This window comes from Triturus cristatus, chromosome 9 (genome assembly GCF_964204655.1).
Source record: "Triturus cristatus chromosome 9, aTriCri1.1, whole genome shotgun sequence".
NCBI classification, from domain to species: Eukaryota; Metazoa; Chordata; class Amphibia; order Caudata; family Salamandridae; genus Triturus; species Triturus cristatus.
This window is the reverse complement of record NC_140592.1, coordinates 1,084,765,202-1,084,837,290: the sequence shown is the minus strand read 5'-3', so window position 1 is coordinate 1,084,837,290 and position 72,089 is coordinate 1,084,765,202. Positions and strand designations below refer to the sequence as shown.

The 72,089-nt window shown below is 44.2% G+C and overlaps 1 protein-coding gene across 1 annotated transcript; it reads right to left on the bottom strand.

Annotated features, from left to right (window-relative positions):
* Nucleotides 1–16,681: 16,681 nt before the first annotated feature.
* LOC146799399 (uncharacterized) lies at nucleotides 16,682–49,821 on the bottom strand. Its single transcript, XM_085627872.1, has 5 exons — nucleotides 49,562–49,821; nucleotides 35,872–35,930; nucleotides 34,855–34,938; nucleotides 22,888–23,009; nucleotides 16,682–17,674 (listed from the first exon to the last, which is right to left on the bottom strand). The coding sequence occupies exons 1-5, from the start codon at nucleotides 49,819–49,821 to the stop codon at nucleotides 16,847–16,849; spliced, it is 1,353 nt and encodes a 450-aa protein (XP_085483998.1). The 3' UTR covers nucleotides 16,682–16,846.
* Nucleotides 49,822–72,089: the final 22,268 nt, after the last annotated feature.

Here is a 72,089-nt window from a genome sequence, read left to right as displayed (position 1 = left end):
CAATAATCCACTTACCTCCATAATCTGCGTTGTGCAGTCTGTGTGCAAGAGCTGACTGATGGTAGGTGAAGCTGTCCTTTTTGTCTCCAGAAAAGGCCACGGATATATATTTGAAAACGCCTCTGGCAGCACAGGTGGCCTGTATGTTGATGGAGTGCGAGCAATGTCAATTGAGATAATGATAGGTTGTATGACATGGTAGATGAAATGTCATTTATGCATAGTTTCTGGCTAAGCCCTGTGTAAAATGGACAATAGCATTGAACTGCTCTGACACCCACTACATAGCCTGCAGTGAGTATGGCATAATGATGTTCTGCTATATTTAACTGATGGCACAAATTGGTGCAAGTTGCAAGTACTGGGGGTTACTTCCTTGTGAGATGGCAGCCATGACCCATATGGGTTGTACGTAAATAAATATATTGGTTGAAATATCCAACTATAAAAATATTGCAGTCGCTATATTGTCTATTGCTATATTGTCAAGGTATGTATGCATAGTTACATTGAAACTTAACAATAACTTCACTTACAATTACCTTAATGAAACAGTGGTAGTCAGCATAATGGATGCAATATGTTTGCAGGTTCAAATTACGACTAAGATATAGTAACAAAACACCTTAAAGTGCTGTCGTAAACTATCAAGTGACAGAAAGTCAAATGCAGGCTACACCTTGAGACAGGAAGGTGTGGCATGGGAGCGGGTTGTTGGTGAAGTTATCTCATATTACCACTCTAAAACCATGTCCAGAACCACTTCTGTGGAGAAGCATTATATTTCCTGTACTTTCCTGAGAGAGTGATTGTTCATTTGTACTCCCTCTCTCTACTGCTTTGTAGTTGTTCTTCAGGATCAAGGTCAGTATAACAAACATTGATGTTGACACTGTGGAAAGACTGCTGTGCCATGGCTGATTTACTTATGGTACTGAACTTCTGTGTGAATGTTGAAAGGATGATTCATTGCAGCTGGGGTCGTATATGGTGCCAGTAATCCCCAAAACTGCCACCCCTTTTTGCATCAGCAATATGTGTAATTGAATTCAATGCACATGTTATGCTAAATTTTTGATTTGTTTCAATATGGGTTTATGTCTGATGTATCATTTCTGTGTATGCATTCATGTGGCAAGTTACTTGTCTTTTATTGTGAATACCAGTATAATCATTTTCTATGGGCCTGATTCACAAAGGTAAAATAAGACGAAAGTCTAACTTTACGACTTTCGGTATTCACAAAGGGCATTTACTACTCGTAAATGTCCTTTGTGAATACTGAAAGTCGTAAAGTTAGACTTTCGTCTAACTTTACCTGGTGAATTGGGCTCTTTGTATTTAGATTTTTTTGCATTTTCATTCTTATTCAATTGCTACATTATACCTCATTTGTAAATGGTAATTCTGACTGTGAATAATGTTTAGCTATTAACGTTGAATTTCATTTGTTCTTTCTTTTTTCATGTTAGTGTTTCCCCCATGTGATTTTGTAGCTAATTTGTTTTATGAGCAGCCTCTCTGTGACGGTGTCTCCATTCAAGGCTAAACCGGTAGTGCTACTTGTGTAGTTATGGGTGTCTTCTTTAGTGGGTTGACCTGCAATCAGCCTGTATTACACTTTGGTATGTGTGCCAGGTGATATGCAGTGTCCTCCCTGTGCCACTCCTCCATTTTCCCTTTTCACCCCACTTTAGAAGAAGAAAATCATCATTTTTTGTCTATCCCCAAGTTCATACCCTCACTTAGCTTTTGACAGTACATTTTTGACAATGAACAATTGCATGCGGCAGACACTTACATATCACTAGTTAGACTACTACTTCAATTAAAAAAGAAAAAATATTTTCAGTTTAAGAATAGTGTGTGCATAAATATACTGCACAACTCGGCATTGTCACAAATTGATTTGCGAATCAAGCCCTTTGTGTTGTGGCAGCTCCACTTCAAAATCACAAAACATAGCCATCAAAGTCGCTCCTCAACCTGACAGCTTTAGAATATTGTTATGTATGGCTCTCATAAGAGCCTCTTCTCATTTATTTCAGTTTCTGAATCTCATACCCACTGCTATGACATAACTGTTGATAATAAAACTGATTAACCACTGTTATGATGTCATAAAGGCCTTCCAGACCAGGCTGACAGGGCTCTCAGAGAGGCTGTCACCGCAGTGCTGCTTGTCTGCATTGACTGAAAGCAGAAAGTGCTGCTGCAGGAGCAGGAAGGAAGGCGGGGAAGGTGGTGAAAATTAGTCAAGGGTGGCAGGTAAATTTGTTTTTTTGGGGACATCAATACATAACAGAGACCATATAAAGTATGGTTCCCCCTTTACTCCTCTAATACTGTGTAGCAGATGAAAGCAGGAGCAGAAGTTTTTGGAGGCCTTACATATAATACAATTATAGATGGCTAAAAGTAATTTAAAGGGATGTTTTTCACTTCCGGCTTCGCTCTCATTGTCTATTTGATGACACTCAGAACCCCTTGATACACAACATCCCCCTAATTCACTATTGTCCATCTAAATTCTATGTTACCTTCAACAAATGTTTGAAGATCACCGTAAAATGCTGTTACTAATAACTAATTATTAATTAATAATTAGTGATCAGCCCTTGAAAAAAACATTTTTCATTGGAGTCGAAAATGTCTCTAACAAGCAGGGAAACACACATTTCAAGTGCTGGAGAATTTTATTATTTAATATTCCAGGTGAAATAAGCAGATTACGCAGCAGAAAAGGCAGGCGTGTATCACGTAGAGACCTGGACCATTTTGCTTGTGATCTTAAGGGACTCTAGCTGGATATTTGATAATAATTGGACATTTACTATGACTGCCATGGTCTAGAAAAATGGGCCTCTTTTCAGATAAGAGGTATCCTGATTGGGGCAAGTGTCTATTAGAAGAAATTATCAGGTTTATCAGCCTGTCCGCAGGTTTATTATATCTTAGAAAAATTCAATAACTTGTTTAGAGAGTAGTGCACTCAAATCACTCGACCACAGCAATAATATTTCTGGCACCTAGATTCGCAATAATCCCATGTTTGAGCTGTTTTTGATGGATGTGCTTCTGTTTTTTGCTCAGTGACCGGCTTTTAGATTTGACCACATCTAATTTGGGCACAATTATGAGGACAGACAGTCATGGACATCAGCGGGGCGACACAACTCAGAACTGCATTTAGCTACCAGCTAAATGTGGCTTATAATGGTATAAGTGTGAAAAACAAGAAAGTCATGCATAAACATTGTACAGCAGAATTGTGTAAAATGATCTAGGTAATAATGAACGAGAAAGAGAAATATAAAAGTTTAACACACTAACACAACCATTTTATGATGATATGAGTGACAATGAAATTCATAGCTTAATGGAATGGGAGCAGAGAACGGGTACGTTTATACACATTATTATAACAATAATTGCTAATATTTATGCATCTATGGAGAAACAGTTCTGTTAATTAGATGTATTGCAGTTTGACAGTAAAGGTCTCTGTCTCAATTTCTTCAGAATAGGAGATTTATTGTTTGTCATATGCTCATCATATTTTGAGATCATTCTTCATCTCTAAGAGCTACACTAGACATATTCGTTTATCAAATAGCAATTTCAGAATGTGATGAAAAGCAAGTTTCCAGATGTATGCAGATTTTCTTTATGTACTAAACCTACAGGTTTCCAATCATTATGTACTGAGGAGGTTGAACCATGGCAGGCTGCTTCCGGTAATGGCGCTTTACAAGTTGAGGGTCTTGGTCTAGGATTAAATGTGAGGAGAATTATCCCTTTCAGAAGACCGCTGTATTTCCTGCTCTTTTTAGCCATTCATTGAATGGGGTAAGGCTGGATAAAATTGTCTAATATTTCGGAAAATGTCACCATACAGATCATTGTTATTAAAAGTTCATAATTCTTTGAAGTTTACCTGGTGACATACACCAGATGAGAGAATCCTTCTGCAAGGGCACTGGAATGTTCTTATCATCACGCTCCGGTTACTAGACCATTGCTAGACCATTGTAGTTGCCTGAGAGGTAAAAGTGAGTCAAAATGCATTCAGATTTTAATTAACAGTGTAATCCTTTTGACTACACAATGAAGGTCTACCTCGATAAGTAAGGTTAAAAGATTGTATTACAAACTCAAAGCTAGACTGATATCCATGAGTTGCAGAAACATATTGTAGATATACAGAGCCACTAATGGGCATCGGAATAGTCGGAATAAAATTCAACCTTAATAATACGACTCACACAAGAAGTTCAGTAGCAGAAATACTGAACATGAGGAGATGAATCTGATAATTGGATTGCAGGTTACAATCCTCCTGCCCATACATGAGGATTTCTAAAGTCATCTAATTAATCCAATTATTAGCTGGGAATCGGGGAAACCCTAATCAAATCATGGAAGTAAGAAAAGGTCTCAGCATGGCAGAGACTTCACTAAAAGTTCTCCATGCAAGAAATGCGTAGCATAAACCCACATAATGGGAAATATAACAAGAGGTCTGTATCTCTCAGAGTCCAAAGAGTATGTGCTGCCTAACTAACACTTTAAGCCCTAGTTAACACACAAAAACGACATAATGTTTTTCCAGTACAATTCCATCTTCTCACAGTAGAAATTGGCTACATCCATCATTTCTCCCACCTTCCAGTTGGCACATCAGGGCAACCTTGAGTGTCCTTTCGGCAATAGGAGTCTGTCACCAATTTCATTAACAGATCTTCCTGCCAGATGTTTCCTCCCATACCTCACTTTCTCTTCAGCACACAATATGCCTTTCACTAACTAGCAAAGCTAACTAGCAAAGCTTTGCGACAGCACATGCAGATGTGACAATATGCAAAGCAAGCAAAACTTTCACATTGAAGGTGAAACGTTGAAGACCAAAACCTTAAGGTTTTTAGTCAAGCTAACTTTAGTAAAACAAAATGTGCACCCAATATTCAGATATATGTGCACAAATAGTCACATAATCAATGCAATTATATGAAGTTAACTTTAAGTAAGCAAAATCATTGTTACATAAGTAATACATAAGTAATGCAATTTCAAATATGGTGCACAACTTAAACATGCTTGTAACTATATATGGGAACTAGAATGTCTTTGCTAACCTGAACAATAATATGCACACATTTAGATATCTCTATCACTCTACAATGAAGCATTTTAGAAGTACAGTTGAATACTCCACTTTCGTTAGTGACGTTAGGGCACACTAAACATATGGAAGTATAATTTGTTACTGTGACACGTAAGGGTGAAGCTAAAATTATGATGCTCCACTTCCACACAACCGACTTGCTATGTCAAACTGGAGTCTTCTTATACCAATTCGACCTGGGACTCCACATCTTGCTGCTCACAGAATTTTTTTACCTTTTCTAAATGTTTTTCATGAATACCCATTATGCCTTCTTCATGACAAACCTGTAACTTGCTCCTTCTTGATCGAACTGAAGAGGAGATATAGCATATTGTCATATCCTGTTTATTATTTTATTACCTCTTTTAAGAGAAACATTCTTCCGTAGTCTAACCTTCTATCAGATGCTGGATTGGTCTCCTTTCAGCGTGCTAAGGTTTCTTCACTTTGTCTTTCCAACATGGCTCCCTGCTGTACGTTTTTCTACCTCTAGAAACTTTAATTGAACGCACTATTAGATTGAGCTGAATTGAAATTTGTCTAGCACTTACATGCAAAAGTGCCTGGCAATGTAGGATTCCGAAAGGTTATTGACAAGTCTCTTATAGAAGGGTGAGTTTGGAAGGAGTACACTATTGCTTCATCAAAATTAATATTATATTTGACCGCAACTAATGGTCCTCAACAATGCCGTATTTTAGAAACTCGCTCATTAATGAATCACGAATTATGTGCAGATTATAACATACTTAATTATCTTTTGTTGTTTTAATTGATGAATACAATCTTTCTGGAATGACTGTTCAAAATAAGTTTTATCACAATTTACTAAAAGGAAAGTGTGACTACTTGGACTTAAGATTTACTAACATTGACTGTGGGTAACTTAATGAGAAAGTTAATCAACTAGAGCTCGGATTTTGCACTTCATTTCTTATTTTATTGGGTGATAAAAATGTCGTTGGCTTCCTAATTGGACAATACAGTGTCCGCATCTGTGTACATGGATGAACTTACATGAGAAACTTAGAACGATTTTGTATGCAGAGTTGATGGATTTGAAAGCAGGCCACTTTTGGAGCACCCACTCGTCCAGTTTTTTGAAAGACTGTTTTACCATGGCTGAAACATATGAACACATAACTGTTAATTCTATGTATGCAATACATTATCAAACATTATCAGAAACCCTGAAAATCAATTATGAACTAGAATTGACAAATTCAATGAGACAAATATTCAGTCTGAATAGCTGTGCTAAAGAATGCAGTTGCAGAAAAAAGTTCAGCTGTTTTAGCTTATGGAGAAGTAAATAGGGGCATATGTACAAGCCCCTATCGCCACGGGAACGTCACTTTTTGTGACGTTCCCGTGGCAATAGAGTCCTTGCCTTATGTACAAGGCAGCGTTAAGCCACTCAACGTGGCTTAACGCTGCCTTGTACATAAGGCACGGCGTGCAGAGGGTGTTGCGGTGGGCGTTCCACCGCTACACCCATTGTAGTTGACGCTGCTGCCTATGTACAAGGGTGGCGCACATAGGAGGCAGTGCCACAATTAAGACCAGGAAAATCATGGTCTTAATTTGGCAAATTGTGTGCTGCTTGTATAATGATAAATTATTTATATATTTCTTACCTATTTTCAAAATTAGTCGCCTAATGTCTTTAAACTATGGGTTTTTAAGTTGACATCATGATGAATGTGATTCCACAAAAGCAGCATATTGCCAAGAGCACCTACATACAGGAGGTGAAAAGAAGAAAATATTCCGAGCAGCAATAAATCTGTGTCATGCTTCTTTTTAATAATGTATCAAGATTGGCATATTTATTAAACTGCACATCTAACCTCTGAGAGGACTTTATTTATTCAGTGTCAAACAAGCTTTGATGAAGATGAAAGGTTATTATCTCCTCCCACGTCCGGCTCACTAATTATTAGTCTGGAAAGCATCAAAAAGTTGGTAATTTGTTTCTCATATTTCATCAGAACACGATATTGCAGATGTACTAGCTAAGAACATCTTTAAAGAAACAGCAAGGGGTCAATATATACTGCGTGTGAAACCTGGCACACAATGTTCCTTCTAAATTAGGTTTTCTCTGTATGTTTTTGGTTAATATATTATACACTATTAAGAACTATTTTTGGTGAGAACTTTGTAAGACGGTATTTTTCGGATGCAATAATTATCGCCTATAGGAAGTTTTGGGGGAATAACATAAGAATTTTCTTGCTAACCTCATGAAAATCTGCAATAAATACTAGGCATTAAATACCAAGCATTTTCCCCAATATATATCAGCATCTTTGACCTGCTGATGTCCATTGCAGTCCTCATAAATCTGACATGAATGCCAAAGTGTCCGGAAGAGCCCATCTTGACTGCAGTAAACTCTGACCTGGGACTCATGACAACCCTCCTCTTCCTCACATCTGCCTTCCACTCGTGTATATAAAAGTGAGTAATATGTTGCACAAGCATTCACATGCACATTCCTGACAATTGACTGTTCAAATATAGGAGGCCATAGCACAATTGTGCACACGAAACAAGCTAATAAACAAGACTCCACATTACCACATGTGACAAGCACACAATAAATGCACAGTACAAATTCAACATACATCTGAATGCATTCAAAAACACAAACTTCTCACACATAGTGTCATGCTAAAAAGGACATTACCTGTCAGTAGAAAGAGCCAACACAGGACAAAGACTGTAGCCCTCAACAACCAATTAATGAGATCTGCACATCCAAAAACATCACATACCGATCTCAGCTGGACATCGGGGTGACTCACACCTGGTAAGGACAATGCAACATCCACTGACAGCACAGTAAGCAGTATGTGAACACCACTAAAACCTGTATCACACATATCTGATTTCACCACCATGAACTTCTAAATCATAAATCATCACATCACACAGATCACTTCAGACTCAGGATGGGTAGCAGTTACTCACTTTAGATATCACCTTATTCTGCACAACTCAGGCTAACACATATGCATTGAACCTGACTAGAGGACTGTGCTGGAACCTCATCTGTACTGTACATGAGCCACCATGACTAAAATCAAGTAGAATAAAATAGCACATAACACATTGGGAAACAGTGCTGAGGGGCATAATGGCTCTGGACACAGGTCATCCTCCCACAATATAGTTTCCCACTATGGAGTGGCAGGGAGGGTCAAACACTGGCAATAGTGGAACATATTAGACTGAAGTGGTGTATACATTAGTATTGGACAGGTGAGGAGTGTAAAGATCAAATTACATTGAGGAGTAACTGACAATGTGTAGGCATTAAATGGTCTTCTTGGGACTGGTATGACTCTGAATACCACATAGTGGAGTAAATAAAGTGCAAAGTGACATCAATGTGAAAAGTCCTTTCTAATGTTTGTTTGCCTGAGCCAGTCAGCACAGTGAAAACAACGGTAAGCAAGAGCCATGGATGATCCCAAAACTCACAACACAGACATTGCAGTGACACACTCTGCATACTCACAAATGATGTGGACAACTGGGTGTACCCTTGGACTGTATGTTTACACCAACACACTGCACATTGCTCCGAAAGCACCTCATACCTGTGCCCTAAATCGCCAGCAGGTGTCTGATCATGTTAACAAACAGGCACTCATCAACTGGATCATAAATGTGTGTAAGGGTCATGCTCAAGGGCACATACACATCAATACTTCAGCTAATGACAATAACACTGTCTGAGTACGCAAGTGCACACATTCAAATGTACCCTTGTGATTATGAATCCAGACCTGTACAGGATGACTACACATCTACACTGGTGTGTACACATCAAGATAGATTTCACAGATATGATGGACCCTGTCCAGCCCTCAAATCATCATGTTAATAGAATGTTATGCTGTTGTACTCCAACATCCAAATATGACGTGCACAAAACTGTAGACCACACAAAAGAATGATTAGGACAAGAATAGAGCATCACAGACAAGCATCATTGCACCCTCAAGCCTCTGAGTCAGTAAGCACAAAAGTTGCTGTAACCGCTGGCAACCTCTGCAAAAGCAAATCAAGTAGATGCCAATGTGAATGTAGCATACAGAGTATGGAACAGATGAACCTCAACACATACATTGCACTGCATCATTAGCAAGGGCAGTGACAAAGCTCAGATAATAAATAACATTTAATTACATAAACTCTGTTTTAGCATTAAAAGTGCAAAACATTAAGGCCAACGGACAGTTTAAATTTCAAGCCCGCACATGTGTGCATGAAAACGTGCGCAACAAACATGTAACACAGTCCACTGCCATGGGAATCACCCCAGGATAGGGGCCCGAAATGGGCAGTCCAGGCACCGCTCAGAGAGGACTGGGGTGTAAAGGAGGACTTGGGTTCAAAATTGTGTGGAAGTTTAACTGGGAGGGGGCTGACTGTCTGGGCTAATCGAACGACTGGACATGGGAGGGTCAGAACTGGCTGATGTAGAGGGATCCATGGATGTGGGAGCTTGATAGCAGGTTGGACCGGGTAGAGTCATGGCACATGCTGTGTGGGGGGCTCAGTGGCTGAATGAGGAGGGCTGGGTCTCAATTGTTTGGAGATCCAATATCCCCCAAGTCTCTTGCCACAAGTGAGAAGTGAGGTGGCCTCAATAGCCTCCCTCTTCCATGAAAGTGTAGCAGGTGGTGGTGGTGTATCTTTCCGTGGGGATTTGCTGGACCTGGTGATACGCTGGGGTGGGGGGTTCCCTTTTCCCCTGCCTCCCCTATTGTGGAGATACACTGCCCACTTTGCTCTCTTGTCCACGCTTCACAGGGGTGTGGACGTTTGGGCAAATCAACCTTCTGAATGGGTTTGGGGGCAGTGGTGGCAGGCACCAGGTCCGTGGCAGACAGGCCAAGTGTTTGTGTGGCTTTGGGATCAGGTGTGGGGATGGGAGAGCTAGGAATCTGAGGTATGCACTATGGATACTTGTTTTTTGACCTTATGTCTCTGAGTGTCCTATGATGGGCTTCTTGTGGTGCGGCCATGTGTGCTCTTTGTGTGCAGTGGTGATGGTGCATGGTGTCTAGTTCACTTTAAGTGCTGGTGTTGTGTGCTGCGTGGGGATGACTGGGTGCATGAGTACCCTGGTGTGTGTGTGCTCTGGTTAGGTGGGGGCACTGGGAGGGTGGTTGCGGAAGGAACAGGAGCCAGACTGGGAGCTTGTGACTGCTGAATGGCTGCCATCACTGTGGAAGACAAATACTGCACCACTCTGTTTAGGCCACCCTAGTCCGAATGGACGCAGCAAGCCTGGGACAACTTGTTGCCATGATCCTGGGGGGCATTCAGGAGCACAGTCTGAGCCTCACAGCGCTGCCGCAAAATGTCTATGGCCTCCACACTGAGGGCATCAGGGGACACGAGGGCAGGGGCAGCGGTGCTTGAGAGGGAGGCGACTCTACCCTTCTTAGGGTTGCGGCACAGATAGCACTTTAGGGAGCATCAGGGAGGGTGGACACAGAACGGGCTGTGATGAACGAAGATGAAGATCTTGAACTTCCTGTGCCCGCAAACACCAAGGAGTCACTGCTGGAGTTGGAAGATGTGGGGTTGGTGTTTCCAGACGGGAATACTCCAGGACACTCCTGTCCCCCTCCGAGGTGCTGGTCCCCTCAGTGACGCTGTACACCTTGGACCAGTTGTGCTATTAGCTTCCCCAACGGTGATCGGCCCCACTCCTTCCCTGCCCTCGGTAGATGCTGCAAGAGACAGATACATAGGTTTAGTAAAGTATCATGCTTACAAACATTATGTGCTCTACAAATAGAAATTATTAGACCGAAACTCCCACATTTAACTACTCCATGAACTGTCTGCATGTTCTAAATTCATGCAATCATCAGCTGATGCATGGAAGCACGCTTAGTCAATAGTCATGTTCCATGTTGCGTTGACACAGCCAAATTGCCATGCATGTATCTACTTTTCAACATCACATACAATTGTCTGTAAGCACACCTACATGCCTGCACGTAAGAGAGCTACACATCCAAATATGCTGTGTTTCTCACACTTGAAGTGTGAGTTAATTGAACCCCACAGATACAAAGTGAAACCTATCCATTGTCAAGTGATATTACCTCCTTAAATCCACTATGTTGGGCACTGAAGCACAACTACAGTTGTACATTGGTCTCAACTTTGTTGATGTATCAATTATATGGAAGTGCACAGCAAACACCTTCAAATCCACACTAACATGATGCACACTGCTGTTCACTGCCAGTTGATGTTTCTGAGACTCACACTGCTGCATGTCACATGGACACATATTTTTGGATGATGAAGTGCAAATAAGCCCCATGTACCAATGTAGTCAACTAGACAATGCACAATAGCATCATAAGGGCAATGTAATGCAAGGCCTTTATGTGTTGTGTCATGTCACATACCAATATCTTTCTAATTGCCTGACATGCCTTCAAGGCATGAGCGTGCCTTCTGTAGATGAAGTTGTGAGTAGGCTTCATTAGGAAAGCTAATGTGTGACAATACCTAGGGTCTGGCATATGACATTGCTACGCTATGCTGACTGATGATATCCATTCCACATCACTGTGCCAATAATTCACTCACTGATTAAAAGCAGTAGCCACAACTTCACCATGCACTGAGGAATATGGACACCCCTCTCCAATGCACACATACTGAGGGCTGACAATCTGAGTAACATTTGCTTTTGTCAATATAAAATTACAGTCCAACACCTCAGTCACATCACAATTTGTCATTCTCACTGATCACATCCAACCAAGTTAAGCCTTAGTGCCAAACCAATCTCACAATAGCCAGGTTTAGCTACATTGCATAGAAATTCCAGAGTCTAACCATCCCAGTCATTTTGTCATGTGCACAATTGGCAAATGCAAATCAGCCAATTCATCACTGTAATCATCACCATCTACCCCATCAGCACCTGTGTGCACTTGCTGTCACTGTGGCAACAAATTACATCATGTGATGCCATGCTGCTGATATTAGGCTAAATGTTTTGCAGTGATGCTGTCATCTGTATCATTCAGAAAAACACAACCCATGGGACAGGTGTAACCTCTGCCAACTCACTGCACCCTAAGTCCACATTTGTGCATGTCTTTAGCCACTTACACATCATCACATGAGCACACTATTGTGGGTACCCACACAGCACACACACGCCTGACAAGTGTACTGGGCCACACACTTCACACACAGTATTTTCCTGTGTAGGAAGGGTTCAGTTCAGACAACATTCACAAAATGGTAGATGAAAACATGTCAAGATGACTTGCTATAACACCTTTAATGATTTTGCCACATTAGAATTTAAAAGTTGTACACATGCTGAACCTCTGCACTCGCCACTGAGGCAACTTAGAATCAATGGCATCACACAAGAGACATCTCAGAGGTCCTGCCTTGCTCTGGTCTGGGATTCATGCAGTCACACATACCCAAAGTCACACTTTGCACAATACTAACCACCAACTTGCTGCTGTTGTGCCCTCAAGCCTCCATCCAGCTCTGGCTGTGTCACTGCTAGGATGCGGACCAAAAGTGGAGTCATGATCCTGCGCGTCAACCGGCCACTTCGAGGGACCAGCCCCAGCGTCATTTCTGTGATGTTTTGCTGAGGCAGCAGATGTCATCCCACCTCTTGTGGCAGTGTGTATGGCATTGGTTTGAGACCCCCAAGGACCACACCTTGCGGACAATGGCCCTCCATACGGCCTTATGCTGATGGACCTTGAGCTGTATGCATGTTAGACAAGAAGAGAATTATTTGCAACACTGTGTTGTGTACCACTGTGTGCCAGTCCAGGAGCATGTAAGCACATACCACACACATACATCAATGGACAGCAGAGGCCATAGACCACGTCACATAGTACAGATGGAGCAAGCGATCTGATTGCAATGTAAACATCGATGATGATGGAGAAACTACCTGCCCATCTCATGCACATGCAGAGGGACAGCACGGAAATCAAGGTGAAACTGTGCCTCATCTGTGATGCACTATGTGAGTGCAAAAACAACAGTTGATGGACAGAATGCAGAACAATGTCATACATTCACCCCAGTACAGAGATCTGGGCCTGAATCCATCATTTTTTTGTCTTTTGCACTATGTGAGTGAGCATGACAGCTGATATACTGTAAATGCTGTGTAGTGGTCAGACTCACTGTGTGTTAAACTACACACCCCTTAATGTCTTTGACCATTGCATAGCTACACATGTCATGGAGGTCAGAATTAGGTACCTGATCTTACTTACATTCTCATACTCTTGTCACAAGGTGTAGGCCTGTCTTGTGTACTTGTCATGACTATAATAGCTGCTTCAAAAATAGGATGGTGGACAACACATATGTTTTTCAAAGTCACTTTAGTGATGTGACCTTAAAACATTGCATTTACTAGCCAGGCATACGCGTGGTCCATTAGAGGAATCACATGAATATACAAAGAGAATGGCGACACAGTGCATACACATGTGAGACATCATGGAATCAAAAGAAGGATGCCATGTCCACTGTACATTTAGCAGATGTGTGAGAGGTGATTTGCCACCAATAGTGGTAGATGCATGCCTTGTACTCCTGTGCAGAATGGCCACATCTTCATAGGGTCAATATCAAAAACAGTACACACAATAATCAGTACCCCCTGGCCATTCTACATTATACACCTCACTAATGATCCTATGCACACTTAGTGAACTATGACATGGGAAGGGGAATGTGTGTTCAGAGTGACAGTTCCTCAAATTAGCATTGTAAATGTACAACTGCTAAACCACGTTATGTCCATAGCATCATTGCATGCAGTCAGGGATCTGGGGAATAAGGCTATGCACCACATTGAGGTGAAGTCATTAGGATAGGCAGTTTCCCTAACATTCACATGACCCATTCTCAGAACAGCATGTGTGGTGTTTGGCTTCAATAGAGCTACACCAGTGTCTATGTTGCCATCCTCCCTACATACTCAAGTGCAAAATGGTCTATGTCATGGATGGCCCATTCTGTCTGCAAAATCTGAGTACATTAACATTGGCTTGCACTCACAGGCACATACTAGTGCACAGTAACATAATGTGAGCATTTTGAGCACTCAAAAACGTTTACTCATACACTTACTTACCTCTGGAGCACCATACAGCCACCCGTACTGGCCAAGGACCTCATCCACCAGGACCTCAAGCTCCTCAGTGGTAAAGGGACCGGCCCTGATGTTCTCTGTACGAGCCATGACTGGTTCCAGAGTAGAGGTACAGCAGCAGTTGGTAGTGATGAATGGCAGGCAACAGCGTCTGAATGCAAGTGACAGGTGTGGCTCTCTCACAGACATTTATAGGCTTATGGAGTTGTTCCAGTGCTACTCTGCTGATGCAATTGGTCCACCTGGTTTGCATCTTTCAACTGTGGCCAATGCCTGTGACTACATTGGCGGAGCACGCCTACCGCGATGTTCAAAACTAAAAGGCACTACTAGGATGGCGGTTCCCATTGGCTGCAATGACATTCACATAGGCGGTGTCACACCGCGGAGGCCAGGTGGTCTCTACCTCAATCCTGCATCTTTCAATTGTGGCCAATGCCTGTGACCACAGTGGCAGAGCACACCTACCGCGATGTTTAAAACTGAAAGGCACCACAGCGATGGCGGTTCCTATAGGCTGCAATGACATTCGTATATGCGATGTCACACTGCATGGGCCAGGTGGTCTCTACTGCAATCCTGCATCTTTCAATTATGGCCAGTGCCTGTCACTACAGTGCAAAGCACGCCTACCGCACATGTAAACACATTGTGCATTAGCATTCTCACTTTGTAAATTGAATCACTGATCACAATCCATTTCCCCAAAAACATTTCAGCTTGTTGTAAAGTGAATTGAGATTGTGACATTTAACTTAAGTATGCCCACACATGTCATGTGAGTACACATGATCAAATTCTTTGATATGTCCTCACTCACATGTAAAATGTCCTCCATGTGGGCATGTATACAGATGTTTTGTAGAATTGCTTATCATTTTTGTGAACATGGCAATGTGTGGAATGCAAACTCATCCCACAGTCATGATGGACTGACCATGTATTGTGCATATATCTCTGTAGACAGTGCTGTAGTTATATTGGTAGTTGTCCAGTTTACACTCACTGGGCTCATTTTGTAGTGATGTTGTGCTTAGTGTGACTAAAGCTTAAGGTTGTATAGTGACAGCAGATACATCCAACTCAACATTAGTGCTGTTATCCACATGTGCTGTGCCAGCTACACACAGGGCTGGAGAAACATGACATAGCAGTGTTCCATTTACCATACACATAGTCTTATTTAGATGTGACAGCAGTTAGTATGTACATCCTGGCTACATGAATGACTACAGGAGATCAAGGTGTCTATGCATGTCACTTGTGCATTAAGCTGTTTTTACCGTCCTGTCAATGTTGGGGTTGTGTTAGTTATAAGATGTTACACTCATCTCCTCTCTGACATCTGTCCCCTGCCACAATACGTAGGAGATGCCCACCTGTGTATAGGCCTTTCCCAGACCTTGAGACAATGGAGGATACCAACATCATTAAGAAACTCCGTCTGAATTGCCTTACCCTTCAGGAGCTATGTGCTCAGTTAAAGAGTCATATTTGAGGCCTCACAGAACATATCCAATAGCTTTGACATGAACAGTAAAGGTGATTGCCGCCCTGCATGTCTTTGCCACTGATTCGTTTCAGTACATGGTGGCCATCGCAGGTGGGATGTCTCAACCTATGTTCAGCATGGTGTTGTGTGATTTCCTGTACGCATTGTTGACTTATAAGGACAGCTACATTCACTTTCTAAGGAGACATGAATTGGCAGATGTGAAGGAGGAATTGTATGATCTTGGTGACATACCTAATGTTGTTGGAGCCATTGACTGCACAAACGTTAGCCTAGTTCCACCACAGGCACGGGAACACTTCTACCATACAGGAAGCATTACCATTCAATTAATGTGCAAGAGGTATGCCAAGCAGATATGATTATCTCCCATGTATGTGTCAAATTTACAGGTTCTGCACATGACTCCTACATACTGCTTAACAGCATCATCACACAAATGATGGGAAATTTGCATCCGGAGCTTGCGTGACTTGTTGGTGAGTGAACTGTGTCAAGTATTGTGCTGTGTGTGTGACGTGAGTTGGTCAGTATTATGTGGGATGAATCTTCTACGGTGTTGACTAGTGTTGTGTTGTTGCTGTAATGTCATCTCATGACAACTCAATGTCATCATTTTGTGTCTTTCTAGGTTCCTCCGCCCCATCAGTGTCTCGTCACAATCAAAGCTTGTGGTACATTGGAATTAGAGTTGACATTAGACATACTGTGATAAACATGGAACTGACACCAAGGCATAGGTGTGTAAATATTGTTAATTTTTGATTAGATTCTGATAGATTTGAAGTGACAGAAAAGTTATTTGTGCATAGTGAGTGTATGAGTTGTCAGTATTGGTAGCAGAGACAAATAGAGTAGTCACAACAATGATGGAATTACACAGTCCAACAAACTCCTGTCATCAACATCACAATGTGGGATTGGATGATCAACAAAGTCAATTTTCAGTGCAACACTGGTGCCATCATGGCGGGCTCAGCGAATTGGCTTTGGTTGGTGCTTTGCCAAGTGATCCTCCCGTGGTTTTTCTCAGATGTCCCCTCTTGCGTTTGGTAGGAGGGGCCTCTGCTGCAGGCTTAAACATATCTGAGGAGTCATTGTCTTGCAGCTCATCCCTCTCTGTGGCTGCAGCTGAGGAGGTGGGATTATCAGCTGGAGGGGAGTGAGCCGTCATTTGAGCAGCATGTATGTCCCTCAGAACACCCACAAGCTGGCCCATGAGATCCACAAGTTGTCCCATTCGTGTGTCCATGGACCTCTCCAGCATGCAGAGCTCACACAGTTCTTCTACAACCTGGCCCATCTGTCCCTGGTTCTGTTGGTATGCAACAAGGACTCTTGCGATGGTGGCCAGAGCTTCTGTCTCAGTGTCCTCATGTGATTGTCCCCTAGTTGCCCTCCCACCTGCCCTGCTGACACGGACCTGTGGCATTGGTTCTCTATGCACTCGCACACTGTCCCTGGCATCCTCGGCTTGTTTGGTGGTGATGGTAACCACTGAGCCAGGGACAGTGTTGCAGGAAGGCATGGTGATAGTGGAGGTGGCTGCACCACAGGTCGTTGTAGCAGGAGTCAGCATAGTTGTTGTCGCTGCTGTGTTGATAGTTGTAGTGGTGGTGGTGGGGACAATGAGGCCCTGAGAAGGAGTTTGCCCAAACAGTCCTGAGGGGCCAGGTTGTTGCTCCTCATCAGAGAAACGTAGAGAATCATCATCAGAGAGTTCACGTTCCGGGGTGGGGGCCCTGTCTTTGCTGGTCGGTGGTGTTTTTGCCAGCTGTTGCTTGTGAATCTCCTGTTGAACAGAGGTTAGATTGTCAGTTAAGTACACTCCACAACCTTGGTGACACAGTTTTGGATGTTTCAGTTGATACGCCAAACATTTTACATTGCAATCACTTGGTGTGACATGTAAATAACAACCATTTGGCATCATCTACCAACTTGGTGCATATCCAATCTGGTTCATGCTTAGGTTTTGTTGACTTTTCTGAGAATCTGTTTCAGATATGCCAAAACATCCTGATTTCATTATTGAAAATGTATTTTAAATCTTGTGGTTTTGTTTGTTTGACAGATTGACCATGCATGTGTTGTGTTCATATGAGACCTTCATGCTTTTAAACAATGGCACTTACACATTGCATTGGTTGCTTTGCATGATTGGGCCCTGAATTTATTTAGCATGTGACTTTCTGATTCAAAGTGTAATTTATGTGACATGTACATGTGCCTAGCTGTGTGTGCACTGGATGTGACATTTGAATCTATACAGAGTTGGCTAACAAGTGAGGCATGTGGTGGTCATATGGCTCCATTCATTTTGATAAGGATGACAGGGTGCATGCGCTATCTACCTACCTGTTAGGTGGCATAGTGGAGGGAGATGGTGCCACATGGTTCTGGGTGGGGGGAGTGTTCCATCCTGCTCAGCCGGGAGACAAGAGTGCCTGATGGGAGTTGTATTGCTGGCTGCCTGTCCTCAACCCCCCTCAACCCCCCTCACTGGTGAGAAGGATACCTCACTGTGAGGTGGGGCAAAGCAAGGTAATAGGTTACACATGGCTCTGGGTTGGGGGAGTGTTCCATTCTGTTCAGGGGTGATGCAAGAGAGCATGAGATGGCTACCTAACTGTCAGGTGAAGCAGAGCAATGAAATGGCTGCCATGTGGCTCTGGGATGGGGGAGTGTTCCATCCTGTTCAGGGGTGATGCAAGAGAGCATGAGATGGCTACCTACCTGAAAGGTGAAGCAAAGCAATGAAATGGCTGCCACATGGTTCTGCGATGGGGGAGTGTTCCATCCTGTTCAGGGGTGATGCAAGAGAGTATGAGATGGCTACCTACCTGAAAGGTGAAACAGAGCAATGAAATGGCTTACACATGGCTCTGGGTTGGGTGGGTGTTCCATTCTGTTCAGTTGTATGACAAAGGAGCCTGGTGGGAGTTGTATTGCTGGCTTCCTGTACACATACCCTCATGAAAATATTGCTAGCTACCTTTGAGGTGGATCAGAAAAAGGAAATGGTAGATATGTGAGACATGGGTTGGAAATAGTGTGTTGTACATAAAAGCATTTAGGTGTAGAAAGTGTAGCTTTTTAATTGTGCAAGACAGTACATGGCAGTGTGATGGGATACATGTGTTGGTACTTATCAGCCTCCACTCCCCCATCTATTCCTGTGAGAGTCTCCGGATACAGTATGGCAAGCACCTTCTCTTCCCATTCAGTGAATGTTAGTGGTGGAATGAGAGTGCCACCGCCGGTCCTCTGAGCTGCCTCATGGTTCCTGTTGGCATGGTTTTTCACCATGGTCTTGAGGTCATGTCACCTCTTATTGAGGTCATGCAGTTTTCACAGGGTGGTCCGTACTGGATTGACTTTGTTGACTATCCGTTCCCACATTTGATTTTTTCTGACTAGTGGGGTCTGTTGGACCATGATTCCAAACAAATGTAGTTCTATTATTATTATCTCGCCTAACATCAATAACAACTCATTGTCTGTGAATCTTGGGATTTTTTTCTGTAACATGGTGTGTGATGTGCAAATAAGTGACAAGTACAGGTAGGAAGGTGGTGGTGGAAATGTGTGAGGTGTGTGTTTGAAGTGTTGGTGTGGGTGGTTGTGATGGGGTGATGAGTGATGATTTGCCTCTCCTTTCAGCTGTGGTCTATGGCCCTTCACTGCTGGAGTTGCGCAAAGGATGATGATCAAGGATGGGGTTGGTTTTACACTCAGCTATGTGAGTGTGTCAAAATGAGATATGCCTGTCACGTGAGTTTTCCGTGTTCACCTGGGATTTCATTGGTGTTCAATACCTTGGGGGTGTATCATTGGGGTGTGTCAGATGTGTTTGAGGGCAGTGGAGGGAACAGGTACACTTGGAGGCCTTGTTGTGTAGTTGTATGTGACCGCCATTCAGCTTTATGTGATACTGCAGCAGTCGTAACGCAATGATCGGTCCGCCTGCTTAGCCATCTCATCATAATTTCACTCGCGGTCATTGCATGAGGATCGGGCTTTTTAGTGCTTTCCGCATCATTTACGTCTGCAGTGGTTGGATTGACAGTTTTTCCGTATGTGGAGGATGACATATTGTGAAATCTGACCGCCGCGGTCGGATTTTACATTCATCGCATTGTAATGTCACAGCCGGTTTTGCCGCGGAACGTGCAGGCATTTTGTTTCCAGAAACACAGTGGTCAGAGGGCTTTTCCATTTGTCATTGTAATGAACCCCTAAGATAAGTTTGCATACCTAAAGTTATTGAAAACTTGTTTTAATGTAAATAAGTATGTGCCTTCAATAGTAGATAGACTGGGCTGTCCTGCTTTTTGTGTGTAAGCGCTAAAGCTCAGTGTTCATCTGGTCATGCAGAGGACTAATTCTCTGGACATTTGATTAATGTGTTCATGGACCTTAAGAACTGATGATCCTTTTTGTCTTTAAATAGCCTCAAATTAAAGCCACTACCATCATAATTCTGTATTTAGGGGACCCGTTCCTTGATAGCTCAACAAATGTTTTTTCTACATGCGCCTCATCTCAGTTAGATATTCAAGTATTTCACAAATCCATTTGGCCCAAGTGCAGACAAATATTTATTCAGATGAATTCATTGGACATCAACCAGTATCATTTCACGGGTTAGCCAGATGTAAAAAGGCTGCCACACCTGCACCTTTTCACATTTAAGCATCTCACATCTAATTCATAGATATATGATACAGAGTTCAAGCAATATGCCTATGACGGGGCTGTCTAAGAATCCGTTTTTTTTTACACATTTCTCTACTTGACAAAAGTATCAAATAAAAAAACATTTTACTTGATTTAATATATGCTCTCTACTGTCTTATTCGTCCAATGTCCCAAATATTATGATTGTGTATTTCAGTTGTAAAATTGCTGTTATTATCTTACCCACTTTGCCAACATGGTTGTATCGTAAAACAATTTACCAAAATATGTAGATCTTCTGCAGCCCCTACCCCACTATTTTATTTTTCAACAGCTTTGAAGGAGTCCAAATGCTACTCAGATTCAACAGGCAGATTCAACCGTGGCATATAGAGTGTCCAACGATATATGCCATGAATTTTTTAGGCCCTTTGAAGGCAAAGTATTCAACCCACACGGTATAATGTCATCTGGTTTCTTTCTCCTGATCCAGAAGCTTCCAATACCATAGAGAAAGTTCTTTTTACGTGGTGTCATACTTTGTAGATCTATTTCGAATTGTCTGTTTCCTTCCATGACCAATCTTTTGGTTTAATGCCCATGATAAATTGATGATATTTATATCTTGATGAGGGGGAGTCGTTTTCTCCCTCAGACAATCCTAGGAGATGAGGTTATCCTCCTCCACCAATTGCCCACACGTATTGATTCCTGTTTGGCTGCTGCTTGTAAGCGTACCTTCTTAAAATATTTTGTTGCCCCAAGCATTTACAAAAAAGAGAAGTTACTTTCTTACTTTCTGTCCCCATTACTTGGAAGAGATACCCACAAGCTGACTGGTCCGGTATAAATAGCAGCATTCTGCAGTTTGTAAATCAGAATGCCCAGCAAAATTGTTGAAAATCAGGAATTTTTAAATCATCTTTTGGCAATCTCCTATTCAATATCCTGATCCCCTTAGATGCCCATATACAGCTATTGATTTTTCCTAGTAGTTTCCCCATTATCTTCTTCTTGAAGCTCAGAGAGATTCTATTGAATAAGAAAGTAAACATGGGTAAGAATTACATTTTAACCAGATTTACCCAGCCTTATATCATCATATATCAATAATGAGAGATTCTACACTTCTTCGGCAACTTGTTGGAGTCCAACATGACTCTGTTAAAATATATTTTCAATATCCTATCCAAATAGTACACCACCTTTATTCCCAACAAGCTCAATTGTTTTTGTTATTGCTTTTCCTCCAAGGTTAAATTCCAAATCATAATTTCAGTATTAGATTCATTCGCGACACAACCAGATAGCTGCCCAAAAGTGTGTAATAATTGCTCTATACAGCTCTGCTGCATACACTATCAGGATACTGCATATAAAAGCATTTCTTTTTAAACCCATTGCGAGAAAAAGGCGTAATATTTTTTTTTATTAAAGTTGTCAGACAAGCAGTTCAATAATTAATATACAGGTCGAATAATAGAGGAGATAGTGGGCAATCCTTTATAGTTCCTCCCATTAAATGGAATTGTGCAGTCAAATTTCCATTGATTAAGACCCTTGCACTTATGCAGTAGTATAACAATTGTACAGTTCTACAAAACTGGTCTCGTAACCCAAAATAAGTCAGTATTTCCAATTAACTCAATTGAATGCTTTTGTTGAGTCAAGTGTTTAAATCCCTATTGGTGCCTTATGCGCTGCAGCCATATACCACTCCTAGGAGAATGTGTTTTAGTTCGTGCCAGCCCCACCAGTGTCCTTTACATCGGACAGCCCCAGCCTTCTTGTGCTTCTTTGGGCTACAGGATTGCCTATTCCCGCTACTGTGACCACATTTGTGATCATGAGCACTTGTCAGCACCCTGCCTGGTCTGGACATTGTAATTGTTCTAATGCAGATAACTGGTGTGACATGCCGTGCTGTGATCTCCAACTTCACTTTTGTTGGACTGTAAAGCAACAAGAATTGTGTGCCACGTCTAGCTCAACAAAATACAGATTATTTCTTCTCTTTGCATCAGACAGCCATGCCAGTGAATGCTTCATTATTGTTTGGTGTTTGAATATTCTTGGATGACAATTGACCAGTGTATTGTTTACTTCCTTCATATTGTGTGGATACTGGAGGCTGTCAACTGTTGACAATGTCTATATTCAGTTTTGCTTTCGACGTGTGCATAAACATCTCTGTAGCACTTTGGATAGCATCGTTTTCTTTGCGTCACATAGTGGTTTTACTGGACTGAAATTGTGAATATTCACCCAGTTGGTTGGGCATCTAACGTTATTGAACAACTGGTTACAAACAGTCATGGGTCTTACTTTAGAGCTGAGGTGCTGCTGCGTCTGTGTGTTGATGGCCATGGGTACTTTGTGGTGGCGTTTTTCTGCGCAGCGAAGTGACATTTGCTGCTGGAGCTCCTCTCTCCAGTGCGGTGGAAGTCCTAATGATGACGTAAACAAGGAAGCGTCAATTGATTCTGGGATGTGGAGTTCAAGCATGTTCCACAACAAGCCCGATTTCTTTGGGAAATTGACGAAGGATATGACGCAGGCGAAACAAGTCCCACCGCCTAAAAAAGAAGACTTAATGTGTGGTTGGAGGCCATTTTGAAAGAAGAAAATCGACCAGGGAAGCCACGGAAGCTGCCGGCTGCCAGGTCAAAAGACTCACCATTGTGTTTAAACTTGAGCGTGAGCCGTATGATCTGGAGGGTACTATCAACAGCATCTCCTTGCTCTCGGGTTGTCGTTTTTCGTTGTGAGCTGCACGCAACCTTGTGGTTGAGCCACTCCACGTTTTGCAGCATTTTGTTGATGTTTGCGTCTTTGTTTCTGATGCCGTTGCCAGTGAGGAGCAACCCGCTTTATGCTCTTCATAAGTCAGTTTTAAATGAAGAACTATATCAAAGCATCTTTGGGTAAGCCATGCATTCTTCCTTTTTGTCAATTCGTTTTGCTGCCAACCGGCAAGTTTGTGCAATCCCGAACTTTGCAAGTACTGTTCTAAGTGCCTCGGTATACTGTTAAGCAACGAGGATTGTTTCGAGCTTGGTGTCATTTACATTCTGCTGCTTCAGCTCGTTGGTCTGACAGAAACTCAGTTTTCCGAAAAAAGAGACTCTGCAGCAACATTGAGGTGTTTGCCACACTTCGTGTTTTACTCTGTGTTCACCTCTCTCAAGAATTAACGTTATTAGGATTTTGTGTTAGTCATTGCTCACAGGTGTCTTGCTGGCTCTGGATTTTTTACACTTGTTTAAAAAACAATATAAGAGACAAAGTAAAAGAGAGTGTTTGATTTAGTGTTCTTTTACCCAATGTTGTCGTGAAGACCCTACGTGACCACCGAATGGGGCACACATAGAGTTGAAACGTCGACGATCATTCAAGGCCCAGACCAACCAAGACTCCACACATAACGAAAGGACACTATCAGTGGAAAGAGTCATTGGTGTTAATGTACCTTCTGGCCTATCCCTCATCTGTATATAAAAACTTAACCTCCTTGTATATATTGTACACCTGTTGAGCACTGAGCATCTATGTCACACTGTTAGACCTGGCGATTTCTGGTTGGCTAAGGCTTGCGCCAAAGCCAGGCAGAGACCACCACTCTAGTCAGGGCAAGGAAGTTACACGCCAAAGATAACCCCTGCTCACCCCCTTGGTAGCTTGGCACGAGCAGTCAGGCTTATCTCTGAGGCGATGTGTAAAGCGTTTGCGCGCGCACCCAGCAACAACACCCAAGGCCCACCACAAAGGAAACTCCACACAAGGTATTCTATAAAAATAACCTTTGTATTATACACAACACATTAGATAAAAACACACACTTTACAAGGTGCCAACAGGCACGGGCAGAATTTACAAGGGATTATGTACAAGACAGGGCCACCTGGACCACTGTCAGGAATTAGCACTTTTTAGATATTTAGCACACAAAATATATAAAATCACTGTAGCACAAAAATAATCTGTATAGCACACAACCAGTACTTACTGGTATCGGGGAAGTACCACCTACGTAACCCTAACTACTTTAGGAGACTGTCACGCAGGGAACTAGAACCTCACTAGCACCACCTGTACTAGGAGAAAGCAACAACCACCTACGTATCACAATACCTGTAGGGGTAATAGGACGTTACACATGATGCATCACATTCAGAGGTGTAGAGCAATGGCACATGACGCATCAAAACACATTCAGAGGTGCAAGGAAGGAACACACATGATGCATAAAACATTCAGAGGTGTAAAAGCAATGGCACATGATGCATCAACACACATTCAGAGGTGCAAGTAGGAACAATTGCGCAAGACTCCACATGAGCCACCACCTGTGGCAGTCCCTGGGCCAACTGGCCTGGAAGGGGCTAGGACGCCCTGCGTTAGTCAAGCTGCGCCAGCTGCACAGACTAAAACAAGAATGGTCCCCCACCTAAACGTGGCAGCTGCCCACTAAGTGCTGGGCAGCTGGAAAACGAACTTCAGGCACTCTGCATGCCTCTGGAGCCCTCTCTGGGCTCTGTTCATTAACAATGTGCCCTCAAGAGCCTTCGTGGCTCAGCACAACGTTGGAGCCTCACTGGGCTCGAGAAGCAACAATGCCCCACACGTTGGAGTCCCTCTGGACTCTGCGCCACTCGAAATGCCCCCTAGAGCCTCACGGGGCTCTAAACCAATAGTGGCACCGTCGTTGGAGCCTTACTGGGCTCGAGAAGCAACACTCCGCACGTTGGAGCGTCTAGCGCTCTAGCTACTTATGCCCCTTCTGGAGCCTCACGGGGCTCGACACACTGCCCCCGCACCCCCTCAGCACAGGCGCAGAGTCCCCCCAGCCCTTTGTACTCACCGGGCTGCTCTAGGGACTCCCGCGTCGGCTTTTCTCTCTCCGCTCTGGGGGGTGAAGGCTCCGAGGCTTCTCTTCAACGCGGAGGGGCAGGCACCGACAAGGTGCCTCGCGCCCCCTCCGTACCAGGTCCTGCCGCACTTCTCTCTTGGGTCCAGCGCGGGGTAGGCTCCCGCCTGGATCTTTGCTGCACAGGAGCGCGGGGTAGGCTCCCGTCCGCCTCCTGATTTCAAGTCGAGGCTTCCGTCCCGCGGCACGCCCCCAGGCTTGCCTGACTTCCGGTCACGAACCGGGCTGCAGCGGTGATCTCGGTGATTAGAGGGGTGGGCTCCCTCCGTAAATGCAATCCTCGGCGGGGTAGGCACCCGCCACAATCATAAGCAAATAAGCGGGGTGGACACCCGCAAGCTGAATCAAAGCGCTTCACAGCGCTACAAGGTGAGCCAGCGCTCGCAGCGCTACCAAGGATCCTAAAAGCGCTCCCAGGCTCTGAGAGACAGCCAGTCCAGGAAAACAGCGCGCCCAGCGCTATAAAGTCCAGAAAGCGCTCCCAGGCGCTACAAGCAGTGTTCAGCAACAAAAAAGGTCCTTCAGAGAGCAGGGGGCAAAGGCTGGGCCCAGAGCCAGCTCACAGGGCCCTCCAGCAGGGAGGCAGTCCCCAGTGGCGGTCTCTCCTGGCGCCCAGCAGCAGCAGGCCCCCCCTCAAGTGGATCCTGGAAGAGAACACAGGTAAGGGGACACAGCCCCTTTTTATACAGTACAAGGCTTGGTCTAAGGTGCAGGGAAGGGGCGAACCAGTTCCAACAGGTTCCTGAGCACTTTGTTTTGCTCAGCCCCTCTCCCTATTCACTGGCAGGGCTAGGGTCATTAGACGCACCACAGGGGCCGGCGCCAGCATTGTGTGGGGGAAGCCCTGTCCTATTCAGGACCCAGGTACACTCCTCCCCAGCCATCAACATGCTAACTCCCCATTCACCACTGGGTGACTCCTCCTGACTCTGGGGAATTCCCTAGTCCGTCACCTGACCTCACCAGCCAATCGCCAGACAAGCCACACATTTCAGACTGCACACTGAAGTGCCCACTTCTAGAAGTGGCACTTCCACACCAGGTACATGCACGCCGCACACATCAACGCGCAGCATTCACTCCCACGAGTCCGCACATACCAAACACGGGCCTGCACACCCCACGCATCAGGAACTACCGGGACACATACATTCCCCCATGCATTCCTATGGGAGGGCAGGCCAACCTCACAACACGCACGCACTTTACCCTGAGACACAGCGGTAAAGTGCGCAGAAACCAAAATCCATTACACCAAGTCACAATATTAAGCAAAAAGTCTCGGGGGTGAACCTGCCAGAAGGGCCAAGTCCAACACGACCCCCTTCCAGCCAAAACTCAGGGTAGACCAATCACCACCGTGATGGTCTTCCCTGCTTGGGGCGATAAAACACGGACGCAGGCCCGCAACGGCAGGGACACTCTCCGGTTTTACGCCACTCTGAACTCACAGGGTTTCCTCTGAAAAAACTCGGCGGACCAACTGGGCTACCCCCCTGGTACTCCTCAGCTGTCCGTGGCCAGGACCAGGCCCTAGACCACCTAGGCGCCACTGGTCCTTGCCTAACCACAGAGTGGGGGGTAGTAACCCCTGGCACATAGTGACCATTTTCCACTCTACCCCTCATCAGGGCAGTTCTAAACTGCCACTGATCCTCCAGCCTAGGGTCCGTACCCTCAGACTGACCAAAAGTCACGGGTGAGGCTCTCCTCCCCCTACCTCTTCTCCTAGGGTTCCGCCCTCTCTTCCTCTGAGAGGCGACCCCGTAACATAACTCACCAACCAGCTCAGGACCCCTCCCTGAGAACTGGTCTCCCAACCTAGGGTTTAACCCCTCAGGTTGCACCGGGGTCAGAGGTGGGCTCTCCCCCCCTCTGCACCCCCTTCCAGAGTCCTGCTCCCTACCAACTGGGGCGGTCCCTCTGGAAGAAGAACCGGTCAGGACACTGGTTACAGTAGTCAGACCCTTCAGGTCAGGCTGCTCCTGAACCTGGCCTTCCAACCTCCGGTCTAAAACCTTCGGTGGAATAATTGCCTGGCACTCCAGGACTTCGGGGGATTTACACACCATCCCCCCGAGAGGAACATATGCCTCGTATGTTGCATGACCGTCTGCCTGGCGCAGATCTCCCGTCCCCTGTCCACCTGACAGTGCGCGAAGATCCCCCAGGCCAGACGTGTAGTCGCCATGGTCACTTCTAGGAGACTCAGCCCTCCCGGCTGGTCTCTGACCCACTGGCTCCTCCACCGGGGAACACAGCCCCATGCCACTCCTCTCGCTGGACTTCTGTACCCTCCCTACTGGAGCGGTACTGCCAGACACTAGAACCACAGGAGCCCTGTTTACAGGCGCTCCCGGTCCTCTACTCACTAGGTGATCCTCCTCAAATGGGCTAACAGGACAGCCTAGGTCCCCAACTTGGTGTTCCCTCATGAAACCACCCAAGTCCTGAGGCAGGGTTTCGTACGTCTGGGGACCCTCAGTCACCCACTTACTCCCGCTCCACTGAGCCAGGCCGTAAGCCCCTACACCCTCCTCGCTATACTGGGACCTAGCTGGGCTACACGGAGCCTCTTCCACCACGCTGGGCTGGAAGATCCCTGAACCACTACTTTTGGAGTCACACCCTAATGACTCTAGCGAACCTTGGGCCCTTTCCCAACGGTCTGCTTCCTCTGCAAGGTCCCCTGGACTAGCAAACCCATACTCCAACAGGTGTTGGCGCAGCTCGGGACAACAACTCCTGAGCATCTGCTCTTTGACAACCAGACCATACATGGTGGAATAACTGGGTTTCGGGTTAAGACTCGCCCAATCGTCCAGTGCCTCCTCACATTCACCCAAAAACTCGTCCCAAGTCTGGTGAGGCAGCTTCTTCCTGCCCCTGAACTTCAACCTACATTCCTCCTCCCGGGAACTAGGTACCATACTGGGGGAACTGGGAATGGGACTCTCTGCACTGGTCTCTCTATTGCTGCCACCACTGGACTCAACCCTCCCTGGGGAGCCCAGAAAACTAAGACTGCGCGCAGGCGATAATCTACTCTCCAGCACTGATTTCTCCCTGGCGAAGGCCCTCTCAGCCTCCGCCATCCTCTCCTGCGCTAAGACCCTCTCGGTCTCCAGCTTTTTCTCTGCCATAGTCAGCTGCGCCATCCCCCAGGCATGCTCTAACCTGAGTTTCTCCATGGCCAGCTGATGCTCCCTCTCTTCCCTCCTATCTACCCACTCCTCTGGGGACAGGGAAAGGGATGGGGTGCTGCTCCTGACACTGGACCCAGCAAGGGACTCCCTATCTATGGGGTCTTCACTCTCTACTGGCGTCCCTGTCAGGTAACCCTCCTCCTCTTCAGATTCCTCAGGGCTCCCCTCAGACCCACCACCCTCTCGGCGTGCGGCCCGAGCCCTATCTTCCTCGCCGCGCTCTCGCTCCCACTCCTCCTTTTGCCAAAGGATCAGGTTGTCCCTCAGTTTGGACTGGGTATCTGACTCACCCACCTCTATGTCCCTCTCCTCACAGAACCTTACCAGCTCCAACCTACTGTACCTAAACAGACTACAGAAGTTAAAAGCAGGCTCCATTTTGGCGGACGTTCCTGAGAAGAGTTCAACACAAGGAACCTGGGGGTTGGAGCTACACAGGAGTACACAATTCACAAAAGGTTTCAGTGAGCTCTCTATCCTGGAGAACTCACACTCACTGTCTAATGCCACACACACCATCCACACCCAACCCTCCCCTCGGACTGGTAAGGCAGTTTCTACCACCCCTGATCCCTCAACCTGACCACCACGTGACACAGGTACCAAACTCTGGGCGCAGGGCGGGGGACAAATGTACTGGACACAATTACACAATGATACCTTCAGGAGAAGAAATAAAGGAACTTCAAAACAATAATCCCTAAAATGTGATTTATCTAATGCAGAGTTTTGTGGTGTAGCCAGTCGCTGCTGCGGTACAGCGCAAACGCAAGTCCAAATCCCACCGCTGATCACCAATGTTAGACCTGGCGATTTCTGGTTGGCTAAGGCTTGCGCCAAAGCCAGGCAGAGACCACCACTCTAGTCAGGGCAAGGAAGTTACACGCCAAAGATAACCCCTGCTCACCCCCTTGGTAGCTTGGCACGAGCAGTCAGGCTTATCTCTGAGGCGATGTGTAAAGCGTTTGCGCGCGCACCCAGCAACAACACCCAAGGCCCACCACAAAGGAAACTCCACACAAGGTATTCTATAAAAATAACCTTTGTATTATACACAACACATTAGATAAAAACACACACTTTACAAGGTGCCAACAGGCACGGGCAGAATTTACAAGGGATTATGTACAAGACAGGGCCACCTGGACCACTGTCAGGAATTAGCACTTTTTAGATATTTAGCACACAAAATATATAAAATCACTGTAGCACAAAAATAATCTGTATAGCACACAACCAGTACTTACTGGTATCGGGGAAGTACCACCTACGTAACCCTAACTACTTTAGGAGACTGTCACGCAGGGAACTAGAACCTCACAAGCACCACCTGTACTAGGAGAAAGCAACAACCACCTACGTATCACAATACCTGTAGGGGTAATAGGACGTTACACATGATGCATCACATTCAGAGGTGTAGAGCAATGGCACATGACGCATCAAAACACATTCAGAGGTGCAAGGAAGGAACACACATGATGCATAAAACATTCAGAGGTGTAAAAGCAATGGCACATGATGCATCAACACACATTCAGAGGTGCAAGTAGGAACAATTGCGCAAGACTCCACATGAGCCACCACCTGTGGCAGTCCCTGGGCCAACTGGCCTGGAAGGGGCTAGGACGCCCTGCGTTAGTCAAGCTGCGCCAGCTGCACAGACTAAAACAAGAATGGTCCCCCACCTAAACGTGGCAGCTGCCCACTAAGTGCTGGGCAGCTGGAAAACGAACTTCAGGCACTCTGCGTGCCTCTGGAGCCCTCTCTGGGCTCTGTTCATTAACAATGTGCCCTCAAGAGCCTTCGTGGCTCAGCACAACGTTGGAGCCTCACTGGGCTCGAGAAGCAACAATGCCCCACACGTTGGAGTCCCTCTGGACTCTGCGCCACTCGAAATGCCCCCTAGAGCCTCACGGGGCTCTAAACCAATAGTGGCACCGTCGTTGGAGCCTTACTGGGCTCGAGAAGCAACACTCCGCACGTTGGAGCATCTAGCGCTCTAGCTACTTATGCCCCTTCTGGAGCCTCACGGGGCTCGACACACTGCCCCCGCACCCCCTCAGCACAGGCGCGGAGTCCCCCCAGCCCTTTGTACTCACCGGGCTGCTCTAGGGACTCCCGCGTCGGCTTTTCTCTCTCCGCTCTGGGGGGGGAAGGCTCCGAGGCTTCTCTTCAACGCGGAGGGGCAGGCACCGACAATGTGCCTCGCGCCCCCTCCGTACCAGGTCCTGCCGCACTTCTCTCTCGGGTCCAGCGCGGGGTAGGCTCCCGCCTGGATCTTCGCTGCACAGGAGCGCGGAGTAGGCTCCCGTCCGCCTCCTGATTTCAAGTCGAGGCTTCCGTCCCGCGGCACGCCCCCAGGCTTGCCTGACTTCCGGTCACGAACCGGGCTGCAGCGGTGATCTCGGTGATTAGAGGGGTGGGCTCCCTCCGTAAATGCAATCCTCGGCGGGGTAGGCACCCGCCACAATCATAAGCAAATAAGCGGGGTGGACACCCGCAAGCTGAATCAAAGCGCTTCACAGCGCTACAAGGTGAGCCAGCGCTCGCAGCGCTACCAAGGATCCTAAAAGCGCTCCCAGGCTCTGAGAGACAGCCAGTCCAGGAAAACAGCGCGCCCAGCGCTATAAAGTCCAGAAAGCGCTCCCAGGCGCTACAAGCAGTGTTCAGCAACAAAAAAGGTCCTTCAGAGAGCAGGGGGCAAAGGCTGGGCCCAGAGCCAGCTCACAGGGCCCTCCAGCAGGGAGGCAGTCCCCAGTGGCGGTCTCTCCTGGCGCCCAGCAGCAGCAGGCCCCCCCTCAAGTGGATCCTGGAAGAGAACACAGGTAAGGGGACACAGCCCCTTTTTATACAGTACAAGGCTTGGTCTAAGGTGCAGGGAAGGGGCGAACCAATTCCAACAGGTTCCTGAGCACTTTGTTTTGCTCAGCCCCTCTCCCTATTCACTGGCAGGGCTAGGGTCATTAGACGCACCACAGGGGCCGGCGCCAGCATTGTGTGGGGGAAGCCCTGTCCTATTCAGGACCCAGGTACACTCCTCCCCAGCCATCAACATGCTAACTCCGCATTCACCACTGGGTGACTCCTCCTGACTCTGGGGAATTCCCTAGTCCGTCACCTGACCTCACCAGCCAATCGCCAGACAAGCCACACATTTCAGACTGCACACTGAAGTGCCCACTTCTAGAAGTGGCACTTCCACACCAGGTACATGCACGCCGCACACATCAACGCGCAGCATTCACTCCCACGAGTCCGCACATACCAAACACGGGTCTGCACACCCCACGCATCAGGAACTACCGGGACACATACATTCCCCCATGCATTCCTATGGGAGGGCAGGCCAACCTCACAACACGCACGCACTTTACCCTGAGACACAGCGGTAAAGTGCGCAGAAACCAAAATCCATTACACCAAGTCACAATATTAAGCAAAAAGTCTCGGGGGTGAACCTGCCAGAAGGGCCAAGTCCAACACACACGATCACCCCATGCCTATGTAAATATCGAATTAATGTTGACAGCCACCCATTACTGTGATTATCTATGAATGAATTAATTCTGATAAACAGGACACAGTATAAAGCATCTCAATTTCTGTTTCTAATTCTTCAAGAAAAAATTGTTTTACTTCACAGGCGTTTGTGAAAAGGTTGCTTCCCAAATCTAATGCGTGCATCCAGAGCACAACTAAGTAATGTACTTTCTACCTGACAGAACCACTTTTTGTTTATGTACTCATACCCAGGTTCTGAGGGACACAGGGTTACTCCATTATTGTTTAAGCTCAACATCTACGTAGGCATGCCCCGGACCTTGTATTAATCCAGGAAATACAGTTTTGCAGGAATCACTATGAAGCCCTTGATAGACTTGGAAATAAAGTTGTGGTGCATGTGGGTTATATCACTGACTCACAGGGGTGGGAATCCTATGTAAGCAATCTTTACCACTCAGTCAGTCAAGAATAGCTTTATTCGGTTAAAAGTTTTAAAATCATCAAAGCATCAAACGATATTTCATGTTGCAATTAGTTACAGTTACAATAGTCTATTATGTCCACTAATACAATACCAATTAAACGCAATTAACAACATTTCATGAATAATAAATGATACAATATGATTGGCACATAATCACGATAAAAAGTATATCATCCAAATGATTCTGCAGTTTTTACGGATCCCATAAAACCAAAACTAATTCATTAATCCACATTCTCCAACTATTAAAACAGTACTAAAAATATGGGGAGGTTACTAAAAGGACTGCGCCCTATTTCTACACCTGATAGCCCCTGTGATGTAGCTGGCTACCCCGAAACATACCAGTGGTGACCCTAGCATTTGCAGATAAACCAGTGAGGGCCTCACTTGCTCAAAATCACGGTTTTTAAAAATAGGAAAGATAAATTTCTTACGCTGCAAAGCGTAAAATTTGCGAAAGAAAACCAAATGCAACGTGTTTTGTTCTGAGGTGTTATCACAAGGACAGGACCCCAGGGTTCCCTCTTTGAAAAAACCCTTAGGGTAAGCCAAAAGCCAGGGAAGCATGCCATGCTTGAACCTTATTAACAAAAACAGATGGAATGGTTTGTTTATATAGGTCAGGTATGGCTGAATCTCTCTACCTATACTTAGCATGACAAACCTCCTGACTGCCGGCTTTCCCAGTTCCCCTCCTTCCCTCAGTAACATTGCTCTACTTAAGAACAGAGTCTTAAAGGCCTTTATTTCTATTTTACTCAGCGCGCTTGGGTTATCAAACAATTCGAGGTAGCCGAGTGACTCCAAGTTAGTTTTGATATATCGAAACCATGGAATAGACATGGCTTTGTCAAGAGACAAACAGTCTTGGATAATAAGTTGCTTTAGGTTCGGAGGATGCTGTGCCCAAACTCTCAACCAACCTTATAATGGAGCCACAGAAATTTGATCAATAAGATAACCTACCCCCAGGTCTTCATGAATATTAAAAATAGGAGCAGATGAGGGGAGTGACAGCAATTTCCGGAAAAAGGCATTTTCTACTGATCGGATCTCTGTCGAAGCCTTATAACCCCATACCTCGCTGCCATATAGGGCCATGGGAACACACTTAGCACTATATATCTTCATAAGAGCGGGTAGGGGTTTACAGCCCAAACGTTTTGCGAAGCCCAACAGCGCTCCTGTTGCCCTAGCAAGAATATTCTTTTTCTGGGCGCATTGCATGACCCAAGTTCTCCTGTCATCAAAGACAATCCCCAAGTATGGGAAGGTCTGCACTTTTGTGAGCTCCTGCCCATTGCAGTAGAATTTAGCCTTTTTCACCCCCCCACAACCAATTGACATGGAATGTGATTTTTTAAAATTTATTAATAAGTCTAAAGAGACCATAAAATCATTAAATCCATTTAAAAGGGCTTGTAGGCCTCTCGCGGTTCTTGCCAGCAAAACCGCGTCGTCAGCATACAGTAAAGCGGGAATCAATTTTGAGCCGGCTCTGGGAATATCCTTGCTGGTCGAAATTAAAGCCTCACCCAGATTATTGATGTAAAGCGAGAAAAGCAGGGGAGCAAGAATGCACCCCTGTCTTACCCCTCGCTTTACCTGCCAAGCTTCTGACAGACTCCCGTCATCACTGTCGTGGACGACTGCGGTGGTGTCCTCGTGAATAAGCGCCAGGAAGGATATCAACACCGGGTCAAGCCCCAATATCACTAGGGAGGCCCATAGTTTTTGACGATTTACAAGGTCGAAAGCAGTGGACAAATCCATAAATGCTAGGTGTAAGTCCCCCTGCTTAGCGACCGTGTACTTCCCAATGATAAGATGTAAATTGAGGCATTGACCCACAGTGCCCTTTCCTTGTTTAAACCCATATTGTAAATCAGAAATTATGGATTTATCTTCCAACCAATTTGTTAATCTAACGAGAACTACTTTACCCATTATCTTCATGGCAGAATCCAAGAGAGAGATAGGCTGATAACATGCCGGATCTTCTCTTGAGCCTTTTTTGAATAATGGTACTATAACTGCTTTGCCCCATGACCTAGGAGCACCTGCCTTTGATACTGCATTAAAAACAGAAGTTAAAAGCTTTGCCCAGTACCTTGAATCTGCCCTATAAAGGTCCGCGGGGACACCGTCCGGACCTGGTGCTTTACCTTTTGCCATTGACTCAATGGCCTCCTGGACTTCGTCATCCTTAAAATGAATTTTTGAGGCCTGATTAATATCCCCGTAGTTTACTGGGTTAAATTGAAGAATTTCAGAATAAAGACCACTAAATTGGGCCTCCCATTTATCTGGTGGGATAAGACAGTCTCTATTTGTGTTCTCCAGCTCGTCAAAAAGTGGACTATTAATCACCCTCCAGAATTGAATGCTGTTTTTTAAAACACTTACTTCTGATAATTCATCCCATGCCATATTTCTTAACTGAATTTTCCTTGCCTTTATTACTTTTTTATAGGACCTTCTTGCATCCACAATTTTACTTGCGTCTTTTCCACTTTCTTTTAATGCCGACAGGAGTGCAGAATGAGCACTAGAGCAGGCATGAGCAAACCAATTTTTAAATTTCTTAGGCCTTGGTCTCCCGTGGTGGGTTAAATTGCCCACTACCTGTTTTGAAATTCTCTCGAAAGCACCAAGGATTTCCACTGGTTGCGACTCTATTGACAAACATATACTTAAATCCACGATATTACTATTGTACAAATTCTCGAGGAAATCGGCCGGGGTGATAACATCCCATCTCAAACGTCTTCCCTGATTTATAGAAACTAAGTTTAAGTTAGAAATCGTAGGCAGAGAATTAACCCTCGTCAAAGCCTTAATATTAATTTCCATAGTGAGAGGATTGTGATCACTTAAAGCGTTTTGAGTGACACAAAAGGTACCTATAAGGTCCTTCAAAAGACAAGAAACAAAAATATAATCAATCGTGCTGTAATGGCCCTGTCCAGTGAACGTAGGGACAGGAGACAAAGAATCTTGTACAGGAGCAAATAAATGAAGGGCAGATACAATACTCTCTAGGTACATCCCACCCTTAGAGTGTTCAAAGTGAGTTACCTCTTGAGGGCAGAGATCATAATTAATATTTTCAAAACAATTGAGATGACATACATGAATATTAAAATCGCCAAAAAGTAAAAGAGAATAAGGTGTAACATTACTTGCATCAAACTCGTCCAAGAATGTAAACAGTGCTTTTAGGTGCTCCAGTTCATCAGACCTAGTAAATGAGTTATAAAAATTCACCACTAATAATGACGGCAAATTGGCACCTTCAAGTTTAACCGCCAATATATTTGGAGAACTAGTCGCTAACAGTTCTATACTATACAGTAACTTGAGGCTAAATAATAACAAAAGACCCCCCCCGAGATCTCCCCGTAGAGGAAGGCACAGCGTTTTTATTAAAGGACTGATACCCATCCAAATAATAGGGGTCTTTAGTCTCCCACGGCAATTATATGGTGGGTAGAAAGAAAAGCCTTCCAATTTATATCGCCTCTTTTAGTTCGCAGACCGTCAATATTCCATGACAAAGTCATAATTTTATTTGTTATTGGGGTTACCCCCCCTGCCCCATCTCTTGTGGCACGAAATTCACCGGATTCAATGAACGAAGTTGAAAATCACCAACCTCACTATTTGCAGGAACCGTGACAATCACGTTACCAGTTATGATAGGAGGTACTATTTCACTCCCGTCCACTTGGGCCACCTCGGAGGTTATCTGACTAGTTCCTTCATCATAAGCTGCCTTTAGGGGTAAAATTCTATCACCAAAGCCATTAAGGTGAATATTGTCTTTCACAGCCAACACCGACCCAGAGTCTTTAGAAAAAAACAATCTAGGTTCATTATTATGGGCCTGAACATTAACAGCACTGAGTCAGTCATTGACATCTAAAGTGCTAAGGACCTCATATCTGTTACTAAGAGCCAATGTACTACTCGCAGGGACGAAGTGAGAGATGTACCCACTGTTTCCAGTGGACCCCAAAATGTGAGGTGGATAAAAACAAAACAACGGGAGAACATTAACATAGTCCTTATGTAATCTGATCGACCCTGCCTGTCTTAAGATGTTGACTACTAAATCGGGAGAGCTAAAGCTCACTACAACACAGTCACCCTTCAACGACTTGTTGGTCTTCCCCACCCATGGAACCCTTCTTACCATTTTAAAACTTTCAAAGAGGTGGCTCCCCAGTACTGTCTTACCAGCCAAGAAGTGGAGGGCTTTATTTTTTAAGGAAGACCAATGCTCTTCCCTACCATCACTAGTTTTTGGAACATTTGACAAAATTACAGTATACGGGCTGGCCTCCGGCGGCAAATGCAAAGGTCGTTCCCTTGATGGATGCTCAGCAAGAGAACTTAATCTCCCTATCGTGCCCCTAAGCCTCGAGCTAACACCACCATTGGTTCCTAAGGCAGCTGGAGGAGGATTAATGGGACCTACAGCAGGGGTCGTCATAGACTCAACTAGCTCAGAAACTCTAGTTGCTACTACACTTAAAGGGTGCATCTCGGGTGGGTTTTGCCTTGGCATTGATACATCCTGGCCCGCTATGTGACGTTCGATGAGAGCGAGTCTGTCGTCAATCTTATTAAGTCTGTCCATAACTGGCAGTATAATCGCTCTCAATGGCTCATCCATAAGCTTTAATAGTTCGGTCGTCTTAACTCACGTAGTAACTATTCCCCCCTGATCAGTACTCTCGAAACACCCATGACTCTTGTCAACCGTGGCCTGGGCGGCCACAGTACTTTCCTGACAATCCAACCCATAAACGGAATCTATGTTCCTGGGTTGTTTAGCTTGTTGCCGACTTCCTTTAGGGGCTTTATTAGCTTTTCTTTTCCCCTTGACTATTTTTGTAGCAGCGACAGGAAGGGCATGTAGCTGCCTAGTACGTGTAACTGGCGGTGAAGAAAGAAGACTAGAGGTATTCACAGAGACGGGAGGAATAACAGGGCTGGACTCTGACACAGACCCAATGGGAAAATGACATACAGCCTGTAAGACACCTAAACCTAAAATAGGATCACCAGATTGTTTCACAAAATTAGGCTGGTATAATGGCTCCAAAGATAACCTCCTTTCCACCATTTCAATTTCCCTGGAAACAACGGTTTCGGCTTTTTTAAAAAAAGCGTCTAATGTCCCCGTACCCCCCATTGCAGAGCACTTGCTGTTACTTTTCGCCATGGAAAGAAATTAACAGGAGCAATAATCGAGACTTACTATGTGACAACTGGCGAGAAGACGGGAACCCTCAAGGTACAAAACACCTCCAAATCACACTGATACTAAATAAGCTTATAGGTGAGAAAGAAGGACAAGGCCAACCGCTTCAGCCCCTTACGGTTACAGGCGTGGCATTAAGCACCTCCTGGGCACCTAACGTGCAACACCAACAAAGACCTATCTCAATAAGTCCTGGGAAGCACAGTCCTCGCTGGTCGGAAGATAGTCAATGGCACCAATCTGAGTGTCTTCCCTCGGGCAATAAGGGGGGTGGCCTAGCCCAGCCTCTGTCTGCCCCTGATGGCCACAGACGGCCCGCCTTTTGCCCGGGCTTAGCCCTGCGCTGCCCGCGCGCAGCCCGCGACGCGGAGGAAGCCTCGTTCTTTTAAGCGTCTCCGGGCGCGAACACAGCATCAAATTGGGCGCAATGCGGCCTGGGAGCTGTAGTCTCCCCCTGTCAAGGCCGCGATGGAATGAGGCGGCGTCAGGGGAGACCCACAGCGTCAGGGCCCCAGGATCGGCGAAGTGACCAAATTAACATACAGCAGGTCCGCAGGTAGGGAACAAACACCAAACACAAGCACCCGCTCCACCGAGGGAGCCTCGTTCTTTTAAGCGCCTCCGGGCGCGAACACAGCAGGAAATTGGGCGCAATGCGGCCTGGGAGCTGTAGTCTCCCCCTGTCAAGGCCGCGATGGAATGAGGCGGCGTCAGGGGAGACCCACAGCGTCAGGGCCCCAGGTGCGGCGAAGTTACCAAATTAACGTACAGCAGGTCCGCAGGTAGGGAACAAACACCAAACACAAGCACCACTCATAATACTGCGCACCTGGCACAACCCCCAGTGTCGGTATGTTGCATTATCAGGAACATCGAAAGGTGGAACAGTCAATATCTGCTCCCTATACGTCCCTCTGCATCTGCATGGGGCAACACTGCCGGCAGTAAGTGCCATGCTGTTGGACATGCTTGATGGGGTCCTGGTCCTGGGGGGAGACCTGAGCACAGTAACGGAACCAGACCAGGACTTGGTGGTGGTGGACTTCTGGAGCCTACATCACCCACAACAGAGACAGTAAACATACTTTTCTGCATCACATGTAAATTTCTTCCGTCTTGATCATGTTTACACTCACCACCTGAGCGCAAGCCGATTTCGGCCAGTGATGCACTATGTGAGGGGCATTTCCGGTCATTCTCCGGTTGGGGTAACACTGGAGGGGCCCAACAGGGAGTTTGTATTGCCCCCCAAATTTAAACCCATGATAATGGAAAGACAAGGTCCTCAAGGAGAAGCTCTGGGAGGGAGCAGAGAAGTACTATGCCAAAAATCCAGGGACTGTGAACTCTGTGTGCGTCCTTTGGGAGGCATTTAAGATGGTCATGCGGGGCCAGGCACAGACACTGATAGTAAGTACTAAGAAGGAACACCAACTCAAATGTTTCATTATTTAGGGTGATATTGTAGCTGTGGAAGCTAGAGTGCTGGCCGAGGGGGCGGTGGAGCTCAGACATTAGTTGCACGTCCGGCAACAGGACATCAGAGACCTGACAGAACACAGAGTATGGAGTCATGCTGTGGCTATGAAGTCAGGGACAAGGTCAACAAATACCTAACCTGGCTTGAAAAAGGAGACAAAGACCAGTCCTCGGTCTTGTAGGTGATTGATGGAGCGAGCACGCTCCACACAACCAGTTCATCCATAGCTGACATACTTGCAAACTACTTTGAGGGTCTTTATAGGTCGACCACTTCTAGAACGGCAGACAATTGTGCCAGCTTTCTATGGGAACCAACACTAGACATGATCACTAATGATGAAAGAGATGCACTTGAAGCTAATCTGAATAAAGAGGAACTTGCCGTGGTGTTGCAAGACCTACTGTTGGTGAAAGTATAACTATATGAAGGGATGGTGGCTAATGTGGCCTCGTATAGGTTCTCCATGTTCCGGGAGACACAGAAATTGGGATGCCTGCTGAAAGTCCAGCGGACAGCCATGGACAAAAGGGTAAACCAACAATGGACTGTGGCTCATATTGGCCTGTATCTTTGCTAAAGGTAGAGGCTAAGGTGCTAGCCAAAATATTGGCAACCAGACTTCGTACAAATATTGTGTCAATTATACATTCTGACCAATCAGGAATCATGCCACACAGAAGCACCCATCTTAATTTACGACGCTTATTTGGAGTGCTTCATGAAACTGAACGTCTCACACAGCCTCAGCAGTCGTAATTTTCCTTGACGCCAAGATGGCTTTTGATTAGGCCTGGGCTAAATTTCCGTTCCGCTCGCGGAAATTGCGATAATTTGACATTTTCGCGTTCCGCGGAGAGCGCGAAAAATGTCAAAATTTCCGCATTCCGCAGCTTAGCGATAATTTTGTTTCTTGTTCGCGCTGTAAAATAACACATTCTTGCGCGCGCGCGATCGCCTTACCTGAATCCCCGCATTCGCCGACAAGTTTTCCCGATCCGGTCGCGTTCTCCACGAGATGTTGGATTGTTGGTAGCCATTTGCGCTGTCTCGCGACAGTTCGCGCCCGCAGTAATGTCATTGGTCGCGCGATCACATCTTTCTTCTCGCGATCATGCACCGCGAGAAGAGTGAAAACAAGATGGCCGTGCCCGCGAGCAACCGCATGGGTAAGTTGGCGAGCCGCGAACACGCAGAAAATACCGCGAACGGGCGGGAAAAAAACTTCTGCATCTTCGCGATATTTCCGCGTGTTTGTGGAGATTTTTAACATTTTCGCGATAATTTGCGAAAGTCACTTTCGCAAATTCCACCCACCCCTACTTTTGATAGCATGGAATGAAACTATGGGCCAGATGTACGACCATATGTTGTGGTTTCAAATGGGCAATCGACCTGTCTTCGAGTGCAAAATTGGTCTGCTCCATGTACAAACCCTAATTTGCAAGTTGGTTACCTTTTACCGACTCGCAAAATAGGGTTTGCGAGTCACTATTAGGCAGAGGCGTGCCAAGGGTGTCCCTCCCTAATAGAGACTCGAATTGGTAATGTAAGATTGTTTTGCTACTGCAATTGCAGTTGCAAAACACTCTCAGTTTACCATTTACTTCAAGTAGGTGGTAAGCCACTCACAAACAGGAAGGGGTGCCCATGGGACCCCTTCCCCTTTGTGAGTGTGTGTGAAACAAAATGTAAGAACAGTCAGTGGTCCCACAGAAACTTTTAATTTTTCATATTTAAATGCACCTCGTTCTCCTTTAAGGAAAACGGGCTGCATTAAAAAAAATGCTTTATTTAAAAAGCAAATGCAAAAACAACAATTGATGGACAGAATACAGAACAATGTCATAGATGCACCCCAGTACAGAGCTATGGGCCTAAATCCATTGTTATTTTGCTCACCATGCCATTCCAGTTTGAACCCAGCCATATGCAAATCGGTCTTGACCCTGCGCCCAATGGGAACAGTCCAGCCCAAACTGCCAGGCCAGGTCCTCCCTGGACTGGAAACAAGCATCCTAGGACTGGTTTCGGGGTTTATTTAAAAAGCAGTCACATACATGGTGGTTTGCTGATCCCAGGAGGCCACCATCACTGGGAGTGCTAGTCATCCCTAATGGGGTCGCCAATAGCACCTGCATCATGAATATTAATGAGGCAGGCAATTTGCGACCCCATTAGGTATCGCAAATTGTAAGGGTCGTACATATGGCCCTATATGTTTGCAGCGCTGACACTGTTGTGCTTTTGCCAACATTTTTGGTCTGGGTCCTTCTCCTCTATCAGAAGCCGTTAACTAAGGTAAGAGTTAATGCAGTGATTTCCCAAGTTTTTGCCCTGCAAAAAAGGACACAAGGCAGGGCTGTGCCATAGGTCAAATAATATTTGCCCTGGATCTTGGGCCACTTGCGGCCTGAATATGACACGACCCACTGCTGTCGGGAGTGGGATGTGGCGGAGAGTGGGAGGAACATATCTCCCTCTCCATTAAAAGAATCCTACATATATTTGACCTATTTGGTAGCTACTCAGGATATTGCTTGACAAAGTCACTTGTCTTTCCCCTTTCGGGTGATAGCACTCAGCTTGCCCTGTCCTGTACAGTGCCTCTGGTGGGGGAAAACTTCCTATACTTCGGGATACATATTACCAGAGACCCCCAGGAATTTGTATGTAAAAACCTTTTCCCACAACTAGAGAGGTTGAGAGGAGACACCATGCATGGGGGTACCTTACTGCTACCCCTATTGGGCAAAGCTGCATTATACAAGATGATGACACTCCCACATCTGATAAACCTGCTCCAAAACACTTCCTTCAGGGTCCCACTGGCGTTTTCCCAGAGAAAATAGAGCACAAATTCTGTTCACTGCTGTGGAAGGAGGGAACACCACGTATCGCGCTCTCCAAACCTCAAAAGGGGTCTGCGATGGTGCGATCGCTGTTCCAGACATAATCAAATATTACTGAGCCACCCAGCTGCTTGTGGTTAACGATTTGAATTTTGCAGACCGCCAAGAGCCGGCGCATAGAGTGGATAGAGACGTGATGGGTCTTAGATCCCATGAGACAATCCTCTACCAGAGAAAGAAAGAGTGAGATCTACTGCCACGCACTCAATAGAAGTAGAAAGATACTTGCCTTTATCTTGGAAGGGGGGCCCCAGCCCACAGCTTAGCTCCTGCATTCTTCTTTTATACCATGGTGATCACTGACCAGGCAATAAAGTGCATCATGAGGCGTATAGGGGTAATAATAGGACATGTCTCCTAAAGCTTAGCCCTCTAATTCCAGCCATCCTACCAAGGGTAATCAATATTTTTATCTCTTTTTACCCAGATCTGCTGTACCCGTTCTTACAATTAATTTTATTGACTGCAGCCAATCAATGAGTAAAGGTGTGTGATTGCTTACTAATTTTTTTACAAATCTCCCTATGTGCTAGCAACTTCGAATAAAACAGTACTTTCATCCGATCTCTACTAACTTTTATTTGCATTTCCAATACCCCAAAGAAGACAAAAGATAGGCTTACCTGAATTTGTATGCCAAGAATGACAAACAAAGCCTCACTCACGTCCTCCCAAAATATTTGCACATCTTGGCATTCCGCAAACATATGCACATCGTTTGCTTTCCTTAACCCACATTAAGCACAGGCTACCACTTCACCTTTTCCCAACTTCGACAGCCTGAGTGGAGTCCAATATGCCCGATGGAGTGAAAAAATATGATTCCTTCATATATTGGCAGGTTTAACCACATTATTAGGCAGACGTAATGATACTTGCCATAAGCTTTCCAGCTAGGGCTCTGGCAAATGGCTTTTCCACAGCTCTTCCAGCAGCGTAAAACCCCCATCAGACAAGTCAAAGTTCAACCAATACCATGTTGAAATTTCCTTGACCTTTGGTACTCTCAGAGTAAATTTCTCTTCCAGTTTGTTCGATCCACCTATCTTTGTACTGAGAGTCTGAAAACAGCTTTGTATCTGAAGATATTTTAATTTTGCAACTCTATCATCAGCTAATTCACAGAGCTCATCCCAAGTTATCATCTCATCACCTTTGACTAGATGACCCCATCTCTGAAAGAAAGCCTCTTTTAGTGGGAGTGCCAATTTATCCTTAGACCATTCGGGAGAGCCCGGAGACCTCAAATGTGGGCAACATTTCTGAAGTAGGTAAGATTTGTGATTTTCTTGATGTGGTACCGTATTTCTGCCATTTATTGCAATACTTTCAGTCTCACCTTCTTATAGCACATTTGTGAAAGAAGCCAGAATCACCCCCATCCCCAGTATCTTTCAACATGGCTCTAAACATTCTATCTATTTCTGAACTATCTAGGCTATCAAGTAACATTTTCCCATGCTTCAACAGGAACACCCAAGCATAATATCACAAATCTGAAAGAGCTAGGCCACCTTTCTCTTTTTTTCTCCGTAATTTCTTCCAAGCTATACATGACCCCATTGAGGACCAAATGAAGTTAGTAATCTTTACTTGTAATTTATCTAACCACTTAGTCTTAAATGGTAGTGGTATTGCATTAAATAAAAAAGTGAACCTTGGCAAAATAACCGTTTTACCAAATTTGCCCTTCTAAATTTAGTTAAGGGTAAATAAGACCAACTCAGCATCAAATTGTATACCTCCTTCTTATTTTCAGAAAATTCTCCTCCAGGAGTCTCATGATGTCTTGCGTTATTTTGACCCCTAAATATCTCATCTCATTTCTGATCTGCTCATTTCTTCCCATAATATTCCATGCGATTGTTTCTGTTTTGTCGCTGTTAACAGCATATCGAGCTACTTGGCCAAAGTCAGCCTATCAATTATGAGAAGTGTAGCCTGTAGATCTGATGTATAGATCATAAGATCATCTGCATACAGGGCTAGGTTATTTTCCCAGTCATTAAACCTAAAAGGGGAATGCCCATTTCCTTTTGTTGCAGGGATTCTGCTCATGCACAGAACTATGCGCAGGAAACCAGGACCTCTGTAAATTGTGGTATACCAAAAAACTCACCTCAGTACCCAGAACCCCTATCCGACTAGCATCAGTGTCTCATTCATTCTCCGTATCATCTCGAAGCTACCAATGATTAGACAACCCAGAACAAGCGAATTGGAGTACTCTCAGGAATGGTGGGAATCAGAAACAGCTTTTCGTTATTATTCTTGTATCAGTCCACAACAAGAGTAATCAGAGACACGGTAAAGTTTAAAATGTTTATTTTCAACTACGTGCTCTAAGGTGCAGTACTTTGGCTAATATCAGCAGACAAATGATTAAAAATAAAACCATCAGCATTGTTACAATACCATAGAAAATGAAGGGAGAAATCATATTACAAATGATAGTGGAAGACAACCACCCTCCCTTCGCTAGTAAACTAGTTTTATGAAACTAATAGAAGGTCTCGAGGCTTGAATTGAGAACCCCATACCGTAAATATCAGCTTAGGTGAATCACATCACAGGATCAGTTCTGCTCTCTGTGTCTGGAAAGGTTTTCTCCAAGTGTCTGAATCATGCATGCAAATGCATTATTAAAGGCACCCGAGTTTCAGATATTTGCAGCTGTGTGCGTGTTATGTCTAGAGCGTGGGCCGATCAACCTAAATTCACAAGCATACATTGTAATTTGGCCTTGACGGCTTCTGCACACAGTGTTCAGACTAAGGTCACGGTGCACGTCTAGGTATGTGAACAACAGACCGTTCTCATGTGAAGAAAAAGCAAGCAAGCAGTTTTACTTGTAATAAGAGCTACCTGCAGTGTCATGTGCAAAAGCAGCAAAGTGGCAAGATGGCGTTTTACTTCTAAAGCGCTTATGCTAACATAGCAATGTGTGTACATAAAACCCTGTCTTCACTACACTTTCTGATTTTTCTTGTCAACGGTTCGATGTATAAGTTAAATAATAGCAGAGACAGGGGGATACCAGTTATTCTGAAGGAGGGGGTCACATTTCCATTTGCTAGAACTTTTGCACATGAAGAGTGAAAAATTAAAGCTAGTGTCCTGCAAAAGCTACCTTCTAGATTGTAGGATTTCACCATGGCTTGTAGAAATACCCGGTTTACTTGATCAAACGCTTTTGTTGCATCTAAGGTTATTAATGCCAAAGGGATCTTATATGTGGTGGCGATATATATGGAACCAATTAGGCCATAAATCAATTCATGCAATGTTCTTCCTCTTAAGAAACCTTTCTGGTCCTCATGATTGAGTCCTCCCTGCAATTCCATCGAGTCTCTCAGCTAAGACCTTGGCGAATATTTTGTAATCACAGTTTAACAGTGATATAGGTCTTTATGATTCAAATTTCAATGCACATTTTCCTAAATCAATATTAATGTAATTATAGCTTAACTGCATGTGATAGGTATGGTTAACCCTTCTTTGAATATCTCACAGAATAATTTTGTCAGGATTGATAACAGAGATCCAGATAAAGCTTCATGTACCTCATGCGGAAGGCCATCTGGTCCTGTTGCCTTGCCTTGTTTACCAGTCTTCATTGTTTGCTTAACTGCTAAGAGGCTTATGTTACTATTTAAAAAGGTGTTATTTTCCTCGCTTAACGTTCCCAAGTCAACTTGATGCATTCAACTCTTCACCCTCTCCTCTGTATCCTCCAAATCTTCTTGACATAAATTTTCTAAAAAACTCCAGAAAGCATCCTCGAACTCTTCTCTATCTTTTACCAGTATCCCCATATCTTTGCATTCTATCTCAACAACTATTCTAGCTTTCCAGTCTCATAGTTTACTTCAATTTTCTCCACATTCAAAATGGGAAAGTTTACTAGCCTCCCATCTCTTTTTAACCCTGTCCTCCAACATTGCTGCTAACTTAATTTTTATGTTTGATAGTGCTAACTGAAGTGACTCTATTTCTGTCTACTCTTATCCCAATCTGGATCATTTTTCCTCTACTTTCCGTAGCTGGTTCTCCAAATCCCTCATATATACTTTCTTTTTAAAGGATAGCAGCTTTCCTATTCTACCCCTTAAGAAGGTCTTATAGAAATGCCATACTTCTCCCAAAGGGGCAGATCCTAGATTGATTTGAAATAATTACTCTGTCTCCCTACTAATTCATCTTACAGCTTCTTGATTTAACAGCAAGGTATGGTCCATTGTCCCTCTAACCTGACCTACTTCGTTTGTTAGGGCCAGGTCTAATAATACTGCAGAATGGTCAGATATATGGACTAAGTCTGGGAAGTGAACTCCGCTCATGGAGTTTGCAGAATTTTCCGCCCTCTACATTACACGAAACTTGTGGAGTTTTTTTCCTCACTCGCAATCATCAATGTCAAGTTGGCGAACACGAGCCTGGGAAATCAGCCTCCCAGCTAGATTGCTTAATGCGGGCGGTAAGAATTGTCTTACCGCCCGTGTTTAGAAACCGTCTGTTCGCGTTGAGAAAACTGCTGCTCGAGTAAAAAATCTACTCAAGTGGCAGAAAGGAAGCAGCGCCCGCTTTCGCCGTTCATGGTGCCGTTTGCGATGATTCCACAGTGCGGCCAAGCATCTGGCACTGAAAATCACCATGAACGACATTTATCTAAAGCACTCTGCCACTTGCGAACCTCCACATAGCATGGCGCAGGTTTTTTTGCACTTTGAACTCCGCGAAATCTGCCCGGGCTTAATATGGACCCATATATGCTTGACATCTTGTATCTGGTTTTTTTTTTGCTACGATCTATTCGAAAATATTCATTCCTAGATTGATGGCAAAACAATTTGTTACTATATGTAAAACCTCTTCTAGATCCTGCGCTCTCTCTCTCTCTCCAGCTACCACAGCTGTTTCATAACAAGTTCTGTTTGCAACACCATATTTTGGTTGACTATTACCCTGCTTTTAGTTGATCTATCTAAAGTGCTGCCTAGAACGGCATTAAAGTCTCCCACCCGAATAATAGGATCTGGAAAATTTAGCAGCTCCACTAACATATCTTTTAAAGGGCCTGTTTCATCTACATTTGGTCCATAATAACCCACCAATGAGAATCTTTGACCATAGCCTACAAGTTTTACAATGAGCCATCTCCCAGCATTATCTGAAGCACTCTCCTTAATGGTAATCCTAGGACTAGACTTTATCAAAATGGCCACCTCCTTTGTGTTTAACTAATGCTTTGTATATACCATCTGTTGAATCCATCTCCTGTGTTTAAACAAGTCTATACACTCTTTTTCAGTCAAATGTGTCTCCTGCAGGATAATAAATTGAATGAGAGAATCTTTTAAACATTGCAGTAGTCTTTCTCTTTTCCCTTTCACCCTCAACCCCTTTATATTCTATGAAAAAATCTTCATTTGAGCTAGCATATCCCTTACTGTCTCCTTTGATTTCAGGCGGATGGCCATAAAAGTAGATGAATGATAACTAAATGGTATTGGAGGTCTCTGAAGTATCTGCGGCAATTATTTCTTTTTTTCCTAATGCTCCCCACCTAGTGCCCCCACCCCACAACACTCCCCCAATCCCTGGAGAACCTTCCCTAACTTCCTCATGGCCTACACCCTTTACGAGCAAGTCTCCATAATGTGCTGAATCATCTTATATATACAAAAGAGGAGAAAATATTAGAAAACCTTGTATCAAACCAAGTAAACTTAATATTACATGTGAGAGGAGAGAGAGAAAGAAAAAGAAAAAAGAAACACAAAAACCTTCCAAATCTCCTACTCTTCTTCTATTCTTCAGATCTAATTATTGCTTGACCCCGAAATATTCTCCATAAAGTCATTGACTTCTTTAGAACACCGGAAGCTATGCATCTTTTTTATTATACACCACTTTTAGGATCGACGGAAACTTCAACTGAACTGTAGCCCCCAACGTTTTTAATGGGTTCATACTTTTACCCAATTACCACAGTTTATTTGATCTTGTGTGGAAAATATCAGATCTTATTTCACATGTTATCCTATTTACTTTAAGTGACTTCAGTTTTAGGGCACTTGACAATATACGGTCCTTTACACTGTAGGTAAGAAAATTAACAAGTATCTTGCTCAGCTTGCTTCTGTTGGGGTTTAATCTAAAAGGGTCTCTGTGTACTCTTTGCATGTCCGCAAGGATATCCTGTTCCATACCCTCAATTCGGGTCCCTGTTTTAATCAATCTAGCCACAAAAGATGTTGGATCTTCCCCCCATGCTCATTTTGGCACATTCAAAATTTGCAGATCATTCCTCCAAAAGTTCTAACTTCTCCTGGTAACCTTCCTCTTTTGTTTTTAAAAGATGGATATCCTCCTTGTTGGCTTCTTTCAATATTTTTAAGTCTTTAACTGAATCTTTGAAGATAGCCATTCTATTAGTAAGATCATCCATCTTTTTTTCTAAACTTTAACAAGCTGTCCGGATTACTTTTTTATTACTTTTGGAGATCTCAAACCTACTCCAGGTTTTTTTATAGAGAGAGCCTGAATCAAGGACCCTACTGGCTGACCCTCAGCGTCCCTCAAATATATTATGGTAACATTTGTATCCGCAATCTGTTGTGCATCTTGTAAACATCTAGGAGTAGGGGATAGTATACTACCCTTAGTAGACTCTCCAGGATCTGACACAGTTTGCTGTTGCCATTGTGTATCTTCATCCACTTCCCCTACGTCCTCTGCCAAAAATAATTTGAATCTATTTGAGCTTGTTAAATTTACCATTCCAGTTGCCATTTTACCTCCCAAGAGCAGTAATCTGGGTTCTGGCTGTCCTCAGTATAGCACCTCACATGGGCTTCCTTCTTCACATATACCTTCACTCAGAATTACCCTAAAAAAGGTTATGAATGAGGGGGCGATCTTGACCTTCTAATTTGCCTTATTATGTTTTTTGCACCCCTTCTCTCAGAATTACCCTGTCTGCCAGAAGCTACATTCCTCTGAATAATTGGGCCCTGGGTGTCTACCCTACCCTTTCCAATACTTCCTTTGGCCCTCCCTCATATGTTGAATGTTGTTCAGAAAGGAGAACCCCATTCCTGGCACTCCTCAGCGTGTACTTTTAGCGGCTTTCCCCCCTCTGCTTGCACCCTAGGGGGTGCCTGTTCAGCACTGGCTCCTCAACCACCTCTCCCCGCATGCGCACTTACCTCCAGGGGGGCTCTTGGATCTCTCTCTCCAACCGGTGGTTCCTGCAACTCTTGCCGGTGCACCAAGGGGGTTCTGAGTTGCCCTTGCCTTCACCTCGACCCCTGTTGCTCACTCCTGCTCCTCTGCCCCAGAAGGAGATCCTCACCGCTGCTCTTTGTCCTCTTTGGAGCTTGAGCTCGGCTCTCGCCCAGTGATACTCCTTGTCTCCAGAGCCCGCTGCACACACCATGGCTGAACTGTAGCAGATTTCGGCAGCCATGTGCCCGCAATTTCTGTAGGTTAGCAATATTCTCTCTCTCCTCTTCTAACCTTTTTTTCTAAATTAAACGCATCCTGGCTCCCCTTAACTTATCATTTCAGCTCATTCAACGGAGCTCACTACCGTGACCTGCCCCTAGCCAGCCACCATGTTCTCCTGCATTTTATTTGTTGTCCGTCGTCCCCCACGATCTAGGTATCATATTTTACTTTATATTAAAAGAAAACGTGCAATTTTCCTAACAAAAAAAAAGTTAAAGTAACATTTTAGTTGGTGAGAATAGCAGATAAAACATACCATTTTATACTAACAAAACCACTGAAATTAATCAGCTATTGTTATCTCAAGTAACTATAATCTGTGACCTAAAGTAACTGTAAATCACGCTCTCGCAATGCACTCCTCGTGACCCGATATATTACAACACTCATGACATGTTCTGTGACATCATTGATAATATTACCCATGACAACTGATCGGATATTATTGATGATTACAGTGGGCATGGTGGAACTCAATTTATAGTTACTTTAAGGCACCCATGTGTCCCATTTCCAGGCCCTTGAGCATCATTAAATAATTATGGTCAGGAGGAATGCTGTCCCTGCCCCTAAGCCATTACTGACCCAGGAGACCCCATTCCCAGGTCCCTATGTGTTATTTGAGGATGGGCTATGGGGCAACTTTCCATGCTATAGGATGGCCCAAGAGACTTCCTCGCAGAAAGGTATGAAGACAGCCAGTTGAAAGGCCTATCTCTCCTGTGGACTAACAATGGGTTACCTTTTTCAATTATTAAGGGCAACCCTAAGGTTCGACACATACAGAGAAATACTGTTTAAACTCTAATTAGTTAAGTCAGATTATAGATTATTGTTGGAAATGGCCCTTTCTGCAGGGTCATCCCCAGATGTTTTGCCTTCCTCCTCCAGTTTTTACTGAAGTTGTTTTTGTTTGCTTTAGAACTCTATGTACTTTACCACTGCTAACCAGTGCTAAAGCTCTTGTGCGCTCTCTTTAAAACATAGTAGAATTGGCTTACATCCAGTTGGGCTATTTAATTTACTTTTAAGTCTCTAGTAAAATGCAATACATGTGCCCAGGGCCTGTCAATTAAAGGCTGCAAGGAGGCCTGCTGCACTTTTTGACTCACCTACTTGAGTGACCATTTAAACAAGTCTCAGGCCTGCAATTGAAGAGCCTGTGTGAGTGGTTTAAACTGCTATTTTGGCATTGCATAATAAACTTGAGGACAGTCGAGATGGCAGGGTGCAATGTATTTAAAAAGCAAGACATGTACTTTTAAGTTTTACCTGTCCCGGTTCTGAAAAACCTTTAAGTTCATTTTTCACTACTGCTGGACCTTTATCTCCCATAGGATAACATTGGGATACCTTCTTGCATTTTAAAAGTGCCATTTCCAAATGACACGATAAAACACGTTTAAGTTTGGTGTCTCTGGAATCCTAATTTGCAATCCTTAACAATTTATGGTGAAGTCTGATTTTAAATCACAATTCTGAAAATGCACCTTTTAGAAAGTTGACATCTTTTTGCTTAGCCACTTGGTGCCCGCAGCCTGTTACTGATCATTTGACTGGGTTTAGTTGGCAGTTGGGATTCGTGTATGCATCCTAGAAAGTCCCACACAATGGTTTAGGTCTGACTGAGTATGCTGGCACTGGCAGGATAAGTGGGAGGAGCTGGGCCCAGCCTCCCTTACACCTGAATAGGCTGTGTCTTGTCGCCACACAAAGGTCTGCATACCCCCTGTAGTTAGTCTGGAGCCAGGGCAGAGAAGGCAGGGCATCTTTGCACTTCAAAGGCATGCCTCTGGAGCTTCTTCCCAATTCAAAGGCACAGCTGAGTATAAAAGAAGGACCTCAAACACTACCACTTCAGTACAAGTCCAGGCCTGTGGATACTCTGTCAGGAAGAAGTACTGCTGTACTGATGATGGACAACCGCTCTGCTGGACTGCACTTTGCTGAACTCCTGCTTTGCTGTGCTGACCTGCTGGACTCATCTGGTCCCTGTGCTCAGCCAGTGCTCCATTGTGGTCTGGCTGAACTTTTGATTTTCCCTCTAGTGAAACAAGATAACCACAACTAGCTCTTGGTGCTATTTTCACTAAAAACTTAAAAATGTAATATCTGTTGTTCTACTGATTGGATTTTTGTCATTCTGCTATCATTTCATTTATTAAAATGTACTCTACATTTCTAAATTACTTTGCAATTTTTCTTGTGTTGTGTTTTCACTTTTTCGCTGTCTGTGGGCTGCATAATTATTTTACACATTGTCTCTAAGCTAAGCCAAACTGGTTTATGTCAATCTACCCAAGGGTTAAGAACAGGTTAATGCATTAAGTGTTTGGGGTTCACGCTGAGAAGGACTGTGGTTGTTATCTGAGTGGGGCGTCCACCCCTCTGAAAAAATAACACAATTTCTCGGGTCTATCTATCTATCTATCTATCTATCTATCTATCTATCTATCTATCTATCTATCTATCTATCTATCTATCTATCTATCTATCTATCTATCTATCTATCTATCTATCTATCTATCTATCTATCTATCTATCTATCTATCTAGCTATCTAGCTATCTAGCTATCTAGCTATCTAGCTAGCTAGCTATCTTTCGATCTATCTATCTAGCTAGCTAGCTATCTTTCGATCTATCTATCTAGCTAGCTAGCTATCTTTCGATCTATCTATCTAGCTAGCTAGCTATCTTTCGATCTATCTCCTGAAGTGGGGCGCTTTTTCTCAGAAGTGCAGAGAAGCGGAGGAACCATGTCTGTTATATATGCACTACCGTGTGCTGTTTTCGGAAAGAATCAAAATGTACTCTTCCCTCATTTGAAGGTTATTTTTATATATTAAATCACATAGTGATGAAAGAAACAAACCCCAACACATTTCAGCCTAACACAACCTTTGTCGCATTTTACTGACATCATCAGTGTGCTCAGTTGACATGCGCCTGTAAGGAAACAGGGCTTTCTGCACATATCCCCCCACTTTTTGCCACCCATTTGTACTAGTAGGTGCAATTTTTCGATTCTGAGTACACTAAGGCCTGCTAACCAGACCTCAGTGCCAGTTTTCTGACCCATTTAAATAATTATGATTAATTGGCTATACCCAATTGAAAAGTGTTGACTTATGAGTCCCTACAATATGGTATCCAGGGTACAAAGGACATGTAAGGCAGAGTGTCCACCCAGTGATGCAGCACTGTTTGTGCCACTCTGAGTGTGACAAAGGATAAAACGGCTACCAGCCTGACACTGCAGACTGGAAGAGAAATATGTTCGACTTTAAAACCAATAGCAAAGCCACTCTTTCCTTAACAGTATATGTAAATCTCCACTGAAGAAGGCCTATAAACCATTTTTGCAGAGAGTTGCATGTTGTTAAGATGGACATATAGGTCTATATATCTACTCTATATTACAGGTTTGGAGGCTGGCACTGCAGTCTGGCTAACTTCTGAATGGGACTACCTAACTGGGAACTATAAGATATCAAATTAAATGAGCATTAAATCTGAGAATGCCCAATTCGAGATTTATGTCTCCTTTAAAGATTAGCAACTTTTAGAAAGTTGCCCCAGCTAGTCCAGTGGCCTTACAAAGGCTCTGGTACATAGACAGCTTTCTGATTACCTGGATAGAGGTGTGAATGACTCTCTGGCTCAGGAACAAAGCTAGTTGCCACATAGCGAGGTATGACCTCTCTCTCCCATACCGGCTGCAAGGGGTGTTAGCTCAAAAGGCAAGCCTCAAAGGGGAAGCTACCTTTGAAGGACCGCCTTTGACAACACACCCATGCAGGCTGACTTTTGTTTATGTCGAAAAATTGGAGACAGGGCTAGAGAGGGAAAACACATCCCCACACCAGTTTTCCTATGGATATGTAGCTCTTAGGTAGCCACACATGCAGGGTGGGCTACCAAGCTCATCAGTGTCGAGGAAGAGTTCCAGACATCTTGAGGGTGGCAAGAATATCGCACTAGGGGATTGCCAAATGCCAGAAATCGCTGGAATTTTGACACCAAAGAGAGGAGGACCTACTAGCCCATTGGATATAGGCCTTGGTGGAGTTTATGCAGTTGTGCTATGCGAAAATTTGCATGTGGTAAAAAGAATTCTGTTGCACTACGCAGAGTTTAATGGTCCAGTGGGTTTCCCAGTGCGCCCATTCGCATTGCATTTTTATGTCAAATCTAACATTGAGTAAAAATGGCACCACACTATTTGAATTGGTGCGGCCATCTTGTTTTCTTACTCTGTTCATGGTGCCAGACCTGCTTTTGAATCCCTTCTAAATCTTTTCAATCATCCATGCTCCTACTTAATCTACCCCTCATTTTTATTTATTGTATTAGTGTGCGTCTTTGAGTCTGTTCATTGTATGTTTTTTTCCATTTTTTGTGTGTTTTTCGTGACTTTTGTAATTTGTTTATTTTTCCCATTGCTTCCTTATTTCTTTCTTACTTACTTCCTTTTCTTGTTTCTTTTCTTTACCCCACCCAGCATCCTGGCGAAGCTGGGCAACCAGGACAGCGGTGGCGCCAGGTCCACATTACAGCCAGCAGCAGCTGCCTAACTTCTGGACTGCAGTGCTGCCAATGGGTGCAGCCCTGGGCAATCTTTTGTGATGTTGAAGTGGCAGCACTGGTTATTTTCATGCAGCCCCACCTCCCCTTCATGCTGGCAGCAGATGGCAGGCCTGGCAGTGGGTACCCCCTGAGGGACTGTCCACTGCATTGGGGGAGGGTGCAAAGGTGTGTGCAGCACATCAGCCAACTCCAGGGCACCACCCAGCAGCTGAGGCACCGCTGGGGGTATATCATAGACCGGCATCAGGACCTGCTCGACAAGATAGGCATCAAGATTACCAGGCTCAGTGAGTATTATTTGCTGTGTTTGTGTTGTACAATGCCATTTTGTTTTACAAATGGCATATTATTATGTGATGCAGTTTGAACTAGGCAGGTGCTCGGAGCTACCTACTCATACTCGTCTTTGCTCGCTTTGGCTGATTATTTAGGAATTATTTATATAATCACAGTGCAGTGGACCACCACATTTGTTATGTGAGTGTCTCACGGTTGTTGTCTGAAAACCCTCAAACCCCACTTGCCTCCAGCAGTGTATATTATCTCCACTGAGGCATTTTTGTGGGCCGGATCATCATCAGCTTCCGTAGCTGAGTACTCGCTTCCCCAGGTGAGTGATGCCTCCTATTGGTTTCCCAAAAGAGATTTATTTTTCGCCTCTTCAGATTTTCCCCTTTATACGTTCGTCTATTACAGTGACAGAATAAGCCAAAGCTTAGGCACATGACGAATCAATGATCAGAGACACCGCTCTATTCTATAGTAAAAACTCTACCTGCCCGCCTAATCCCTCTGCCTTACCCAGCAGTAGAGTAAATCAAGTTTCCTTTCCTTTCTGCTCAGCCAATGAATTTGTTGAATATAATTTGTAGTGGTGGGCATGGCTAGTGGGACTAAGTGCCTGATTTGATTTCAAGTTTGGTGTAAGGGATACTCTGTGACGAACGTGCAAATTACAATCTATGTAGTCCATACCTTTCCCTGTAGGGCAGTGCATAATTTTCCCAAAGCGTCTACTTATGGAAGACAGGATAATAATATCTGTATTTTAAATATGACATAGTATCTTATTTATTATTCATCTGCCTCTTTGGAGTCAGTGTACAGAGTGAAAGGCATTTGAAGAAGAGCAGGGCCATTAAAATTAAAGAGAGATAATTGTCAACTACAGCTGCCCCAGCTCCAGGCAGTAGCAAAGTACCCGATGCACTGGCTAGCAGGCCTCCATTCATTTAGCACAACACAACTTGTACTCCATAGTGCAGAATGCCATACTCTTTATTGAGATGCAATATGTTTGTATTTTTCCACTTAAAGTATCTGTTTAGTTAAAAGAAAAAAAATCAAATCATTGTTATTCTGCCTTAATATTTTTCTGCCAGACAGTCAGTGCCTTTTATGTAAGGCATGTGTAGGTAAAAAAATAAAATTGGCCCTGTGACTCCCCTAATCATATACACATCAAAGTCCAATGGCCGTAGAGGACCATCAATGTACTGCTACTGTGCCACCCACTACTTAATTTTGAACAAGTGTTTCCAGAGAGCATTGTTTACAATTTGTCATTTTTCTTTTTGTTTTTCTCGAAATAGCTACTCCTGCTGGTTCACCAGTACCACCCACCAGGCAGGAGATAGCAGCCCGGCTGTGGTGGCAGAGGCTGAAGAACATCCAGTCCGAATACTGGCGGCTGGTGACCCTGGAGGATAAAGAGCAGAAGTAGCTTCCTCTGACCCAGGCCCAAGTTCAGCAAGCAAGCCCCAGCCTCCTGGTCATTACATTGCCAGGACTGTCACCAGCTGTCAGGGCCCCTGACTGCCACTGCTGCCAGTCTGTCCCACTCGGATTGGCAATTTCAGCTGCGTGTCCTGCAGCAGCTCGGCCGCATTGAAAGATGGTTAGGGAGCATAGTGCAGAGCCTGGACCAGATCTGGACCCATATGGACGATGCCCTCTTCTTACCCCTTTTTTAAGTTTTGTTTTGTGGGAGGGGCTTGTTGTGGGTTGAGAAGGTAGGAAGGGAGTTGGGATTCCGTGCTTTATTCTTGGACTTTTGCTTGGACGTTAGGGATGGGTCAATGTATTTGGGGAGGGGTGAGCCTCTTGTGGTTAGAGTGGGTGGGTTTTTTATAAAATAAGAAATGGTTAAATTATTTAACACATTTTTTGCCTAAAGCACTGTATTTGTGTTTTACTTTTACTTTGCACTGCTGTCTTTTTGTACAGCCTGAATTTTAAAGTGTTTCTAAATGTGTATACCCGTTAGTTCTAGCTAGATATGTACCCTTGTCTTATTACCCACTGTAACTATCTTGACCATTAGGGACAATGCTGCCATGATCTATATTGCCTACAAGCTAGATAAAAGATTATTTATCTGCAGTAGCAGTTAGTTGCTTGCTTACTAACTTACCTAATCCACTTCACTCCATAGATCTCTTACCTGAACACCTTAATATAGACGAAGACATAGTTGAGGAGGCATCAGAACTTCACAAGCAGGGTCCCACTCGCAAACAAGTGTGCTCCAACGGTAAGATTACTCAGAAGGATTATCCCTCGCTGGCAACTAAATGGAACTTAAACACTGAGTATGTGGATGATAAATGATATCATACATTTACAAAGTATTTAGACCAGACTACTACATGACACAACAAAGAACATCTGATGGTGATAAATTAATAGAAAATAGCAATAGTAACAACTTCTGAGCAATCCAGAACTAGTATTTAATTGAAACTAAAGTTATGAAATCCGCGACTCATGAAAAGTGGAGTCAAAGTCTGGAGTGGACAAGGTTAAGCGTTTATGCAACACAAGGCCTGAATGATGATGCTGGTGACTGATGTTCTCCTATGTCTAAAATATGGATCAGTTTTATTTGTGGGTGGGTAAATTCGGCCATTGTGGGCTACTGCTTAGATAATAGAAGATCCTGCAGTTGGTGTCATTTTCAACACTTTCTCCTCACCAAGTGTGTGATCCATTTATGGTGTAAATTAAGTCACACACGTCAATAAATCACACATCCCAGGGAAGAGGGTTAGGTGTTTGATGAATAGATGGGAAAGAGGATTTGGGAAAAGACAAACACTACATAAGGACAATATTTATCCGAATAAAGAGCATTACATCATCGTCATCAAATCTGTTGTGGAAGGAATCTAAATGTTGGGTAACACACAGTACAGTCCTTCTGCCCCAGAAACCCAAGTTATAATATATCTAATGTTCTTATTTTCTTTTTTTATTTATAAAGTTTTATATGGCGCAAACTTGACCCTAGACGGGTATCAGAGCACTTTACAAATAATTCAATACGTAGAAAAGAGATCACCAAGAAACATGTAAACAGTGACACTGTCCAATGCAAATCAGGAGTGGGACAGTGAGTTAAAAAACAGTAATCGGATGGCAAGTGCAAGCCCTGATTGGAGAACTGCGCTATATCAGTTTCCAGATAATGACTCAGTTGGATCAGGGTAAGGTTTTGTTCATTAAAATCAGTTTGAGTTGTCTGATTTATGATGATGCCATCCTGATGAAGTGGTTGTGTCTTCTAGGTTTGAAAAAAATCTAATTATGGAGGAATGATCCCGCCCGTTCTAAAAATATGATTGTTATAAGAAAAACGATACTGTATTGCCAAGTTGGGTGGTGCATCTGCATTCTCCTCTGTAATGTCCATCACTCTTGGGTACCTGTCTGGATCGGTCAAGTAGGTAAACAGGAGTGTTGAGCTCAGCTTTTGCCTTTCGTTCGTGTAGGAGATGAGAAGGCTAAGGAAAGTAAAACAGAAACTATTGTAGAGTCAAGGAGAAGAACAGAAAGAAGGTAAGCTTCATGAGGAGTAAACCTAGAAGACTCAGAGCAGAAAATAAGATGACTCAGAGTTTCCTTTATGTCACTGTGCAACACACACACTCAGCAGCATTTCTCAAATCATTGCACCTCCCTCCCTTCCACAACGTCGAGTGCTAGGCTTCAGAATCATGCTTCCCCTTTGAAGTTGATAACTTCTTTCTTCTAGCTGCTGATGAGGTAGTCCTGCCTTGAGTTCTTCCATCCTCCTCCTGACAGAAAGTAACTCCGTCCCAGTCCCATATATATATTAAATCACATAGTGATGAAAGAAACAAACCCCAACACATTTCAGCCTAACACAACCTTTGTCGCATTTTACTGACATCATCAGTGTGCTCAGTTGACATGCGCCTGTAAGGAAACAGGGCTTTCTGCACATATCCCCCCACTTTTTGCCACCCATTTGTACTAGTAGGTGCAATTTTTTGATTCTGAGTACACTAAGGCCTGCTAACCAGACCTCAGTGCCAGTTTTCTGACCCATTTAAATAATTATGATTAATTGGCTATACCCAATTGGAAAGTGTTGACTTATAAGTCCCTACAATATGGTATCCAGGGTACAAAGGACATGTAAGGCAGAGTGTCCACCCAGTTATGCAGCACTGTTTGTGCCACTCTGAGTGTGACAAAGGATAAAACGGCTACCAGCCTGACACTGCAGACTGGAAGAGAAATATGTTCGACTTTGCCATTAAAACCAATAGCAAAGCCACTCTTTCCTTAACAGTATATGTAAATCTCCCCTGAAGAAGGCCTATAAACCATTTTTGAAGAGAGTTGCATGTTGTTAAGATGGACATATAGGTCTATATATCTACTCTATATAACAGGTTTGGAGGCAGGCACTGCAGTCTGGCTAACTTCTGAATGGGACTACCTAACTGGGAACTATAAGATATCAAATTAAATGAGCATTAAATCTGAGAATGCCCAATTCAAGATTTATGTCTCCTTTAAAGATTAGCAACTTTTAGAAAGTTGCCCCAGCTAGTCCAGTGGCCTTACAAAGGCTCTGGTACATAGACAGCTTTCTGATTACCTGGATAGAGGTGTGAATGACTCTCTGGCTCAGGAACAAAGCTAGTTGCCACATAGCGAGGTATGACCTCTCTCTCCCATTCCGGCTGCAAGGGGTGTTAGCTCAAAAGGCAAGCCTCAAAGGGGAAGCTACCTTTGAAGGACCGCCTTTGACAACACACCCATGCAGGCTGACTTTTGTTTATGTCGAAAAATTGGAGACAGGGCTAGAGAGGGAAAACACATCCCCACACCAGTTTTCCTATGGATATGTACCTCTTAGGTAGCCACACATGCAGGGTGGGCTACAAAGCTCATCAGTGTCGAGGAAGAGTTCCAGACATCTTGAGGGTGGCAAGAATATCGCACTAGGGGATTGCCAAATGCCAGAAATCGCTGGAACTTTGACACCAAAGAGAGGAGGACCTACTAGCCCATTGGATATAGGCCTTGGTGGAGTTTATGCAGTTGTGCTATGCGAAAATTTGCATGTGGTAAAAAGAATTCTGTTGCACTACGCAGAGTTTCATGGTCCAGTGGGTTTCCCAGTGCGCCCATTCGCATTGCATTTTTATGTCAAATCTAACATGGAGTAAAAATGGCACCACACTATTTGAATTGGTGCGGCCATCTTGTTTTCTTACTCTGTTCATGGTGCCAGACCTGCTTTTGAATCCCTTCTAAATCTTTTCAATCATCCATGCTCCTACTTAATCTACCCCTCATTTTTATTTATTGTATTAGTGTGCGTCTTTGAGTCTGTTCATTGTATGTTTTTTTCCATTTTTTGTGTGTTTTTCGTGACTTTTGTAATTTGTTTATTTTTCCCATTGCTTCCTTATTTCTTTCTTACTTACTTCCTTTTCTTGTTTCTTTTCTTTACCCCACCCAGCATCCTAGCGAAGCTGGGCAACCAGGACAGCGGTGGCGCCAGGTCCACATAACAGCCAGCAGCAGCTGCCTAACTTCTGGACTGCAGTGCTGCCAATGGGTGCAGCCCTGGGCAATCTTTTGTGATGTTGAAGTGGCAGCACTGGTTATTTTCATGCAGCCCCACCTCCCCTTCATGCTGGCAGCAGATGGCAGGCCTGGCAGTGGGTACCCCCTGAGGGACTGTCCACTGCATTGGGGGAGGGTGCAAAGGTGTGTGCAGCACATCAGCCAACTCCAGGGCACCACCCAGCAGCTGAGGCACCGCTGGGGGTATATCATAGACCGGCATCAGGACCTGCTCGACAAGATAGGCATCAAGATTACCAGGCTCGGTGAGTATTATTTGCTGTGTTTGTGTTGTACAATGCCATTTTGTTTTACAAATGGCATATTATTATGTGATGCAGTTTGAACTATGCAGGTGCTCGGAGCTACCTACTCATACTCGTCTTTGCTCGCTTTGGCTGATTATTTAGGAATTATTTATATAATCACAGTGCAGTGGACCACCACATTTGTTATGTGAGTGTCTCACGGTTGTTGTCTGAAAACCCTCAAACCCCACTTGCCTCCAGCAGTGTATATTATCTCCACTGAGGCATTTTTGTGGGCCGGATCATCATCAGGTTCCGTAGCTGAGTACTCGCTTCCCCAGGTGAGTGATGCCTCCTATTGGTTTCCCAAAAGAGATTTATTTTTCGCCTCTTCATATTTTCCCCTTTATACGTTCGTCTATTACAGTGACAGAATAAGCCAAAGCTTAGGCACATGACGAATCAATGATCAGAGACACCGCTCTATTCTATAGTAAAAACTCTACCTGCCCGCCTAATCCCTCTGCCTTACCCAGCAGTAGAGTAAATCAAGTTTCCTTTCCTTTCTGCTCAGCCAATTAATTTGTTGAATATAATTTGTAGTGGTGGGCATGGCTAGTGGGACTAAGTGCCTGATTTGATTTCAAGTTTGGTGTAAGGGATACTCTGTGACGAACGTGCAAATTACAATCTATGTAGTCCATACCTTTCCCTGTAGAGCAGTGCATAATTTTCCCAAAGCGTCTACTTATGGAAGACAGGATAATAATATCTGTATTTTAAATATGACATAGTATCTTATTTATTATTCATCTGCCTTTTTGGAGTCAGTGTACAGAGTGAAAGGCATTTGAAGAAGAGCAGGGCCATTAAAATTAAAGAGAGATAATTGTCAACTACAGCTGCCCCAGCTCCAGGCAGTAGCAAAGTACCCGATGCACTGGCTAGCAGGCCTCCATTCATTTAGCACAACACAACTTGTACTCCATAGTGCAGAATGCCATACTCTTTATTGAGATGCAATATGTTTGTATTTTTCCACTTAAAGTATCTGTTTAGTTAAAAGAAAAAAAATCAAATCATTGTTATTCTGCCTTAATATTTTTCTGCCAGACAGTCAGTGCCTTTTATGTAAGGCATGTGTAGGTAAAAAAATAAAATTGGCCCTGTGACTCCCCTAATCATATACACATCAAAGTCCAATGGCCGTAGAGGACCATCAATGTACTGCTACTGTGCCACCCACTACTTAATTTTGAACAAGTGTTTCCAGAGAGCATTGTTTACAATTTGTCATTTTTCTTTTTGTTTTTCTCGAAATAGCTACTCCTGCTGGTTCACCAGTACCACCCACCAGGCAGGAGATTGCAGCCCGGCTGTGGTGGCAGAGGCTGAAGAACGTCCAGTCCGAATACTGGCGGCTGGTGACCCTGGAGGATAAAGAGCAGAAGTAGCTTCCTCTGACCCAGGCCCAAGTTCAGCAAGCAAGCCCCAGCCTCCTGGTCATTACATTGCCAGGACTGTCACCAGCTGTCAGGGCCCCTGACTGCCACTGCTGCCAGTCTGTCCCACTCGGATTGGCAATTTCAGCTGCGTGTCCTGCAGCAGCTCGGCCGCATTGAAAGATGGTTAGGGAGCATAGTGCAGAGCCTGGACCAGATCTGGACCCATATGGACGATGCCCTCTTCTTACCCCTTTTTTAAGTTTTGTTTTGTGGGAGGGGCTTGTTGTGGGTTGAGAAGTAGGAAGGGAGTTGGGACTACGTGCTTTATTTTTGGACTTTTGCTTGGACGTTAGGGATGGGTCAATGTATTTGGGGAGGGGTGAGCCTCTTGTGGTTAGAGTGGGTGGGTTTTTTATAAAATAATAAATGGTTAAATTATTTAACACATTTTATGCCTAAAGCACTGTATTTGTGTTTTACTTTTACTTTGCACTGCTGTCTTTTTGTACAGCCTGAATTTTAATGTGTTTCTAAATGTGTATACCCGTTAGTTCTAGCTAGATATGTACCCTTGTCTTATTACCCACTGTAACTATCTTGACCATTAGGGCCAATGCTGCCATGATCTATATTGCCTACAAGCTAGATAAAAGATTATTTATCTGCAGTAGCAGTTAGTTGCTTGCTTACTAACTTACCTACTCCACTTCACTCCATAGATCTCTTACCTGAACACCTTAATATAGACGAAGACATAGTCGAGGAGGCATCAGAACTTCACAAGCAGGGTCCCACTCGCAAACAAGTGTGCTCCAACGGTAAGATTACTCAGAAGGATTATCCCTCGCTGGCAACTAAATGGAACTTAAACACTGAGTTTGTGGATGATAAATGATATCATACATTTACAAAGTATTTAGACCAGACTACTACATGACACAACAAAGAACATCTGATGGTGATAAATTAATAGAAAATAGCAATAGTAACAACTTCTGAGCAATCCAGAACTAGTATTTAATTGAAACTAAAGTTATGAAATCCTCGACTCATGAAAAGTGGAGTCAAAGTCTGGAGTGGACAAGGTTAAGCGTTTATGCAACACGAGGCCTGAATGATGATGCTGGTGACTGATGTTCTCCTATGTCTAAAATATGGATCAGTTTTATTTGTGGGTGGGTAAATTCGGCCATTGTGGGCTACTGCTTAGATAATAGAAGATCCTGCAGTTGGTGTCATTTTCACCACTTTCTCCTCACCAAGTGTGTGATCCATTTATGGTGTAAATTAAGTCACATACGTCAATAAATCACACATCCTAGGGAAGAGGGTTAGGTGTTTGATGAATAGATGGGAAAGAGGATTTGGGAAAAGACAAACACTACATAAGGACAATATTTTTCCGAATAAAGAGCATTACATCATCGTCATCAAATCTGTTGTGGAAGGAATCTAAATGTTGGGTAACACACAGTACAGTCCTTCTGCCCCAGAAACCCAAGTTATAATATATCTAATGTTCTTATTTTCTTTTTTTATTTATAAAGTTTTATATGGCGCAAACTTGACCCAAGACGGGTATCAGAGCACTTTACAAATAATTCAATACGTAGAAAAGAGATCACCAAGAAGCATATAAACAGTGAACCTGTCCAATGCAAATCAGGAGTGGGACAGTGAGTTAAAAAACAGTAATCGGATGGCAAGTGCAAGCCCTGATTGGAGAACTGCGCTATATCAGTTTCCAGATAATGACTGGATCAGGGTAAGGTTTTGTTCATTAAAATCAGTTTGAGTTGTCTGATTTATGATGATGCCATCCTGATGAAGTGGTTGTGTCTTCTAGGTTTGAAAAAAATCTAATTATGGAGGAATGAACCCGCCCGTTCTAAAAATATGATTGTTATAAGAAAAACGATACTGTATTGCCAAGTTGGGTGGTGCATCTGCATTCTCCTCTGTAATGTCCATCACTCTTGGGTACCTGTCTGGATCGGTCAAGTAGGTAAACAGAAGTGTTGAGCTCAGCTTTTGCCTTTCGTTCGTGTAGGAGATGAGAAGGCTAAGGAAAGTAAAACAGAAACTATTGTAGAGTCAAGGAGAAGAACAGAAAGAAGGTAAGCTTCATGAGGAGTAAACCTAGAAGACTCAGAGCAGAAAATAAGATGACTCAGAGTTTCCTTTATGTCACTGTGCAACACACACACTCAGCAGCATTTCTCAAATCATTGCACCTCCCTCCCTTCCACAACGTCGAGTGCTAGGCTTCAGAATCATGGTTCCCCTTTGAAGTTGATAACTTCTTTCTTCTAGCTGCTGATGAGGTAGTCCTGCCCTGAGTTCTTCCATCCTCCTCCTGACAGAAAGTAACTCCGTCCCAGTCCCAACCACTGGTGTTGAAGATCAAGTAGAGAAACAGAGTTGCAGTATATTTTGTAGGTTTCTGTTTGTTAACTAAAGCGACTGGTCTGTGAAGAATCCAAAAAAGGAGTGGACAGTGCAAGTAAATGTGGCTAAGTGTGAAAGGGCCAATCACCTCCAGGAAACATTATCACCCATCATTTAGGCCCCAAACAATCACTTAATCATATTTCACTCTTTGGTGCAATAGTTACCTGTTCCAATCCAAGCACAGTAGTAGGTACACAATTCATTCTCCTCTTTGATGCAAAAAACAGATTGGGATTTGGCAGTCTTGTAAATCAAATGATCTTCTGGCGAAGCCCTTCTAGAGATAAAATTCAATATCATAGGAGTGGGCCGCATAGCTTAATGTTTGTAAAGGCCCAAAACATTGCAAATCACCTCAATCAAGTTTACAAATTACAGTTGAACACCCTCCCTCACTGCTTGTCTCCACATGAATCATCACTCACATTCACTCACTCATTATTACAATATTTCAAGTTTCCTCTCCCAATCCAAGCATGGGTAGGCTAGGTAGTAGGTACACAACTGTATCTTTGATGCAGGCAGCACATTGGAATTTAGTATTGGCACTCTTGTAAATCAATGATCTTCTGGGGAAGCCCTGCAAAGTGATGCAAAAAAGTATAGGCAAGTGAGGGAGCATGACAATGAGAAATAATTCAAACGTTCTATGGTGGCACTGACATACTCCATCTGGGAAGTAGAGTTTGTCCTCAAACTCAGCTGGTTCCCCCAAAGGTTGGTCAGCTAACACACTTGATTCTGACCATCCTGTTCTGTTTCAGGAACTGTGTAATTGTGTGGTATGCACTGAACACACACTCAACAGACACACTGATTGCCAGCCTGCTGACCTCTGGCCATTACCGCATCTTCCCATACCTATACATCAATGGGTTTTTAGCCATATAGATCTATTTTGGATCATCTTGATACTCCTGGATAATCCTATGGGTGGTAATTGGTGCTGCCACTTGCCCAACCTCTTTCGTTATTGCCTCTGCACTGGACTTAAGCCCTGCTGATTGATACCAATACAATGCTGCGGTTGGGTGTGGGCCTCATTTTGCTGTTGTTACTGGTTGATGTTGTTGTTGGTTGCTGTGAGACAAGTCTTCCCTCTCTGGAACGGCAGGATGGGACTCTAAGTTCCAGCCATTGCTCTTCCAGATCTCCAGCTTCCTCAACAATCCACCTCTTTTATTTTGAAACATCCCCTTCGGAAAAAGGAATGATAGTGGACACTTTTTTTTGTATTGTGGATCAAGTAGTGTGCAACATATGCACTTTTTGGTCCAGATGATGTTGTTGTGCAGCCTTGCATTGGAAGCCAATCGAAAGAGTAAGCTCTCAACCAAGGCATGCACTTCTGTGTTTTCATTCACACCTGTGAGTGAAAACCTTTCAGACACCTTCTTCAGCTAGTCCTGTAGCAAATGCAAAAATGGGATAGCTCGGCTCATCGTACTGTCCTCCTTGCTATCTTCCTGTGTGAAAACCTAAAAACAGAGTAGCCTCTGTGTCAGGCATTTGAAGACACCCTGTTTCTCCGCATCCATGGTCATAGCTTCCCGAACTGCATCCCATCGTCTTTGAATGACATACTCATTGATCTGTTTGTACTGCTCAGACAATGCAATGTGTAATAAGTCAAGTTCCAATGTGTTGGCTCTTCCTGTATCAAAGCTTTAAATTGTGCTCTGTTAACACACTGAATAATCTGAAACTGCTTCCAGGCTTTAAAAGAATGGCTGAAATAGGTGCAGATTCTTCTGCAGGTGGTCTGTATGTTGCTGACAATGTTTTCTTTTTTGAGAAAGTCTTGCACCAAGAGGTTGATGCAATAGAACAAACACAGGACAGTGAAATAGCCACAGACTGCCATGGCCTTGACTATGATACTGCCATTGTCCGTGGTAAAAAATCTAGTTCTGAGACCTCTGGGTAGCAGGCATTCAGACACCTTGCTGTTAAATTTGTCCACGTTATTTGCAGCTGTATGTGATTGCTCAAGTGGAACATGGCCAATGTGGCATGTCTTCGAACACTCTTAAATCTTTCTCCAGGGCCAAGACCCATAGATATATTTTGCTTTACCCCTGCAAAAGAGATCCAGTGTGCAGTGATGCCCATGTAGTCAGTCGCCAGACAACTGGTCCACATATCTGTCATCAAGTGGATAGTGTGAACAACACTTTGCTGCAAAGCTTGTCTAACCAATTGCAGCTCATCGTGATGCAGCCTGGAAGAACTGCTCTGGCAAAATAGGTCCAACTTGGAACCTTCCATTTTGGACAGATGGCTGCCACACATTCTAAGAATCCCACTCCTTCCACAAAAGAAAAGGGAGGAGGTTCAAGGCTAACATTTTGCCAGTTTCCCATTGTAAAGCTTGTTATTGGATGTTGCGGTTGTAGGGCCCTTCCTCCCTAAATATGCCCTAATAGTAGCTTGTATTTTTTTCTTCTTTTCTGGGGCCACTGACACAGGTGACTTCTGAGAAGTAGGTGGTGGTAAACTCAGTGCGCTTGATGGTGGAGCAGTCCCTGTATGTCGTGGTGTGTCCATCTGAATGAGTCTTGTGCCATGATGAAGTAACTGAGGCCGAATAATCTGCTGGTGCACTCCTTGGGACAGGGCTGCGTTGCTCAAATATGTCACCCTTTTTTTCCTCATCATCACCTCCCACCTCAAATGGATTTGTAGCTGATATTCCCATGGCTTGCCTCACTTTTGCCACCAAGACCTTGTTTAGCAATTTTTTCTTTACAGTGCTCCTCCCTCCGGATTGCATGATTTATTTTCATATGGGTCATTTTGCCTCCAGTACCATAATGTGAACCAGGCTGACCTCAACAAACAATTGTGTGGCAAATGGTGCATATTTGAATGTTCTCCTCATCTTTGCTAATTGTAAAAAAGTCCCAAACTGGGGAGGAGTACTTTTTTACTGGGACACTGCCAAAGACTGAAGAAGCACTTGAGGTATGTGAGCATGCCGTTCATTGCTTCTCTGCAGTACACACTTACACTGAGGTAGTGGTTAGTGCAGGACTCAGCTAGGGCTTTGCAAAATGTGAGCTGCTGGTGCTATCTGTGCTACATCCAGCAGAGCAGGTTGAATAGCAATGTTGGAATTTTCTATGTCACCTTCCACAATGACTAGCTCAGCATGTCATCCTCTTCATCACCCCCTTACATAATTTTAAGGCTTTCAGGAACTTTTTTCTTCCATCTCTCCTGGCATCTCCCGGACTATGGCAGGGTCCACGCCATGTCCCTATCATCATCCTCAGAAGTGGTGCTTAGAGAAGATGGTGGAGTAGTGTCCTTTCTTTTCCTTGATGGAGGTCTAGGAGTCAATGACTCTAAAAGAGGAGGTTCTTGCTCGGCAGGATGCTCGACCTCCATTTCTGCTCCAACATCATGAAGATGTACTATTGTTGACTGTGGCTACTGCCCACTTGGCTCTATTCCCCGAAATGACTGCGTACTAGTTTGTGAAAGGGCCATGGCATGATTGAAGTGGCTGCCTCACTGAAAGACATGGTGTTTCGCTTAGGTTGGGGTGGAGCTGTTGTTGCAGGAGTGCTGCTCCAATCTTGCTCCCTCGATGCAAGTGCGGCAGGCACACAACATTGTCCAAAAAACGTTTGGCCCACACATCACTGGTGGAAAGCTGCTTCTTCTCACCTACCACCTTCTTGGCAGAAACTTTCTTTAGGGCCATCTTAAAGTTGTCAGGTGGCTGTGGAACTAAGCTGCACAAGTGGAAGAGATTGGAGGACTGATGTGTGATGTCACTGTACAGGCCGTCTGTTTTGCAGTACTGTGGATGATGTCCCTTATCATGTGCACCTAAAAGCAAACAAGCAAAAAACCATTTAGCAAAACATGGCATTGCTGCAGTTGTAGTACAGACAAAGGCAATATTCATGTAATTGGTTGCTTACATAAATACTTTAGGGTCAAACCACACCACCACACCATGAAATGTAATTCTCCATCAGGATAACGTACAATATTCCTTGATCTCCATATATTCTAAAGGAGACTCCTGCGGCACTCAGGGAACTGGATGGGTGAATGGAATAATAATGTTTAAAAACATGGAGGCTAGTGTGTGCCTATGGAAGGCAATGTGGTCCAGGTGGGACTGGAATAATCGTTAAAAAAATTAATGATTCTGGTGTGTCTGCAGTGAACCGCAGCCAGAGTGTCCAGGAGGAATTGAAATTATACCTTGAAAAACTGAATGCTGGTGCATGGCTGTGCACCTATGGATTGATGGATGGATGGATCAACTGAGGCAAAATAAAAAAAATAACATTAATTAAAAAAACAAATATTTAAGTTAAAAAGATAATATTAAAATGAAAGAAAGTATCTATAATTGCTGATGTTTGTAAAAAAACTATTGTGAGTCAAGGAGGTGTAAATTAAAAAAACATGTAAACCATGCATGTAATACATAACCACTGTTCATCAAAATCATATTTTTAATTTGCAATCTACAATGATCCTCAGGCATATTATTAAACTCATCCAACATCCATCTATGCAAGTCTGGGGCAAAGGTACACTGTCTGGATGCACAAAATGGCTGCAAGCCAGTGCACGTTGTCAAGCAACAACAGCAAGCAAGGAGGCATGAGGAACAAAGTACACATGCAAGCCTGTGGCAAAGTCACACAGGCTGGATGCACAAAATGGCTGCCAGTCACATGGCCAAACAATAACAGAAAGCAAGGAGGCATTGACAAAAAAGAGCACATGCAAGCCTATGGCAAAGACACACTGGCTGGATACACAAAATGGCTACCAGCCACATGGCCAAGCAACAACAGCAAGCATGGAGGCATTGGGAACAAAGAGAACACATTCAGGCCTATGGACACAGACTCCACACAATGGCCCCTGCTACATGGCATGAAGAACCAAGACAAATCAATGGTGGCTTATGGCAAACACACATAAACTGGAAAGACAAAGGAGGCATGGTAACACTGAAGACAACACTACCATTAATTCATAAATGCCAAAAAAGAACATTAACTTAGCTATAAAAATGTTATAATAACACACATCCTCCCAAGGCATCAAATATTATCCCACATATACATTTTTGTACACAGAAAACATGAAATACAGAAAAAACACCACATTTTAAATACAATCCAATGCCATCCCAGCCCTAAGGGTGTTTTAAAACAACATATACCAAATAAACAGTTTTTTCATGCAACCATGGCCAGCACTGTCCTGGGACTACTGCCTATATGGCCCCTTGGCAGAATAGGCCACATAGTAAAATAAATAAATATTGTAAATTGAACAAACATGGTGAACATTTACTGAACTGTGCAACATTGTTCCTTTACAAAAGAAGAAACATCAAATGCAAAAAAATAACTGGGCCCCTACTGAAAATACAGGACACCCACCACAATAACTTTGAAAAATCAAATAAAAGTACAAATAAATATTTGTGCATGTCCTCTATCAAACACACAACACCTTATCAATAATTGTTTTACTTACTTATGAAATCTCAAATAAAAAGCCCTTAAATCAAATGGCATATATGCAGCAGACAAGGAGAGTGATGCTTCCAGTTCCAAATCCAAGTGAAAAGTGACCAGATGATGGACAAAGCACTGATAGGAGCCTGCTGGGCAGGAACAGGAAGTTGGAGTCTCTGGGGCACTTCCTTCCTGTTGGAAAAAAAAGTTTAATAAAAGGCTTATCGCACAAAAAAACAACTCCAATTGTCTATTGGAGAAGAAACTCCACTCAAAAACCTCTTTAGCTGCTTCTTTAGTACAAAGCTACTTGAGTGCTACATCAGCGACCACCACTATATTGGTGTTGTCGCAGCCAGAAGCCACGTGAGTGAGTGCGAAGTCTTGTGCATGTTCACTAACGGCCTGAGAATATCGCGGTGCTTGCAAGTGAGTGCCAACACAAATCTCAAACACTGGAATCTGAAAAAACTCCGCTTGGCACCGGGAGGGTGGAATTCAGGAACTCCATGCCTGAATTCTGCAAGCTCCTAGAGCCGAGTTTACCACCTGGGCCTAATTGGCTAGTGACCATGATGTCTCCTCAGGGCACTTTCCTGGGATATAATAGGCACCCCTTGCACCCTGAACTTCGGTACACCATGGATTTGGAGAGAGGACCAAGAGAGGAGTGTCCTTCGGCCTTTGCAGCTGCATGAAGAGAGGCAGCACAATTAGAAGGACTGCACCTGCTGCACATTGGGCTAGTTAGAGTGGACTGTGGCTCCTGACTCAGGGAAAGCTTGATTCCAAGCCCCAGATTGAAGCAGTGACTCCAAGGAGCAGTTAGCTGGTCCCCTGGAACATCACAAGGGACATTAAACCTGTGGAAGCCCAAACCGACAAATCAGTAGCCACTCTTGAGGGATTGCCTCTGGTCGCCGCAGGGTACACCAATAGACAAATCCGAGATAGCTAAAAGTTGCACCCATGTGTGATAGGCTTGGGCGTGCTATCAGGCAATGTATTTGTAAGCCAAGAGGGACACTAACCCCACCAATGATATTCACTGTGACCTCTGTTTCACAAGATCAGAAGCCCCACCTCAGCTGGCCTTCTATTGTCACAGAGTGTATATGGTGGGACCCCATGTGCCATGGTCAAAGTTGCCTCAACCCACCTATGACCTGAGGGAAAACCACACTTCACCTATTTCAACTGCACAGCTCTAGGAGGATCAATTAACATATTTTCTGCCTGCATCCCCAGCATTATGACCAACTTTATTATCGTCTATGTCAGTAGCGTCCCAAATGCTGGAACTCGACTGAAAAAGGCTCTGGAGGACAGATCACTCTCCAAAGTAACTGGACTCCTGGACCTCTACCCTCTTGGATTTGGTCACCAAGTCTGAGTTGCCGAACTGACTGTTTCAGACTATTCTAAAGTTTACAACGTTTTTGTTGACAACTGCTTGTTTGTGGTTGGATTTAAATTCATTTATTTCTTCTAAAATCTGTATCTCTAGAATCCTCAGGTGTAATTTGATGATCAACGACTTTAAAAATTCATAACAATATGCTCTATATTTATACATTGTTGTTATGTCTCTTTATTGTTATGTGACTTTCTTATTCCATTGTTTAATGCTGTTAAATGCTTTACACGCAGTTCCTTTATTTAGCCTTGCTGCTCGAAGCCACAGCTACCCAGGGTAGAGCCTGACTGGACTCAAGTCTTTCCAAGTTTATTACACAATATGGCCCCACAATGATATCATATAATAATCCCACATCCTCATAGTGCCACATCTTGATTGAGGCACACACCAGGGACTTTATTATGACATTTGCGGTCCTAAAGCGAACAGTGCAATGCACCATCTGCTGTAGGACAGCCAAAGCTGTGGTGCTGCAGCCTGCCAGATTAGGGGTTGAATCCTTGTCTGGCGGGCGGTGCTGCAGTGGTCTGAGGTGTTGGTCTGTCAAGCTCACTGAAGAGCCTGACATGCAGACTGCCATTCTCAGAGCGCCGACTGCACCTTCCTGCATGGTGCAGTATACATGCCACACCGTGCAGGAACTAGGGGTGCAAAACCAGGGGGTACTACATATGCCCCCCGGCATGCA

Excerpts from the sequence above, each read along its gene's own strand:
- LOC146799399 (XM_085627872.1), bottom strand. The coding sequence starts at position 49,821 with ATGGCTGCCGAAATCTGCTACAGTTCAGCCATGGTGTGTGCAGCGGGC. Across the intron at positions 35,931-49,561 it reads ATCCAAGAGCCCCCCTGGAG|GTCTGATGAACTGGAGCACC; the intron begins GTAAGTGCGCAT and ends CTCATTTACTAG. Across the intron at positions 17,675-22,887 it reads AGCAGCACCTCAGCTCTAAA|GAGATTCACAAGCAACAGCT; the intron begins GTAAGACCCATG and ends TCTGTTCAACAG.